Source organism: Cajanus cajan, chromosome 2 (assembly GCF_000230855.2).
Source record: "Cajanus cajan strain Asha chromosome 2, NIPB_CcT2T_4, whole genome shotgun sequence".
Classification (NCBI taxonomy): Eukaryota; Viridiplantae; Streptophyta; class Magnoliopsida; order Fabales; family Fabaceae; genus Cajanus; species Cajanus cajan.
Window position 1 is genome coordinate 60843920 of NC_138518.1, and position 72089 is coordinate 60916008.

General features: G+C 30.7%; 6 protein-coding genes and 1 long non-coding RNA gene across 9 annotated transcripts; 3 read left to right on the plus strand and 4 right to left on the minus strand.

Moving 5' to 3' along the window:
* Nucleotides 1-3884: 3884 nt before the first annotated feature.
* On the minus strand, nt 3885-9389 carry LOC109813129 (Sec14p-like phosphatidylinositol transfer family protein). The gene is made up of 12 exons (XM_020377258.3): nt 9330-9389; nt 9135-9217; nt 9002-9033; nt 8417-8500; nt 8236-8289; nt 6956-7030; nt 6680-6733; nt 6079-6138; nt 5905-6000; nt 5717-5818; nt 5510-5590; nt 3885-4557 (listed from the first exon to the last, which is right to left on the minus strand). The coding sequence occupies exons 2-12, from the start codon at nt 9187-9189 to the stop codon at nt 4237-4239; spliced, it is 1014 nt and encodes a 337-aa protein (XP_020232847.1). The 5' UTR covers nt 9190-9217; nt 9330-9389; the 3' UTR covers nt 3885-4236.
* On the plus strand, nt 5939-9562 carry LOC145954433 (uncharacterized). Its single transcript, XR_014431635.1, has 2 exons — nt 5939-6070; nt 8949-9562. It is a non-coding gene; the product is annotated as an uncharacterized LOC145954433 (long non-coding RNA).
* A 19890-nt stretch (nt 9563-29452) lies between these two features.
* On the minus strand, nt 29453-33139 carry RPAC43 (RNA polymerase I subunit 43). Its single transcript, XM_020377249.3, has 9 exons — nt 32881-33139; nt 32493-32678; nt 31756-31882; nt 31500-31586; nt 31177-31370; nt 30754-30849; nt 30561-30654; nt 30215-30334; nt 29453-29786 (listed from the first exon to the last, which is right to left on the minus strand). Exons 1-9 carry the CDS (start codon nt 33028-33030, stop codon nt 29683-29685), a joined length of 1158 nt encoding a protein of 385 aa, XP_020232838.1. The 5' UTR covers nt 33031-33139; the 3' UTR covers nt 29453-29682.
* Nucleotides 33140-36065: 2926 nt separating this feature from the next.
* Nucleotides 36066-42316, minus strand: LOC109813130 (26S rRNA (cytosine-C(5))-methyltransferase NOP2B). Its single transcript, XM_020377259.3, has 17 exons — nt 41980-42316; nt 41723-41901; nt 41207-41270; nt 40968-41101; nt 40733-40816; nt 40561-40635; nt 40361-40432; nt 40201-40274; nt 39897-39949; nt 38983-39092; nt 37935-38003; nt 37758-37832; nt 37552-37644; nt 37374-37453; nt 37199-37298; nt 36542-36822; nt 36066-36411 (listed from the first exon to the last, which is right to left on the minus strand). The coding sequence occupies exons 1-17, from the start codon at nt 42200-42202 to the stop codon at nt 36342-36344; spliced, it is 1836 nt and encodes a 611-aa protein (XP_020232848.1). The 5' UTR covers nt 42203-42316; the 3' UTR covers nt 36066-36341.
* Nucleotides 42317-43867: 1551 nt separating this feature from the next.
* On the minus strand, nt 43868-48379 carry LOC109813128 (coiled-coil protein). 3 transcript variants are annotated; one of them, XM_083068576.1, is made up of 7 exons: nt 48296-48379; nt 47103-47545; nt 46629-46819; nt 46176-46322; nt 45218-45442; nt 44352-44517; nt 43868-44282 (listed from the first exon to the last, which is right to left on the minus strand). In XM_083068576.1, the coding sequence occupies exons 2-7, from the start codon at nt 47334-47336 to the stop codon at nt 44253-44255; spliced, it is 993 nt and encodes a 330-aa protein (XP_082924702.1). In that variant the 5' UTR covers nt 47337-47545; nt 48296-48379; the 3' UTR covers nt 43868-44252. The 3 variants fall into 3 exon arrangements, with proteins under 3 accessions (XP_082924702.1, XP_020232844.1, XP_020232846.1); XM_020377255.3 differs by having other exon boundaries at nt 43868-44517; XM_020377257.3 differs by lacking the exon at nt 48296-48379 and having other exon boundaries at nt 43868-44517; nt 46629-46869; nt 47103-47243.
* Nucleotides 48380-50435: 2056 nt separating this feature from the next.
* Nucleotides 50436-56136, plus strand: LOC109813109 (ABC transporter G family member 26). Its single transcript, XM_020377232.3, has 9 exons — nt 50436-50704; nt 51183-51472; nt 51868-52023; nt 52137-52320; nt 52661-52939; nt 53263-53547; nt 53619-53903; nt 53988-54095; nt 55731-56136. The coding sequence occupies exons 1-9, from the start codon at nt 50507-50509 to the stop codon at nt 55995-55997; spliced, it is 2052 nt and encodes a 683-aa protein (XP_020232821.1). The 5' UTR covers nt 50436-50506; the 3' UTR covers nt 55998-56136.
* A 4930-nt stretch (nt 56137-61066) lies between these two features.
* LOC109813135 (transmembrane protein C9orf5 protein) lies at nt 61067-64933 on the plus strand. Its single transcript, XM_020377263.3, has 2 exons — nt 61067-63167; nt 64456-64933. Exons 1-2 carry the CDS (start codon nt 61302-61304, stop codon nt 64564-64566), a joined length of 1977 nt encoding a protein of 658 aa, XP_020232852.2. The 5' UTR covers nt 61067-61301; the 3' UTR covers nt 64567-64933.
* Nucleotides 64934-72089: the final 7156 nt, after the last annotated feature.

Genomic DNA, 72089 nt, shown 5'->3' on the forward strand with positions numbered 1-72089 from the left:
ATAATAATTGTGTGATTTTTTTAATTTTTTTTATTCATATTTATATATTATCTATAATAATTAAATTTTTTTACATTTATCAAAAAATGAAGTATCAATTGTCAAAAAGTGGAGGTACTTATAAATAATTTTCATTGGAACAAAAATTGTAAAAATATAATATGAGCTACTTATGAGTGATGTGACATAGTGAGACCCATTTAAAGTAAATGAGAGTTGCTTATAAGAAACTCCCATTGTAGATGCTCTTAAAAGCAACTCACATTACATTTTTACAATTTTTTCTCTAATAAAAGTTGTTTATAAACACTTATATTTTTTGACAACTCATACTACACTTTTTGGTCCAATAAAAGTTCTCATGAGCAATATTGATCCAATAGACTATTTTCACAAAACAATTTTACAGAAAAAGAAACATTGCTTCAACAACCAACAAAAGAAATTTTTTTTCCAACTTTCATGTCACATCATCAGTCAACTCCAATGAAAATTTCTAGTAAGCTACATTGCTTACTTACAAGCAAGAATGGAAGCAATTCTGATTAGAGTTGCTCTAAAATGCCTACCCATCCTACTGGGAGTAATCTGATAGAGGAAATTAATTAAAACGTGCCATTTTCCAAGCTTTCTTGCTAAGTTAGTGAAAAATATAATAAAATCCATCCTAATCTTATGCTCAAATAAAGTAAGTTGCTACTATAGGCTTAGATTCACTCACAAGATACACTAGTGATTTTATGAGAACAATTTTGAAAGGATTTGCTACTTTTTCCTTTGAAATGTCTACATCATGCTGGTTATTTGTTGTTGTCAAAACAGCAAAGATCATGGCCATCATATTATTCTCTTCAGCTCCAAATGTTATGATTATGTTGCACTTGCCACCAACATTGGCTATAAATTACTTCGCATGTGTTTGTTTTGGCATTTAGAATTTTTAAATGTGGGTTGAGTTTAAAATTTAAAAATTCATGAGTTGAGTTCAACGTGCATTGAAATATGTAAAAACTTTAAAATAAATACACATTTCATAATGTTTGGCTCTTTGAGAACTGATCATGTTCATGACCTAGTTGTAGCTCCACATCACTTGAAATATCAACAAATCAAATTTCATAAATTTATTGATAATCAAAGAAAGTGTGAAGAATTATTTTTGAATTATTGTAAAATAAAGTGGAGGATATATATTGTGATAGTATTTTTAATATAACAATCTTAAAAAGTGTATGTTAATCATGTGTCTTTTAGAATTTAATTTCATGATATTTATCATTATCAATACACAATTATTCATTGTTAACTTCTATTATTGTAAAGATAATATGATTATCAATAACATAATTTATTTTTATTTAATAATTTTTTTTATAACATAATTGTAGATCTCAAATAAATTGGCTTATTTGAAAAAACCATCCTCTAACTATTCTTCAACTACAATAATTTTTAATAATATAATTTTTATTCATAATGTGAAGTTTTTGACATGTAAATCTAAATAACTAACTCCACATATAGCATATATCATATATTTATATAATTTTTTCAAAATTCTATAGCTTAAAAGTTACTTTTTTCATTCTTAAAAATTCACTTTAAAACTTTAAAAGACCTATCTCTAAAAGATATACAAATATAATAATTCTTTTTAAGATTCATTCCTAAAATATTTTTATTTTTTTATCAAAAAATATTATTAATTTAAAAAGTTTCTTTTTAAGATTTGTTTTATATATAAAAATACCCTTATTATTGACATTTTGAAAATACATTCAAAAAAATTCATATTTTAAAATGTTTGAATATTTATGCAAATTATCATTAGAGAAATAACTACACATATATACAATGACGGATTTACGATCGTAGTAGTGGGGGGTAGTTGCCCCCACTAAAATTTTCTTCATTTTCTTTTTTATATAAAATGTTAATTATTTTTATAAGATATATATTATTAAATATATTTTAATTACCTTATTATATTTAATATAATAAAATATATTAATATTTTTTATTATTTAATTACTTTCATTTTATGATAAAATTATCTTAATTTTTTATGAGGAAAAAATTTACTTACTCTAAAAATAAGTATTGATAGATCTACTCTATTCAATAACTAATGTTCTAAATCAAATTTTAAAAAATTTAAGTGTTAAATTAAAAGTTTTTAATGTATAGATTAAGTTTACAAATTTTTTAAAAAATTGAAAATCATATGGTGTTTCATTAGATAGATTCAACATAACATATAAAATATTTTTTATAATTATCCATCAATTTAAATTAATGAAATGGAGTATCAAATAATTTTTAATTTTTTTAAAAATTTTATAAATTTGATCTATACATTAAAGACTTTTAATTGATCAAATGAATACTTAATGTAGAATTTGAATTATTTAGTGGAGTAAGGTTATCAATCCTTTCTTATTTTTTATTATTATAATATACTGTATTTTTTTTACTAAAAGATTTATTACTTGATACTTCTTTACTCATTAAATGTGTCATAATTTAGTTTACTAATATAGGTTTTTTTCAATTATTTTATTTTTAACCCTTTAGTCATGTATATGTATATTATGTTGGTAAGAGAGTAATTGTCACATAATTTTTTAACTTAAACATATTCAAATAAAAATATTTACTCTTATAAAAAAAAAGTAGACATTGCACTCATAAAATGTTCCTGTTTTAAATGAGTGTAGAAATTTAGAAAATATTTAAAGAAAATAAATTAATAATTTTATTATTTTTATCCTATTATTTTTACCATTTTATTCCTCTGATATTAAATAAGTCACAAAAAATTATAAAGTGATACTTAAACATAATCTCAGATTAAAAAAAACAAATTATAATTTAATTTATTAAAATAAGGTGTTTTAATTTTTTTTATCATAAAAATATATTTTTCAAAAATTATTAAATTTTTTTAATAAAAATTATACAAAATATTTTATTGTCCCACTTAATAAATTTTCTGAATCCGTCACTGCATATATACCAATACCAAGTTGGGTTGGTGTGAATATCGCTTAACCAAGTAGTCCAATTCTTACGAACTTAAAAAAATTCAAAATAGGAGCAGATACTCACCAATGTAGTGTTTGTCTGTCAAAGTCTTAAAAGAGATTATCCTCATACTTGACAGAGAATATTCCTTAATAATAATAAAAAAATTACACACATATTTTCATTAAATATTCATAATAACAAACATAATATTTATGCAAATGTGGTCTAAACACTTAGTTACTTCCTGTAACAAGAGATTGTGGTTGCTATCTATGATTAGGAAAAATGTGTCCATGTAGCTCTGATGTTTGATTATGCATGAATATTGATACAAGTCATCTTCACCTTTGTGCCTCAAATTATATAATAATTACAAATTTCTCGTATCATTATGTTTTTTTATTGAATTCACACCAATTACCTTTCCTTTCAACTTAACTTTTGACTATAAATAGAAATATAAAATGTTACAGAAGACTTAATATAAGGGGGAAAAATATTCAACATTATGCTACAAATTATTTTTATACATACCTAAAAATACAAACAGTGACTAGTTTCTAATTAGTTTCTAATTAGGTGATAATGTACCATTTTTCACCCTACATACCCATTAAACTCTTAGTTATAACATCATACAGTGATTATTCCCTTGAACTCTCCGGCTCTTCCAGTAATAATTCATAATGTTCCTAAAAAAAATATAATGGTTTTGAAGATATCCCCTTATACCTATGTGTAAAACTGTAGAGTGCAAATAATGATCAAAACCAACAAACAATTAGTTTGAGTAGTATTAAACTCAATTTTTTTAAGTCTCCAATTTGAATCCCTTAAAGAAAATAAATAAATAAATGTAATTGAAAAAAAAATAATCATTAATAAAATTAGTAGATATTTCCTAAATTACAAAAAAAAAAAAAATGTAAGTAACAATGTAACGAGACAGTCATGGAAATTGTAGCATGATGGCTGGCATCTTTTCTACATTGAACAAATATCATATGCTCATTATCCCAAGGTGGGCATAGAAATTAGATTAAGGTCTGTCTGAAGAATTTTGCATCGAGATGATGCAAACATTACAATATTAAATCTAATAACCGGGTGTAACCTCATAAAGAACAAGTATAGCCCTCCTTATCCAAAAGGGACCACAAATAAAAGTGGCTCAGGAGAGGCCAAAAAACCAGTGTACTAGCTTAGCTTTCAATGGCCATTAACTGCAACACCATTCAATGAGTTGTTAAAGCCATTATGATTCTCCAATTTGTGCAACTCGGTTTCTATGGTTTTGGCTATTTTGGCATCATCAGGGTCTGGCTCTGGTATGTCTACATAGAAGGACCCTTGTCTGATTGGTGAGATTGACTCCATAATGATAGCTTGCTGCTTGATGTGATTGTAGAGTTGTTGATGGAAGACATGATTGAAGGAGAAACAATTCTCAGTGTTTCCAGATGCATTGTGTTTGGATGACTTGGAATCTTCTTTTCTGCAGAAGTGTGGGAGGGATGCATAATCCATTACCTACACAAGTTTTAAACAACTTAAGTACGTCAAAAGTCTTGTTCACTCTCTCAAACACTCTTTTTCTAATACTCTTTTTATTATTGGTTTAAATTTATTGAAAATTGCAAATTTTATGGGTCTTACATCTCATTAAATGAGCTTTACTCCTTATTTAGTAGTAGAACCCACTAAAATTTGTGATTTTCAATCAATAATAGAGTATTAGAAAAAGTGATGCTAGCATTTCTCTAATTATAATTAGGATGAAGCAATATGAAATATTTGATACACCAAATCCTCCGTAATGCAAAGGTAGGACACCAGCCTAATCCTATCAAACTACTAAGAGCGTATTTGAGACAGCTGTAAAAGTTAGATTATTTTAATAATTAATTATATATATAATCAATTATAATCAAAATAAATTTTCTGAAAAGCACTTTTAAGATATTTAATTTTATTTGTATACAACAAGAAAACCCACCTTTATATAATACATCAGCTTTAAGAGAAGAAAAGTTTTTATAACTGAAGCTTCAAATTTTCTAATGCTTGAAAACAACTTATTTTTCAGAGGAAAAAAAAGTTTTTACAAATTTCAGATGTTGTCTTAAACATCCAGCTTATTTTGTAAAAAGTTACTTTCTAGAAGAAGAAAAAAACAGCTGAAATTTGGGAAAAAAAAGTTTTCCCAAACATGCTCTGATAACTTCATTAGAATAGTAGTTTGACAGAATTGAATTGGAAACTAGTAAATAAAATCCACAAGCATGATGATGGTTTTATCCGGGCCAATGTAATACCACCACTAAAATGATGAGTGATAGATTAATTAGACCTAGATCTGAAGCAATATATATACCTGTTGCACTTATTTTCATTAATATTACTTTAATTAGTCAACACAACCAACACTAACAGGCAAACTCATACATATCGGTAGATACTTCAAGATGATGTTAATCTTTACCTTCAATAATTCTTCCTTCCCACAACCTTGCAGCACCTGGATTTTCCTCCTTGTTCTTTCTTGTAAAAGAGGCTTTACAACCTTCCAATTTATATTTAAGTATAAAGATATCAGCTCTTAATCTTTGGATTTTGAATGATATTTAAGAAAATAAGGATGAAAATTAAGCAGTCCAAACTCTTCAAACATTAAGACATGCACACAAACCTTCCAACATGCTGAGAATATATATGGTGCATTAACAATATAGTATGTGTCTGTCTTTTCTGGGTAGTTCAAGTCATCTATTGTAGATATAGCTGTCAACAACTGCAGAAGGTGATTAATCAGAAATTGTGTCAACTATGAAGAAAATGGGAAAAGGGAAAACAAACAATTTCAAATTACTGGCATACCCTCAATTGGTTCAGTGCTGAAAATTTTAAACCAGTCATATCCAAGACTTTCAAACAGGTGCCGATGTATCGTCCATGCTTTTTTGTAGCTTTTGGCTAAAATAAAACTTTCAAATTAGCAAGCAGGGCTTCAGAGAATTTCTAAGATTGAATTCAACAGTCTAAGGTACTCACCAAGACCACTCGATCTCTATATTCATTCATTTGGATGTGTGATTGTATATAGTATTTGTCCTGAACAAAAGGAACGGGCAACTTAATATCAAATTGATAATTCAAAGGAGTTTAGATGCTAAATTAAAGAATATAGGCAGACACCAAGAAAGTATTGAACACTGAAGCATTCATGTTGAGTAGTGCAATTATTAATGTTTGATGAAGAAACCTTGATAGGTGTTAAAAGTTTCTAAGAAAATAAAAAGCTCCCAGGAAGAATAAAAGGAACTCTAGTCTAGTATGCGATTGTCATTGAATTGCTACAGTTTACATATTGTATTGTAAGTGTCTGTTCGGATAAACTTCTCTAGAAAAACTTCTGGGAGAAGAAAATAGGAAAAAAAATCGAAATAAACTTCTTCATAAGCTAAAACCAGCTTATACATGAGTTAAAAAATAATAAAAATTGAAGAAACTAATAGAAGAGAGCTTCTACAAGTTAGCTTTAAGATTATTAAATTTTTTTCTTCCTAATTTTCTCTCCTATAAACGTTTCTGAAGAAGTTTACCCAAACAAACCCTATAGGTCATACAAATATAGATGTTATATGATTCTTACAGATGCTTTATCATATGTACTGAGCCCAACACCAACAGCAACGACTGGTAGACCCTGGAAAATTTCAGCCAAAAATGAAAGAAATTAGAAATCACTAATAGATAGAACTATAGAAGTGTTTCAGATTGTTCAAAAATATACACCATAACATAAAATAACATCATCAATGTAGGGTCAAGGCAGGGAAAGGAAGAATTATGAAGTCGGATGAATACAAAACTTAAATTCATATAAGAGATTAAAAGCTCTTATAAGATATAACTAAGAATTAATTACCTCCTTTGAGTAACCAGACATTCCCATGAGTTGAGAATCCCGTATAGCTCTGTACAAATCTGCAGGGATAGGCTTCTGTCGTACAAAAAAGATAAAGTGAAACAATGCAGCACCATTATCATCTGCTTGAGAAATATAAATTTACGTAATGATAAAAGTATGATGAACACGCATGCATAAGAATAAATAAGAATGTTCAATAATTCTTCAGACCATGTGAATCTTGTCCATAGAGTGGTTTTACCTAAACTCTCATGGCGGCAATGATATGGTTTCTATAGTATTGACACCAACATGCATCGGTTTGTCCAAAGTATAAACATTTTGTATTAATAATTTTTATATCGATAGGATTAAAATCAATCCATTTAAAAAATAGCTGAGGTGGCAGTCGTCAGTTCAAGTTATTTATCCAAAATAGAAACGGTTTAAAATGGATTTAGAAGTTTACAATGTTCAGTAATCAGCACCAATAAGGCTATATTATGTACACACTTGATCAAACAAATTTGCTCTTAAAACCAACTTATGGCTCTTTCTCTATCCATAACAGACTTTTCAAACATATATAAGAGACTGAAGTTTCGAGGAAGGAAGAGTGTGATGACTTTGAAAGTTTGGTCTTTTTCTTTCTGCTAAAATAAATTGATGCGTGTAGTTTACACGTATCTTCAAAATAAATTGAAAATGCTATTGATTGCTCTTAAGGCACTTGTCAAGGACTCAAAAATAGAAAGAGTTTGTTTGGATATAGATTTAGAAGCGATTTTTAGACTTTCTTTACTTAAAAAGCTTTATTTCCAGTAGAAAAGTTCTCAAAAAATGTTTTTAACTTATATCCAAATAGAGTCAAAATATTAAATGGAAGGTTAATATTTTTAAGCTTCCAATGCATAAGATGCCATACTTTTCATTACTTATTATCCTTTATTAGCACTAGTTAGCATGACCCACAAAATAAACAAACACACTTAAAAATATTCCAAAAGCATCAGATATCTTCGACAATTTCTCATTATAAATATCTTCAAATTGAGCTCTTTATCTGTATTGGTCATCTAAATATTGTAACTCCCCCATTATTTATCTTACAATTAACTTCAAATGATCAAACCCAACGTAAATGCAAAATGAGGGTTTTGTCAGACATTTGGATTTCCATAAATCTTAAATGCAAGATCTTTGAGAAACATGAGGTGGCAGAATAACATAATTTAGCAAAGAAGGCTCATGAAAATAAACAGAAATTCAGGAAATAATTGCAGAATCAAGGGACTCACCACTAAAACTTTGTCAATCTCATTTTCCACTCTCCACTTCAAACAATCAATTAACTGTAACAGTTTAAATTGTCAGAGATCCAAAGAGCAAAGATCAAGACTGAAGGGTAATGCTAAGAGCAATAAACATGGGGAAATTTCCAATAAATTTTTTCTACCAAACATAATAGATCTAACTAACCATTTTATGGGCTTTGGCAACATTCCAATCCCTTGCTTTGAGAAACCGTATTAACGTTTCAGTTGGATAACCCTGGTGCATATTCTGAAAGATAAAGAAAAAGCTTTCAGGAAAAATTATCAACTCTCACTAGTTATAGCACAAAATCACAACCATGATAGGCAAATAGCATTAAGAAATGTAGAGATTGAACAAAATATTAAGGTGAGAAAACATTAAAAGACCCTTTATATTGGTTGCACAATCACTACAATCAATATGATTCTCTTGAAGACTGCTCCTCAAACATGAAAAGAGTCAAAAGACCAATCCTTCAAACACCCTTTACAGTAAGGCATTAGCTATCCACAGAAAAATTCTTAACAACCGCAACCTACCAGTGATCTAGATCAATTTGCCAGCAGAATTTAGTTTTTGGCCATGAAAAATATTTATCTTTTTTTTTTTTCTCAATCTAAAAAAACGATTTTTCTTTACCAAATCAGGTTGCAGATCACCAATCCCAACTTCTATTCATTATTTTTTTTTCCAGGTATCTTCCCAACACCCAAGATCAAGCACAACAAAGTAAATCAAAAGCCAAACCTGGAATGTGTTCTTCAGCTGCTCATCGTCCACTGCAACAAGAGACACAAAAAAAGGAACCTTTGTGAGTGATGAGAAGAGATCACAGAAGAACAGAAGAATGCAACCTGAGTTTGAAACAAATGATGCACACCATTTTCCATCAGGGACTGCAACTGCTTGATTGCCTCTTGATTCCCCCCACCCATCTTCTTTTTGCTCACTCAGCTCTCAGGACTGAAAAAAACAAAATTCAGAGCTGAGAGATTTGCAGATGAAATATGCAAACCCCAGATCCTTTTAAGGGTGTACAATTACTACTACCCCACAAAAATTTAAACTGATTTACCAATAATAGCTTCAAGACAGAAAAGGTGGGTTTGGTTAGGCAGAAGGCGAGGGTGGTAAACCCCCTAAAAATCGTAGCTTTGTTTTGTCCACCTCCTCTCCTGTGACTGTATGTGCAAGCACAAAAGCATGGACTTGGAGGTGATTTTGTACTATGTTGTTGTTGCAGCTTCCTATGTTATGTAGGAGAGTCAACAGAACAAAGAAAAAAGTAACATAACTGTTAAAATCAAATGATGACCGATGACCAAAACATAAGGAATATTTTCGAAATTGTTGCTAAAAAAGAAAATATTTTTCAGTTCTAATAAGTAATAACTTCTCCCCTCATATGAGACTACAGTGATCAATTGGGAAACATGGCAACAATATGTATCGACAAATGTTATTTGTAAAAAAGTAACGTTTCTATGAATAATTTTTTAACATCATTTTTATATTTATTTATTTTAATTATTAATAATAACTTTCTATAATATATAAACAAAATGATAAGTAAAGATAAAGACAAAATTGATACGGATACAAAATAAATTATAAATAGGCTTAAATATGTTTTTAGTCTCTCAAATTTAAGAAAAATTTATTTTTAGTTCCTCAAATTTAAAACTGTTATTTTTAGTCATTGTAATTTTTAAAAATCTTGTTTTAGTTCCTTAGGTCAGCAATAACATATTTGAAAGTGACTAATTAAGACAATTATACAATATTAATCAAATTTAATGTGTTATTTTCATTAATAGAAATATCAATAAGTAGATTTTATGCAATAATGTTTATAAATTTATTAACAAAATTTGAATATAAGGACTAAAATAATATTTTTTGAAATTACAGGGACTAAAAATAATAATTTTAAATTTGAGGGATCAAAAACAGATTTATCCTGAATTTGAGGGATTAAAAACATATTTAAACCTTATAAATATATACATATATTATTACTCTTAGTAAAATAAAAAAGAAAAATTTTACAATTAACGGAGAAGGATAAAGAAATATGAAATGTAAGAAATAAATAAAAAAAATTATATAAATGATTGCAAAAAATTTAATATTTATGTATTGACAATGAAAAAAGTTTTACATTATTATTTAATTATTAATTATTATGAATAATATGTGTTAGACTTTTTTTATAATTAAAAATTTATTTAAATTATAAATTATGTTCTTACCGGAAATCTACTATAAAGATGATCTGCCGAGTAAGATTGGTGAGCCTCCTTCGCTGGTACGTTGGTGTTCCAAGATGGGGGTGATACCTGCAAAAGAGACTCCGATGCTAAAGTTAGGGTTTGTGTGAATATGAGTCTCGTATAAACAATGCACGTACCTTAATGTGAGTTAGGGTTGCGTTGGGCCTTGGGCCTAAGATAAGATATGATATGATTAGATAACGGATCTCATTTGGAGCGAGATCTCCTGAGATTGGTTATGATCTATTTAAATGCCGATCTGACGTCACGCGACGCGTGCCCGAGATCGTCTTATATTGTGATGCCGAGCTGGGAACTCGGCTTTGGAGTGTGGATAATACAAATTATAATTAGTTAAAGTATAAAAAAATGAAGAAAATAAATAAATACAATTTCTAAAGTGTGATTGTGTTATTCTTAATTTAGAATCAGATATTTATCTCAATAATATGTATTTATATTTGATACAAGTTTTATTAATATAAATTTACGTATATTATTAAAATAAATTTTAAATTCTAATGAAAGAATATCTCCAACTATACTAAAAAAAATTATAGTTAAGTTTTCTCATAAGAAAATATTGTACTAATAATTCATGATTATAGTTTGTAATGGATTGTGACTACTAAACTTTTAGCAAATATGATATATTCTTGTGCATAGATTTATGTATCATTCTTTGGAATATAGTTTGGTATCAAATTGTAAATAGTTCATACAAGAATATTATAAAAAAAGTTATATTATCATCTAATAAAAAATAACGTATATAATATACACGGGAAACTATCACATTGAGTTAAAATATAAAAACTAAAAATATAATTTAGTTTATCAATTAAAAAATGAATATTTTATCATATATATATATAAGTGTTTAGTGTTTAGAGAAAGTAGGGTGTGACATGTGTGAAAGAAGATGTTTTTGATCGATGAAAGGTAGTTGTTGTTGCTATGGAACATGTCACACATTTCTACTATCACCAAAGGCCGTGGTCAAGACTCTTCCACCTCAATGCCAATTAAAAGTCACAACTTCAAATGTCAAATTTCATTAAATACTCCCAACAAATAACCATCATCCACATGTCTTCTAACCACGCTTCTCTATGTATAAAAGCTATATTTGTAATAAAAAAATATATTATAAATTATATCATCATTCAATATGAAATGTTATTATGAATTAATTATTTATATATTGTCAATATATAAAAAAATTTATACTAACAATTATCTTTTAATTATATCATGTCATTGTTAAAAGTAAATGTGTTTATAATTATATAGTATAATTAAAAGATATAATTAATTATTAGTGTAAAAAAACTTTATATTAATGATATATAGGTAATTAACTTTATAATTATATCCTAAAATTTCATAAACCTTTTCATAGTCTGAAAATCCAAAACGTACATTTTTTTAAGAGTTGCATTTATTTCAAAAAATTATTCTATGTGGGGCACATTTTTCTAAAAAAATTTATTAAAAATCAAATCACATAACACAAATATATTAATATATATATATAATATTATTTAAAAATTAATGAATAATGAATAATATATATTCTTTTCGATTTTTAAAGAATTTAATAAAGAAATATCAAACATAATTAAAAAAAAAAGTACGAGTGTAATTTATACTAAATTTTATAATAATAAAAAACATAAATTATTAGTGTCAATTTAGTGATGAAAAATTATAATAATATATAGAAAAATTATAAATTTAAACTTTTATGTCATCTTTATAATTCTGATTAAAAAGAAAAAATTCTATGAAATATATTAAATTACTGAAATTCTTGTGGTGTACCAATAACATGTAATTTTCACCACTTAAATCGTGGCAATTAATTTTGTATGGGGACACTTAATAAACACCTTCAAATTAATCTTCAATTTGAATCAATATATAGATACGAAGTACGTATTTCACTTTATTATTATCTTTTAAAGCTAAGATAATAAAGTGAGTCGTGGACCCCATCTTTAAAAAAGGCTGAAACGTTATAAATAAACCTAATGTTCTTATGTGGCACTCCAAAGATCAATTAACAGTGATGAAATGGTTTAATTAATGGAAGTGAACAAAGTTATTAGGTCTTCCCTTACTTTTACTAAACATATATAAATGCTTTCTAGTCATCATAATTGATTCAGACATAAGCAAAAACAAAAGCTTTTCCAATATGAAACTTGGCTCTTAAGTTTTTAAGCTCTCTCCAAATTGCTTTCTTGTTTCTTCTATTTTTCCCCTCAAAAGAATTCAATGGAAAAAAAGGGTCGAATGAGAAGAACCGAAGAGGAACGTGATTATAGCACTTCAAATTTTAGAAAGAAATTGTTATGACAATGTGATTGGAATGAAAATACTATACCGTGTTTGGATTCAATTAAATTGTGCCAATAAATAATTACTTTTAAGAGTTAATCATCTATATACTACTAGTGTAAAGTTTTTTTGCACTGACAATCAATTATAACTTTTAATTGTGTCATGTTACTGTTAAAAGTAAATGTGTTTATAATGACATGACACAATTAAAAGATATAATAATTGGTTGTCAGTCTAAAAAAATTTTACACTGATAATATATAGATGATTAACTCTACTTTTAATAGCTTTGCATGGAATATGGAAACAATTTTGAGGCTCACGTCACGTGGATTTTCTTAAGCCATTAGTATAAAATTAATGGATTGATGCAAATTTCTTTTTCTTTTCTTTTTTTTAATGTGAAAGTCAATGGTTACGTGTATATTTAGAAAAGACTTTTAAATACCTCTTCAAATAGGGATTTAAGTAAGTTGGGTTAGGTCGGGTTTAGATAAATCTATTATTCAACCCAATAAAAAATTAATGGGTTGGATTGGATAAAAAATTTGTATAATTTTTTCTTAAAACTCAATTCAATCCAATTTGCTCGTGATAGGATTAACATAATTAAATTTATTTATTTTTTATAAAATTTAAATATTTTAAAATATATGTAAATCATTTGATACATAATTGTAAATACAAGATTATCAATCTATAAAATAATTATACAAATTAAATTTTAAAATAAATTTATTAATTTGTTACATTATTATTAATTCAAAAAACCAACATTTATTAATCAAAATAAAATTCAAAATAAATATATTATATTATTACAATGCTATCAATCTAAAACACAAAACTTGTTACTAAGTTTTTTTGATGAACAAAGGGGCTCAAAGCCCAATTACAAACAACTCAAAGATAAGTTAGCAGATTTGTCTACTTCTAAATAACTAAGAAGGAAATCAGGAAGGGAACTAAAAAGAAAAAAGTCTTCATCTATAGGCCCTTTATATTTAGCTAAGCAATCAGCCACAATATTTACTTCTCTGAAGATGTGAGAGATTGAAATGGACATCACATGACCTGAGAGGGAGATGATCTGTTGTACCAAGTTGTAGCATGGATGTGTTGTAGGACACCCTTCAAGAATTAACTTTACCACCATAAAAGAGTCAGTTTCTAGCAAAACATTGTTGCTAATGCCTCTATACTGAATGAGATGGAGGCCATGCCAAATGGCCCAAAGTTCATATTGGATTATGCCAAATGGCCCAAAGTAGTAGGATATTTGTGTCAATTGGGTAGATTTCTATAATTGATTCAGACATAAACTCTAAACCCTAAATCCTAAGCTTATTACTAAGTAAAAGTGAAAGTGAGTATTATCATGAGAAAATGATCATTTAGACACTATTATTATTATAATAATAAGAATATATGATTGGGTTGGCTTGAATTATGGGTTGAAAACACAACACTTGTTACCCTGACCTGTATAGTGTCAGATTTTGATTGAGTTGGAGTTGAGTCCGACCCGAATATTGAAAAAATCTTATCTGAATTTATTGGATCGGTTTGGGTCAGTTCGGGTTCATAGATTACCCGTATCCACTTACACTCCTATCTTCAAGTTTTGAATATAAGAAAAATAATAATAAATTTATGATGACTAAAAAATTAGGTAACCTCATTTAATTTCACCAATTTCATTTAATAATAATTTATTTTTCTAAATTATTTTTCTCTAAAACTTGATATTAAAAATAAAAAGTTAATATTATTAAAATGCAATTTAAATTAAATAAAAATATTCTAGAAATGATAACATTAAATAGATTGAAATTAATTGATAGAGACTTATATTTAAGATTAATAAATATTTTTTCTTATATTCGAAACCAGATAGACTACGCAATAAGTTGATATGAATAATATATAGCATTGCAGAATTCAAATTAATATATAGCCGGATCTGATTAAATTTAGCATCAATGAAGAATTAAATTCTACCAATTAATGCTCAATTAATGATTTTTAATTAAAATGTCTCATAATATTTTATTTTAATTAATAATTAAATTTTTAGGACATAAATAATTAAGAAAAAATTATGAAATAAGTTATAATACATATGTAAGTCTATTTATTTTTTAATTTAATCACTTAAATATATATATATATATATATATTTTTTTTTTTTGTAAAGATAGGAAAAATTACAAAGATGGTTGCAATGAGAATTAAATCTAGGTCCTCATACTTCTAACTACCCTAACCCCTCCCCACCTAACTACTAGGCTAACCCTAGTGGTTAAAATATATTTTATTTATAATAATAAACAAATAAATAAAAAGGATTCTAAATAGCAAGTCCAAAAAATATAAATTGATTATTTAAAATATAATATCATGGAATACAAATGCAAGAAAAAACTAATGTTTTTTTTTGTTACATATAATCAAAAAGAGGAAGAAAAAAAAACAAAAAAGGGGAAAAACAAAAACCAAGCCTAGGCAAACAAATCCATGCCACACCCTCATGCAAGAAGGGATTATAAAAGGAAAAGGATAGTGAAAGACATTTACTTTATATTTGGTTGAGTGGTAAAAAATGAGGAGAAAGAAACAATTTTAAATGCAAATTAAAAAGAAAGTGAAAGGAAAACAAAAATTAGTTTCTTCTCTTTTTTTTTTTTCTTTTTTTTCTTTTTCACATTTTCATCTCTTCCAGACACATGCTTAGCAAAAAGAAGCTAATTAACTGCGAAAGCAAAAGATTGTAATTAAGAAAAATTAGTTAAATAATATTTAATAGTGTGTTTAGATGAGAAATTTAAATAAAGTAATTTTTTTTTCATGTTTTTGGTCTTATGGAAAATTAAAAGGGTTTGGATTTAAACATCTGTGACACCCTCTATCCCATTATTAATATACAACAAATGTAACAATAAAATATTTCTTTTCTTCTTATGGGGTAAATAAAATTTTTCATAGTTGACAAATATTTCAGATATCACAAGGTAGAAGATTCACATTCGTAACTCATAAATCATAACTACAGTGTAAAAAAATTATAAAAGAAAAGAAGTTAAGATTTTCAATACAATTTAGTGAAAAACAAGAAATCATATATATACAAATAATAATAAAGGAAATATAAATTAACTCCAGTAAAGGTGGCAGTGCCTCCTAGTTAGGAATCAATTTATATTTTCCAAATCATGTAATAAAATATAACAAAGATATTCATTCTAGTCTTTTATCAAGAACGTTCAAATTACAATTCTTAACATACATTTTCCTTGAATTATAAACTTTATCTACGTTATCTCTTCGTTAGAAATTACAAAGAAGAGAAACTAAAGTTATTAAAACAATAACATATTAAACTAAAAATAACTATGCCCCGATGTCACATCCTATCAGAGCATGCCCAATTGAAGCCTTTAAGCCTCATCACCAACATCTTCATGATGCTGATCACCTGCAACATAATTTAAACATATACAAAAACAACAAGGGAGTGAGAAACATCTCACTCAGTTTCAGGTGCAGAAATAAAGGCTAGATAGCACCCACACACACAACAAATATAAGTCACTTATAAACAATACACATACATCATCAATATCACATATATATTCATTTATCATGCAATGATGTCATGATCTTGACTTATAAATGCATGCATGTGGCGCCATAAGGAAGTTTCACATATCATCACTGGTGACCCTAAGGCACACCTGGTTACATCACTGGTGACCCAAAGGTACACCTGGTTACATCACTGGTGACCCTAAGGTACACCTTGTTAGCAAGTTACATCACTGGTATGCGGCCTCAGCGGCACACCTGGAATAAGATATGCATATGATGCATGTCATACATTCATTATTTCATTGACTCAACATTTAACTTGTTACATAATTTCATTTAGTACATCATGTCCTCATTTGTTATAGTCTCATAATCATATTTGTCTCAATAGTCCATGCTTAGGTCTCATGTCATTTGTCCATATTTCACATGGTCATGTCATCAATACTCCTCATAAGGTCCGAATAGGTATTCACAGAGAGCATTCTTATTCATATTAAAACTTATTTATTATTAACATTAATTTCATACTCATTTATTACTTTCAACAAAGAACAAAGTAGAATAAATAGAAAATCGAACAGAACAACGACACCTTCAACAAAAATAAAGTAGAGTAAATAGAAAATCAAACAGAACAACGACACCTTCAACACAGAACAAAGTAAAATAAATAAAAAATCGGACAGAACAATGACACCTTCAACAAAGAATAAAGTAGAATAAATAGAAAATCGGACAAAACAACAGCACCTTCAACAAAAACAAAGTAGAGTAAATAGAAAATTAAACAGAACAACGGCAAAGGATTGGGGGCCAATCCGACAAACAACTATCCAACAATTATCCCCACACCCCTGAGCGAGGTTCTCACTCCCCCCCTTACCTGGATAAGCAGGAGCTGGAACTTGGGCAGGGTCTCCTCCTCTGGATTATCTCTTTCTTCCCTCTCTTTCTTTCTTTCTTTCTCTCTCTCTCTTTCTCTCTCTCTCTCTCTCTCTCTCTCTCTCTTCTTTCTCTCTCTAAGATTTCACCTTCTCACTCAGTATATAATTTTTCACCCCTCAGCCTCCTATTTATAGGCAAACTGATGTACCCGGAACGGCTCGTATTGAATTCGGAACGGCCCGTTCCGGATCCTTCAAACATGGGCAAATTTTTCAGCTAGAACGGCCCGTTCCAAAATCGAAACGGCCCGTTTTCGAAAAAGCAGAACGGCCCGTTCTGAAACCAGAACGGCCCGTTCTCAAATCTCAGCAGAACGGCCCGTTCTCCATACCAGAACGGCCCGTTCCAGGCCCGTTCTGGGACTACAAAAATTTCACATTTTCAACATTTGGAACGACCCGTTCCACTTTTGGAACGACCCGTTCCGGAACCCAAAATACCCCTTTAACTTTATTAAAATTACGAAAATGCCATTAAAATAATAATAAAAAAAATTTGGATGTTACAATTCTCCCCTCCTTTTAGAAATTTCGTCCCCGAAATTTACCTGAAAACAGAAATGGATAAGCTTCTCGCATCTTGCTTTCTAATTCCCATGTAGCACTTTCTTCAATATTTCCTCCCCAAACGACCTTAACCAAAGGGATTTCCTTTCCTCTTAGTTGTTTCACTCTCGTGTCATCAATCCTTAAAGGAACCATTTCATAAGTAAGATTATCCTTCAACTGAATGTTGTCAGACTCAATGATATGGGAAGGATCATGGACATACTTTCTGAGTTGAGAAACATGAAAGACACTATGGAGATTTGAAAGAGATGGAGGCAAAGCAATTTGATAGGCCATTTCACCGATTCTTTTAAGAATTTGATAAGGACCAATGAAACGTGGAGTAAGCTTACGGGATTTCAGTGCTCTGCCTACTCCTGTCCAAGGAGTGACTTTAAGGAATACATGATCACCTTCTTTAAACTTAAGGTCTTTTCTCCTCTTGTCATTATAACTCTTTTGCCTACTCTGGGTTGCTCTCATCTTCTCTTGGATCATCTTAACCTGTTCAGTAGTTTGTTGAACTATCTCAGGTCCTAACATGACATTCTCTCCAGGTTCTGTCCAACATAAAGGTGTTCTACATCTCCTACCATACAGAGCCTCATATGGTGCCATCCCAATACTAGAATGATAGCTATTATTGTAGGTAAATTCTATCAAAGGTAGGAAACTATCCTAACTACCCCCATGTTCCAAGATACAAGTCCTCAACAAGTCTTCCAAAGATTGTATGGTTCTCTCAGTTTGGCCATCTGTTTGAGGATGGTAGGCTGAACTCAATCTAAGCTTAGTGCCTAAAGCCTTATGCAAACTCTCCCAAAATCTAGAGGTGAACCTAGGATCTCTATCAGACACAATACTAGTAGGAACTCCATGCAACCTCACGATCTCACTGATGTACAACTTGGTTAACCTCTCCAAAGAGTACCTAATATTAATGGGAATAAAATGGGCAGACGTAGTCAATCTATCCACAATGACCCATATAGCATCCAAGTTCTTCACGGTCTTAGGTAACCCAACTACAAAATCCATAGAGATGCTATCCCACTTCCACACAGGCACATCTAAAGGTTACATCAAACCTGAAGGTTTTTGGTGTTCTACCTTAGCTTTCTGACATACTAAGCAAGCATACACAAATTCCTCCACTTCCCTCTTCATCTTAGGCCACCAAAACATCTTCTTAAGGTCTTGGTACATCTTAGTGGCTCCTGGATGGATACTAAGGATACTCTTATGACCTTCTTCTAGGATTGCTCTCTTAAGTTCTGACACATTAGGAATACACAACCTATCCTTAAGTTTCAAAACTCCATCCACTCCAACTTTAAACTCACTAATCACACCTTGATTCAATTTCTCTACCTGTCTCAATAAGAAAGGATCTACCTTCTGACCTTCTCTAATCTCATCTATCAAGCTATTAGTCACTCTCAAAGCTCCCAACTTAATACTCTTAGAGGTCAACTCACACCCTAAGCTCATATCCCTACACTCCTCAATCATTTGCATTTCCCTAATCATCAAGGAAGACATTCTCAAATATTTTCTACTCAAAGCGTCAGCTACAACATTAGCCTTGCCAGGGTGATAATTCAATTGAAAGTCATAATCCTTAAGAAACTCTAACCATCTCCTCTGCCTCATATTCAATTCCTTTTGGTCAAACAAGTACTTAAGGCTTTTATGGTCACTAAAAACCTCAAATCTAGACCCAAACAAGTAATGTCTCCACAACTTGAGCACAAAAACTATTGCAGCTAACTCAAGGTCATGGATAGGATAGTTTTGCTCATGAATTTTAAGTTGTCTTGAAGCATAGGCTACTACCTTACCCTCTTGCATAAGCACTCCTCCTAAACCTAATTTAGAAGCATCACAATATACCTCAAAAGTCTTACTAGGATCAGGTAACACTAACACAGGAGCACTAGTTAATCTCCTCTTAAGCTCTTGAAAACTCTCCTGACACCTAGAATCCCACACAAAAGGTTGGTCTTTCTTCGTCAGCTTAGTCAAAGGAAGAGCTAGCCTAGAGAAATTCTCTATGAACCTTCTGTAATAACCAGCTAGTCCTAGGAAACTCCTAATCTCAAATACTGATTTAGGTGTTCTCCACTCTAACACAGCTTCTACCTTAGCAGGATCTACAGCTATTCCACCCTTGGATATCACATGTCCTAGAAAGTTCACACTATCCAACCAAAATTCACATTTTGACAATTTAGCATACAACTGTTTCTCCTTAAGGGTTTGAAGAACGATCCTAAGGTGCTCAACATGCTCTTCCCTAGTCTTGGAATACACTAGGATATCATCTATGAAGACCACTACAAATCTATCCAAGTAAGGGTGAAAGATCCTATTCATGTAGTCCATAAAAACACCAGGTGCATTAGTCACACCAAAAGGCATAACTAAATACTCATAGTGCCCATAGCGGGTTCTAAAGGCAGTCTTAGGAACATCCTCAGTTCTCACTCTAATCTGATGGTATCCTGACCTTAAATCTATCTTACTGAACACACAAGCTCCAACTAGTTGATCCATAAGGTCATCTATCCTAGGCAAAGGATACTTATTCTTAATGGTCACTTTATTCAATTGCCTATAGTCTACGCACAACCTCATGCTCCCATCTTTCTTCTTAACCAATAAAACAGGCGCTCCCCAAGGTGAAACACTAGGCCTAATTAATTGTTTTCCTTGTAGTTCCTCTATTTGTTTCTTAAGCTCAACTAACTCTTTAGGGGACATCCTATAGGGTGCTATAGATATAGGTGGGGTACCTGGTACTAAGTCTATGCTAAACTCAATCTCTCTCTTAGGTGGTAAACTAGACACATCCTTAGGAAATACTTCTGGAAATTCTCTCACTAAGGGAATCTCATCTAGCTTACTATCAGTCTCAAGTGTTAAAGAAGCTAAGATCATGTACACTCTTTCATTGTCTTTTAAACAAGTTTTAATGTCAGCAGCACTAAGAAATTCTGTACTCTTACATTCACCAAAGGAAATAGATTTCTCAAAGCAGTTTAAAAGGACATGGTGAGAAGATAACCAATCCATACCAAGAATTACATCTAATTGACTAAGAGGCAAACAAATTAAGTCAACTAGAAACTGCTTATCAGAAACTGTCAAAGGACATTTCAAACACACTAGGGATGTAGTCACAGGACCATTAGTAGGGGTTTCAACAACTAAATCAAAATCTAACAAAGACACGGGCAAATTCAATTTTTGGACACAAGAGACAGAAATAAAGGAATGAGTTGCACCAGAATCAAATAGTACAAAAAAAGGAGTCTCAGCTATGAAACAAGTACCTTGTATCAAATTTTCTGACCGAGAAGCTTCAACACCACTAAGAGCAAATACTCTCCCTACAGTCTTTGGACGCTCAATTTGCGAACCCGATCCAATAACACGTGTTCTTTGTGATTCAGGACATTGGGTACTGATGTGACCTTTACCATTGCAGTTGAAGCAGGTAACTTCCCTGTCACGACACTCAGACTGATTATGACCAACAAGTCCACACTTCCAGCATCTTACTGAAGGAGTGGACACAGACCCTCCAACACTTCCAGTAGCACTAACAGTGGATCCTCTAGTAAGCAACTTGCTTTTATTAGCAGCAGCTTTACTCCCTTGAAATCTATTAGAAGCGGAGTAAGGCTTGCTCCTACCCGAAGTACTAGAACTCACAGCACGGATAGGACCTCCAACTCCTTTATAAAAAGCAGCACGAGCACGGTTGTCATGATCATAAATGCTGCACTTATTGACCAGAGTGGGAAAGTGATATATCTCCTGATAGTTAATTGCAGTTTTTACTTCCGGACGCAGACCATTTACAAATTTTATGCATTTAGCTCTTTCACCACCCTCACCATGGTAGTGTGTGCAATAACGAACCAAAGCATCAAATTTGGCAGCATACACAGCCACTGTGTCGTTCCCTTGATTCAGCTTAAGGAATTCCATTTCTTTCCGACTTCTCACATCATCCGGGAAATACTTCTCAAGAAAGACCTTCTTGAAGTTGTCCCAATTCAAGTGCACCCCTCCATCAATCATCCTCCGAAGTGCTCCTTCCCACCAAAAGTGAGCATCAGCAGTCAACATGAATGTGGCCAACTTCACCTTCTGAGCGATAGGACAATCCATAACATTGAAAATTTTCTCTATTTCTGTTAGCCAATTTATAGCAGCATCTGGGTCATATCCTCCTTTAAAGGTAGGTGGGTGATTTCGTTGAAATTGCTCCAACCAGTTAGGAGTAACTTCAGTCCTATTGTTATTATTCATAGCTTGTGCTAATGCTTGAAGAGCATCGGCAATCGCACGATCATTTCTACCAGTCATAGTCTAAGAAAATAATACAATCAATAAACATAATCAATCATCATACTAGCATACCAACAAGTTTTACAATCAGTTCAGTCCATCATTCATGTACCAAATAAACATAGTAAACCAAATAAGCATAGTAAACTCATAACTCATGGTCGATTAGATCGTCCTGCTCTGATACCACTAAATGTGACACCCTCTACCCCATTATTAATATGCAACAAATGTAACAATAAAATATTTCTTTTCTTCTTATTGGGTAAATAAAATTTTTTATAGTTGACAAATATTTCAGATATCACAAGGTAGAAGATTCACATTCGTAACTCATAAATCATAACTATAGTGTAAAAAAATTATAAAAGAAAAGAAGTTAAGATTTTCAATACAATTTAGTGAAAAACAAGAAATCATATATATACAAATAATAATAAAGGAAATATAAATTAACTCCAGTAAAGGTGGCAGTGCCTCCTAGTTAGGAATCAATTTATATTTTCCAAATCATGTAATAAAATATAACAAAGATATTCATTCTAGTCTTTTATCAAGAACGTTCAAATTACAATTCTTAACATACATTTTCCTTGAATTATAAACTTTATCTACGTTATCTCTTCGTTAGAAATTACAAAGAAGAAAAACTAAAGTTATTAAAACAATAACATATTAAACTAAAAATAACTATGCCCCGATGTCACATCCTATCAGAGCATGCCCAATTGAAGCCTTTAAGCCTCATCACCAACATCCTCATGATGCTGATCACCTGCAACATAATTTAAACATATACAAAAACAACAAGGGAGTGAGAAACATCTCACTCAGTTTCAGGTGCAGAAATAAAGGCTAGATAGCACCCACACACACAACAAATATAAGTCACTTATAAACAATACACATACATCATCAATATCACATATATATTCATTTATCATGCAATGATGTCATGATCTTGACTTATAAATGCATGCATGTGGCGCCATAAGGAAGTTTCACATATCATCACTGGTGACCCTAAGGCACACCTGGTTACATCACTGGTGACCCAAAGGTACACCTGGTTATATCACTGGTGACCCTAAGGTACACCTTGTTAGCAAGTTACATCACTGGTATGCGGCCTCAGCGGCACACCTGGAATAAGATATGCATATGATGCATGTCATACATTCATTATTTCATTGACTCAACATTTAACTTGTTACATAATTTCATTTAGTACATCATGTCCTTATTTGTTATAGTCTCATAATCATATTTGTCTCAATAGTCCATGCTTAGGTCTCATGTCATTTGTCCATATTTCACATGGTCATGTCATCAATACTCCTCATAAGGTCCGCATAGGTATTCACAGAGAGCATTCTTATTCATATTAAAACTTATTTATTATTAACATTAATTTCATACTCATTTATTACTTTCAACAAAGAACAAAGTAGAATAAATAGAAAATCGAACAGAACAACGACACCTTCAACAAAAACAAAGTAGAGTAAATAGAAAATCAAACAGAACAACGGCACCTTCAACACAGAACAAAGTAAAATAAATAAAAAATCGGACAGAACAATGACACCTTCAACAAAGAATAAAGTAGAATAAATAGAAAATCGGACAGAACAACAGCACCTTCAACAAAAACAAAGTAGAGTAAATAGAAAATTAAACAGAACAACGGCAAAGGATTGGGGGCCAATCCGACAAACAACTATCCAACAATTATCCCCACACCCCTGAGCGAGGTTCTCACTCCCCCCTTACCTGGATAAGCAGGAGCTGGAACTTGGGCAGGGCCTCCTCCTCTGGATTATCTCTTTCTTCCCTCTCTTTCTTTCTTTCTCTCTCTCTCTCTCTCTCTCTCTCTCTCTTCTTTATCTCTCTAAGATTTCACCTTCTCACTCAGTATATAATTTTTCACCCCTCAGCCTCCTATTTATAGGCAAACTGATGTACCCGGAACGGCCCGTATTGAATTCGGAACAGCCCGTTCCGGATCTTTCAAACATGGGCAAATTTTTCAGCTGGAACGGCCCGTTCCAAAATCGAAACGGCCCGTTTCCGAAAAAGCAGAACGACCCGTTCTGAAACCAGAACGGCCCGTTCTCAAATCTCAGCAGAACGGCCCGTTCTCCCTCCGGAACGGCCCGTTCTCCATACCAGAACGGCCCGTTCCAGGCCCGTTCTGGGACTACAAAAATTTCACATTTTCAACATTTGGAACGGCCCGTTCCGGAACCCAAAATACTCCTTTAACTTTATTAAAATTACGAAAATGCCATTAAAATAATAATAATAAAATTTTGGGTGTTACAACATCCATCTTTCAACCTAAGAAAAATAAACTTTCTAATCTTAAGTTTATGAAATTTTATTTTTTTGATAAATTTTAAAAGCCTCAATAATAGAAGCATAAAGAAAACAACAAGGAAAGGAAGAAAGACAAAATAAGGGGAAAAAAATTAGGAAGTGTGTCAAGAGAAAAATTCAAATTAAATAAATTTAAAGAATTGATTTTTTTTAACGAATCTTGTTCATACACAAAAATAAAAAATAAATCTCTTCACTACACATTTAAGAGACAAAACTATATATCAATAATGATACATCACCTAAATTTAAATTTTATCAAATTCATATCATAACAAAAATTAACTAAAACAAGTTTTAAAGTTTGTTTTCATAAGAATCACATATATCTTTCACTAAAGATAACTTGATTTGATCTTAATAAAATTATCATAGATAATAATTTTTTTTTCACAAATATTTACCACAAATCTACACTTAAAAAATTCAAACTCAAAACTATATATGTTAATTTGAAACAATGTACTCTACAAAAGTTGATTCAAGTTATTTACTTTAAAAATAAGTAATTCCTTGAGACATGAAGTATTTTATTTGAGTAGGTAGCAAGTAATAGTATATATGAAAGAAATAAGTGGCGATGGCAAGATATAAAAGTTTAAAATGTGAGAGTAACAAATATTAAAAAGCTTTCAAAGTTTAAACACTTCATTAAGATATTATTGGCAGCTAGCAAGCAATGGCTATGGCTATAACCCATAAGCTCCACTTTTATGACCTACACTTTGATTTCCACAACTCAATTTTACTAGTGTATAGGATTATTATAAATAATACAAATCTATTTTTAAATATTTAATTAATGTAATGGCATAGTCAAACCTTTGATTTAATGTCCGTGAAAATGATACACCTAGTTCAGTCATTTTGTTTTTGTTAGTTACAACTTATGATTAAATATAGTTTCTTCTAATCTTGTACGTATGGGGCCTTACTCTAATATAATATTTTCTTTATAAAAGAAATTGATTTAATAAGTTCGTCTTAGTAGTAAAAAGGTTGGGATACTATACCCAGAATATTAAGTTTGAGTTTAATTGTCAACTTTTCATTATTGTAATTTTCATAGATAATTTTTTTTTAATTTACAATCATTAGTTAAACCAAAATAGTTATATATTAGTTTACTTATATCTGTGACGACAACATAATTAGTTAAATCTTTTTGTTTCTATTAATTAAGACTTAAGACTGAATCTGAATTCTCATATTTTATATTATTCCATGTGAACTTACACTAAAAATGGAGTAGGAGAGCCATAATCTTGCACTTAAAATTCTTAGAATTTGATTGTTTTTGACCTAAATAAAATTGTATATTATCTTAATCTAAACTTCTTTTTTTTTTTTTTAACAAAAGAAATATTAACTTATCTACACACTCAATAGTATATAACAACTTTTTTAACATTAAAAAAGTTGCTCACAATCTTTAACATCCTTCTTGAGTTACTTATTTAATATCGAAAAAGTCACTCATAATCTTTAACATCCTTTCACAACATATTTCTTTTGTTCTTTATTAATATTTAATATAAATCACAAAATCATATGAAGTCATCTTCTTTTTTAATGTATGATAATTTTCTTTTTTACTTTCACAGGCTTTAAAAAAGTTCTATATATATATATGTATATTATAATTTATGATTAGTTAATAATATATTTTTTTATATATTGATAGTATATAAAAATTAAATACTTTAAATTTAATCGACAATAAAAAAATATATATAAAAGAAAGTGTAGTAAAAAAATGGCCCTCTTCTTCCAACATAGTGGGTACTAAGTTGCATCTTCATAATTTGAGCACGCCACCCTCTCACCCTCCCATGTCTTTCATTTCATTTTTTCTGACTTTTGCTTCTGCTTAATGCTTATTACTTTTAACTCTTATGCCCATCACATGCTTTCAGATCTGCTTTCACATTTTCTCATTCCATAACAATATTCCAATCTTCTCAATTTTCTCCCCATCCTCTCATCATTCATTGTAAGTTTATTTTCAAAATATTTTAATCTTTGCAAAAAGATAAAGGACTAGTTTCTTTATTGCCACATTGATGAAGTTGATTTTAAGGAAGTGACTATTCACCTTTACAAATTAAAGTATTTGACAACAGTCGTTTTTTATACCAATAGAAATGCAAATTATTGTCATTTTATCTAAGTGATTATTATTTTTTAGCTTTTATAATTATGTTTCAACGTTATAACAACACCTCTAATATTATTTTTGTTTTTCTGGCGAAAAAAATGGTAGATAGAAAATGATATCTATTTTTTTTATTATTATTACAAATATTAAAGTCTTTTAATGAATGTACTATATATGCAAGACCTGTTTCTAGGTCACATTTTTTTTCTTCTTTCTTTCTTTCTAGATTTTATACAAAAAGAAGAGCATGCGTTTGAAAGTTGATATCCATAAGCCACAAAGAGATCTTATCTCTTATGTAATTTTATGATTTGGGTTTCCTTTATGTGTTTCTTTTGAGTACCTTTCCCTTTGTTAATTCTATAAAAACCAAAAGTTTAGGAGTCGATTTTAGAATCTTTGAAAAAACATATAAGAAGGATTAGATGGCCAAATTAAAGTTAAAGACACTATAATACCTCTTTCCAATTGTAACAAAGCATAGTATTCAATTTGGATTAGAAATATAAGGCAATCTTTGTCCTTTGCCTAAAGTTTCTCAATGGCCAATTACATAGATATGTTAATTAATTAAACAAGAAGGAATTGGGAAAGAAGAGAGAAACATGGGAAAAGGGAATGAAGGGGATAGGTAATGCCAAAGTGACACACTAGTCATTATATTTGTAAGCTTTTGCACGTGTAAGATGCTTCAATAACACAAAATTAAATAACTCACTTATTTGTCAAAAGTGGAGAATCACCTCATTTATATATTGAAAGGTGGCATTGTGAAATGGTTGAAAAATGACACAAGCTATGGGGATATATTATTATTTCTGCATGATATTATTGCTTCATGACACATTGGATTGAGATAAACAAATGAAATTAGTTTAGTCATAAAAATATTGAGAGCCACTTCGATTTTATTTTTTTTTAACAAATTTTGACATTCATGCATTTTTAATAATGAAAATGTCATTAATTCAGTTATTTAATCATAGAAAAGAGTGAAAAATAGTTTGCCTTTCTATCTTCTGGTTTATGCATAACAGATGATTTAATTTAATTTAATTGTTATTTTTTGTAATCGAGAAGGTAAATTAATGTTAACATTTGTATCTGGACTGAAATAATATTAACTTAACCAATATTGGCAAAATAAATATTTATTCTGTAATGTTTTAAGGTATTCATATAAGGGCAGTACTATATTATATTACAGTATCAATGTCCAATAGTGACATTTCTTTTTTATGGAATCACGAGATTCTTTAATTGATCATGGTTTGCACTATTTGTGGATGAGCAGTATTTGGGCCTATTTTGTGCATGTGGAATTGTGGAATTCATAATAAATATTTGGTCGTGCTATACAATAATCAATTTAATTTAATATCTACAATTTATTCTGATGTTTGTTTATTAACAAGTTGTTAATTTGAGTACAATTAAATTTATTTTTACTAAGAAAAATTTTGAGTTCAAGTCTTGTTAATAAAAAAACGTAATTATAAGACTAAATATTATTAAAAGTAGTTAATTTCTAAACACATGCCCAACATTATTAAATTATAAACATGCAAATGTTGCAAATATTTTTGTTTATTAACTCAAGCATGTGATTTAGAGAGACAATGAGATGAGGAAAAGCTTAAAAAGTAAACAAACACAATTAACTTTATTGAGAATTTAAGTAGTCTAACACAATTAGTTAGAAATACGTGAATCATTGAATCATTAGAAACTCCTTATACAAATAAGTGAAATATTTTAAAAAATAAAAACACCAAGTTCGGGTTAAAAAAATACTGACAGCTTTTATCGGTAAAAACAAATGAACTATGAATTTTACAACATGGTTGGAATATATTATTTCAAAATTCAAAAAATTAGAAAAGTAAATAATTTTCTTTTCAAAATACATAAACCCATACTTAGGCAAGTGGAACAACTACTCAAATGTGAAACTTTTCTTATGAAAGTCCAAAAGTTATTGTTGTGGAACAAAAAGCTATGTTCCATTGCACCTACATGGAAAGCACATGCCGACATGGTTAGCCATATTTTCTGCACAAAGGCACAGCTTTGCTTGCTAAAATCCAAATGTTTGGATCAATTTGATTGGTTTATAGTTCATTGAATGTCACCTACAAATGACTTACAGGGGTGAGAGACTTCATTGTAAAATAGAAGTTGCAGCTCCAGTAAAAGGGAATGAAATTATAATTTTATACAACAAATTTATACTGTTTATCATGCAAAGAGAAAAAATGAAATAACAAAGAAAAGAAAAGAAAAAACTTAAAATAAGATAATTAGAATGATAAAATTAGAGAGCAATAATCTCATAAAAAGTATTAAAAAAATATTATAAAGGAAAATGCTAATTGACATATAGACAGTATTAGACACCCCGTGGTTCTGTAAGCAGAAGGATAAAATATATTGATTCTTATACATGTGATTAGATTTGGTTTGTTTTAGGAATTAGTTTTTATTGTATGTGATGGTTCAAGTGTCATGAATTATATTAACTTTGAAATTTGATGAATAAAAAAATAATTTTCAAACTAAAACTAAATTTAATTATTTTCACAAGAACTGAACACATTAATTCTAAGAAGTGCTTTTAGGTGCAATTAAATCTATTAAATTAAGCTACTAAATTTGGATAATACAGATGAGATCGTGGCTATGCAGACATGCACAGCTTAACTATGAGTAAAGAAAGAGCCTTCACATTATAGAAAAACCTGTCCTAAAAATAAAATGGAATAATAACAAAACTGATCATGGACAATTTCTTTCCATTTCATTGATCTTAAGACATGCCATGAAGAAGAATCAAGAAAGCTCGGTAATCACACGTTCACATTTATCTTCCAGAATCTTCACAGCTTCAGTAAATAGCACTTCAGGGGGTAATGCTCCAGTTGATTCAATGGTAACTACACAAACAAGTCAAAAATATATGTTAAGATATTTTTGGGACTGTTAAACATTAATCCTTGTCAGAACTCAAGTCAAACCCACAGATTTGCATAAAATTTAATCGGATGATAATCAAGTAATTTTCTAGATAAAATTTAAAATTAAGGAGACTCTTCGCGTGCATCACTTCATCTTATACCTGCCAAACTATCTCTGGTGTGTTAAACTATCAGAACACTCTATTCTTTGTATTTGCCACCACCATTGGCTATCATCTTAATATATACCAACATTCTTAAACTATTTCATAATCAATATCTGTAAGGCCACTACAAGAACTAGTTACTTTGAAACTAGACTCCTTAAGATGGTGTATTTTTTTGTATGTTCAGATAACTTTGAAGATCTAATCCTATGAATTCAATAGGTCACATATAATACTTACAAATGAAATGATTCTTCACACGACGTAATGATACACGATCTTCCCATTCTTTGCCCCCTCTGATGCATTCCCTACACAAAGTGCACTCCCGCGGTCTGGCTACTTTTGCCCTTCTTCTACCTACTCAACAACCAAATCAGCAAATTAAGAAAGTACCAAAGAATTAGGATCTTCAGATCACATGTTATCAATCATTAACACGATAACATGTTATTCTGCAACACAAGGCAGACATTGATGTTAAACCAATTCCATTTGTTGATGTGATCATCCTTCATCCTCAATGCTCCACAATATTAAGCTATAAAAAATGGTGTTAAGGGCAATGACACAAAAATGGAACTACCTTTTCCAATGTCTTCAATATCAAACACATTAACTGGACACTTCTTTTTTAATTCGTCAGCAATCTCACCCTCAACATCTTCCAAGAGTACAACCTAGAGAAGGTAAAACAAGCTTACAGATGCCAAGATTTGAATAATTTTTTAGCAACATGTGAATGTGACTAGTAGATGACATATTTCATATTCCCTTACCTCTGGAAGCATCCGATACCAAGCAGTGGCAACTGGGGACCATTTTGCATGTGTCCTACCAATGCCTTTAACTGCATGTACTTCAAGTTCAATTTCCTACAATAGTATGTATTTACGTTATTCAATATTAAGTATGACAAACGTGTATACAGTAACAAGTTTGCAAAATCAGATAACTCATAGAGCTTGCATAACATTATAAATGAAAGGCCTGATACAGAAACATAAATCTTAAAGTAGATTCAGGGTGGAAAGAGAACATCACAAAGATTGTAATAAAAAGATCTAATTTAAGTGCTACAAGGAAACCCTGAAATAGGTTAACTAGGAAAAGGTACCCATGAAAATATTAATTGATGTCTCTCTAAACCTTAAACCATAAAATCTACGAGTGATTACCCAACTCCCTTGATAGAAGGTTACCTGACCAGGTCCAAGTTTAGCTAATATAATATCCGAATATGTAAGACTGATTGGGTTGCTGGAAAATTCAGGAAGTGAATCTTGGCTGCAAGTAAATGATGTAAATGTTTTTGGTTTTGAACCTGCACTTGGTTTGGCATCTTCACAAGGAAGCTCACTCCCATTAGGTAACCACTTTAGTTTATCTGATTTCACTGCATTAGTATCATACTATCATCAGACAAAAAAAGATTGCTGCAAAGGTTGAGGATAAACTCATATAGCTAAATAAGAAATTTTAAAGCAACATGAATATCATCAAGCAAGAGCTTCAAGTCCTTTACCAGTAATACGAGGTTGACCCACATGACAACGAGCATGTAGCTTAAAGACAATGGTGTTTTTTTCATTCTTCTCATCTCCCGCATTGTCTATCCAAAAGAAAAGAAGGAAAAATTAACAAACATTAAACCCAGTGACCCTGCCATATAAGGTATTTAAATTCAAAATTGTACATAGTAATTCCAATTTTCAAGTTATCAAACAAGAAAATCATAAACATAATGAGAAATACATGTATGGGTTAGCATAGATATAAACCTGGATATTCAAATAGCCTAGGATCAGCACGAATTGGAACGAGGCCCAATCTATGGGAAAGAACTTCATCCTGTACAACTGATGTATTGTTTGCTATATATACTCTTTCAATAGCCATTGTTGGAACCTAAAACACATAAAAATTTAATTATCTCCACCAGTACTACACAACAACACTATTACTAATAAACTAATCAAAGTTATCATAGGGCAATAAAAACTCAAAATAAAACTACTATAAGACGTTATACATTACTGGAGTAATCTTAGGTGGCAGGCTTTCTGAAACATCTAATATAAGAAATTTCCATTCAATCTATTTCTCATTGTCTTAGATTTCGTAAATTCTTTGCTTTTGATACAATCAAAATTTAAATCTTTCAGAGAGGCTAAAATGGAGAAGGCTAAGGGCATTAACATGACAAAGAAGAGTAAGAATCACTGTTCATCATCTTTAATTTGATTCTCTCAATACAAAAACAACATAAGCTCATAAAGTGCATGCTTTTGAAGAGTAGAGAACAACCATTCATTATAGAGTTCACCTAGTGGACATAGTAAGGATGCTAAGTTTAGGGAAGTGAATGGTACAATAAGGGAAGGCAAAACTACTTTAAAAGTAATTCCTTCTCTGTGTAATGTGCATCGTTATATAAAAAGAAGTAATGCATCAAAATATAAAAAACCAAAAAGCATACCATCACCACTGCACACAATAGCATGAATAAATACATCACCTCTGCAATAAGGATTCTTCGAAAAGCATTAGCAATCGCTGGATCAATACCAATCATATCAAACTCAATGTCACTATCCGTAAGGCGCTTCACTTCAACCTTGAAGTTTTCACAGAAACTATCCAAGCGCTGACTATTATCAACTCCCAAAGCTGCAAAGGCACCAGAATATTGAATAGTATCCGTCTACAAACACCGACACATGAAAACTGTTAATAACAAGAGGAACACCATCTAATAACAAGTGTGATACTTGGGACCCCAATTGAAAAGCTACAAACTTTGTGAAACTGGGTATTAAAAAAGAGAAAAATAGATATAAAAAAAAATTATATGTAGCGAAAATTAGGTAAAATTAAAAATAATGAAAAGAGAAGAGAGGGTTTACATGGAGAGGAGCATCGTTGGAGCAAAGAACACGTGATTTGATGAGTTCGAGGTGTGGAGGGAGCTTTGATGGAACACTATCCAAGCTCAGAATGAAATCAAGTCCTAATTCATTACTCTGCTCCGACATTGATTCGTCTTCTTCCGACATCCTTCTTCTTCTTCTTCTTCTTCTTCTTCTCTCTCTCTTTCTCTCTCTCAGAGCTTCTGAATGGAGAAGGAGGAAGCCAGACGGAGGGGTTTAGGGTTTATGGCGAGTTATTGGTGAACAAAATCAAAACGGTGTCGTTTATATGAGCTTCGTTTTTTTTTTTTTTGGGTCAAGAGAACAAAGGCCCAAAGAAAGTTTCCGGCCTTCCAGGCCCAGGAAGGTGAAAACCTTGCAAGAATCAACCTTATACATTACTATCTGTGATCATGTGAAAGTATATGAAAATTTTAAACCATTAATATAATACACACATTATTTATTCATAAAATAAAGCTATAGGGTTTTCTTTTTTATATTTTATTAGCATTAAACAATTTTTTATTTTGTATCTTTTAATGAAAATGTGTTTGTTATCGTATCTAGCTCTTTATTTTTTTGTTAATATTAAAAAAAGCTGTTTAATTACTTAAAGAGTTAGTATTTTTTTTATATCAGTAAAGATTAAACAAATAGCATTACTTTTTTTTGTTCTTTCAATATTTTGGTACGGTATATTTGCTATATATGTTAGACAATAAATTCTTGAGAAATTAACTTTCTTCTCCTAACGATTAACAAAGAACAAACTTGTTAATCATTTCAAGTAATGTTAATAAAATAACATGATTTTACAGATGCTAATGTATGTTTCACTCTAACCCTAAATATGGGTTTGTCTGTCATTATCATTAATTTATGCATAAACTTTAAATAATCATTCTATTTACTTTCAAAATCAATTGCTATAACTTAAACAAAATACAATTTATCCTCTTCCTAACAAGTCTCAATAACAACTATCTTAATTTGCTTCATCAAATTATATATCGGGTATTGAGTGTAATATTACAACAAAAACATGTAAAATAATAATAAATTAATAATACAAAAATAAAATAAAGTGCAGTGAATTAAGAAAAATTAAAGGATGTCCATAGTATACCATAAGAAAAGTTGGTGATGGGTGGGAAGTAAATGTTTAAAAAGAACCGTGACCAAAAGTAAATGACACATCTTTTGTTTAATATGAGACAACGATTGAATTGGAACAAATGAAGGTTGATATTTTATTTGATCATGATTTTGGAATGTGACATCAAAATTTAATTCATGAATAATTTAATGTTCATGATGAGAAAATTATATTGTAATGTCAATCATGATGCTAAGTGATGAAGATAAATTGCTTTGAAAATTTAGTAAAAACGAGAATTATTCGGTTAATTCGTTTACTACCATGTTATGAAGAATATGATTGATAATGAACATTATTGTGAGTGTGGTGATTGAAACTCAATATAGAAGTTATATGTTCCACACCAAATGAAGATCCTAGTTTAGAGAATAGCTCGTGGTAGTATCTCATCAAGATGTCTAATTTTAAAGGGAGTTCATTGTTTACTTTTGTGTTCATTTTGCGAAGAAGAATCAAAAACAAACTCACATATATTTTCCATTGAGATCATGCTATGGCATTGTGGAACCAAGCTAAAATTTTGTCCAAGTTACATGATGTAACAAATAGCATGTAGAGCTTCAAGAATATTATTTTAGAGGCTCTTTCAAATTTGCGTAGAGTGGAAACTAGAAAAAGAGAAATTGATTTATGAATTTTGGTGTATGTGGAAGGGAAGAAATGATAAAGTGCCAAATAATGTGGAGTTTACAACTTTTCCCTTTAACTCGACTGTGCAAACAATTTGTAGCTTGAAGTTTGCATAGGACAGGAAAAAAAATGAGTCTCATACGACAACCTTAACTTATGCTATTTCATTTTAAGAGAAGTCTTTTGGAGTATTAAATGCAACATTGATGTTGTTGTTTTTATTGATTCTAGACACTATAATTATGAGACATGCATTCGTGATCATGATGACAATTTTTTTTCAACTTTAACTAGTTGGTATCAAGACAATGTTACACCTTTGAAGGTAGAAACAATAACTTTTTTTTTCAATGTATTGACATATAATTGACATATATTACATTTATAAATCTCACACTTAAGTTGTTGAATTTGATTGTTAAAAAAAAAAAACTGTAACATGCAAAAATTTTATGAACAATGAATTGATTCTATCTTAAAAAAGTGTGATGAGATTTTGATCATATATTTGAATTATATTATAAAATTTGTTCTTAGATACGTCAATTAAGTTACTCATTTTTTAGTTAAAAAGTAAATTTTATGTTAGTCTACATGTTCATGAAAATATACCCCTTTTATATTGAATAAATTATTATAAATGAATGTATATGATTTACATTGGTCTTTAAAAAAAATTATCAAATTCTCTCCTACAAACAAGGTAAAGAGTACCTCTAACTGTAACATCATTTGAATATAATTCATAATTGATATGATTCAAAAGAAAGATTGACGGTAAATTTAAGATCTCCAACCAGCTTTCTTAATTAAACATCCTGAAATCTTAAATACCATAGCACACCATATCTATGTCCAGGACGTTGAAACGATGAAGTATAAGTATAGACTTGCTAATGCTGACTAGGATACTGTTATTTTATGGTGATACTAATAGTTTTACGCAGTTTCTAGCTTTTGCTAAGGATAGAAAGAGATTCTCTCAAAGAAAAAAAGAACTTAAGAGTTAAGATTCTTAATTGTTAAAATCTCACCCTAAAGTTTTTAAACTCTATTATGATTAAAAAAAAAATATTTAATATTTTTTAAATGGCTGAGATCTCATCCATCGAAAATAGATCCATTCCAACAAGTAATATTCAAAATCAGATAATTCAACGAACCAAGTTGAAAGCTCTCTACCATCTTATATATCCCAAGGTTAACGCTTTCTCCAGACTCAACTCCAAAAGGCGCAATGAATACAAAAAGATACCAAATAAAATTTGCTTCATATGGAAAATTGATTGCAATAACATAAAACAATTGAAACATGATCAATCATAGGTATTATAAAACCATTTGATGCAAGTGTAATTCGTATGGAGGACAACTAACATCGAGGACAATATTGATTAGAAAATAAATTCAAATTAAATAATACCACATAAGAAAAAGGAATATTTCTTTTCTGATTTACAGCTTTGCATATCGAAAGTTAAAATAAACCTCAGCTAAATGAATAACCTTACAAACAAAACAAAAATGGGCCCCCTAAGATTAGGGCATGACACTGATTCCAGGGTACAAAATTGTGACAGGCAGCACTTCCATCTTGTTGGAGTTGAGTCGGTTCTGCGCTAAAACTGCACACTTGACTATCACTGCTTCATGTATTGCCAACGGGTCATTTTTGCTTCTGTTGTTTTTTGCTACCTTTTCTCTTTTTTTCTCTTAAAGCATTTCTCTTCTCCTCCCTGCAGGAATCACATTGTCATAGGAAGGTTTATATCCATAAGCTGTTATAAATTTATTGAATGAAAAGATACACTCTAAAGTGTCAAGAGGGGCATAAGGTTTATGCCAAACACGTAGAAAACATCTAACCTTGCTTTCGAAATCTCTTCCTTAGATGGAAATTGCCTTTTCATCCTCTTTTTAGGTTCAGATTCAGAAGATTCTTTGCCTTTTTCTTTTAAACCATTACTTGGTTTTGATGGGAATTTCCTTTTCTTCATCTTTTTGGATTCGGGTTCAGAAGATACATTTCCATTTTCTTTTATGCCATCAGTTGATTTCTCCTTTTCCTTCACTGACGTAGTAGTTTCTTCTTCCTCGGCTGTTTCTGATGGTTTTGCACCAGGCTTTGAGCTGCTCATTTTTTTCAACTGCATTATTAGAGAGTATAAAAAGTAAAAACCACGAGTTTGTTTTGAACCCCATATGAGTAACAGTACTTTCAGAATAACAGTACTTTCAGCTTCCTGCAATCATTGTCTATAATTAACTTCAGAAGTAAAAAAGGTTGAAGTTTTCCGGCTAAGAGGTTGGATACTAAAAAGTAATGGAAACAACATCAATATTATTTTTATATTGCATCACTGTAAGTAAAATTAAACTTAAATCACACGTCAACAACGAAGATAATTGAACAAGGTTCTAACCAATAAGATAGTTATGTAAATTGGTTTTCCCGAACCTTCATAGTCCAACAATCATGCTTTATTTAATCAAAATTTCATTTATCAAACTAAGAATACATACCTTTGCAACAAAAAACCCATCCATATTGTGCACGTGAGGATAGAAACGCCTTGTCTTTTCTAAAGAAGGGTGAAAACGTTGTTCCCTAAACCTTATAAACCTGATGGCAAATAAAAAATGTCACACTAAAGTGATATACACGAGGGAGGGAAAAAAACAGGAATAAAATTAATACCCTGGACGCCCAAAATCAAGTCCACAAGGAACCAGTTTAACATCCCTCTTTTTGAGTGCATAGTCAATAACTGCTTCATTCTGAAGAATATTTAATGAAAGAACTATTAGAAACATACTACATAAAAAAGGAAAGAAAAAATGCACACTAACTCAATCGATCCAACTAAGATACAAACCTCAGCAACCATGATTGAGCATGTAGAATAAACTACGTATCCCCCAGATTTTGAATTAGCATCCACCATGTCAATTGCGGCAAGAATGAGCTCCTTTACAAAAAAAGGAAAATATTAAACAAGAGTAGAAAAGGACAAACTGAACCATTGCTGGGACAGTCCCAGCTCAACTTCCCAAACAGAACCTTTAATAAAGTTTAATTTACCTTCTGTACATGTGCACATTTCTGTATATCTTCCAGACTTTTAGAAGTTTTAACAGACTCGTCTTTGGATATAACCTGCAGAGAGGAAGTCCTTCAGTACCTTTCTTGGTTATTAAAGAAAAAACAGAGACAAGAAATCTCCCTAAAATTTAACTCCCTAATATTCACTATTCTTACCCCAGTTCCACTGCAAGGGGCATCCAACAAGACTCTATCAACGGCATTGACACCTAAAACCTTTGGAAGCTGAAATAAAACAATATAGACATTAAAAAGATGTCAGCATTTACAACACAACATCATTATACAACCGACAAATTACAAATAGCAGTGACGTGAAAACAGAAGTTTAACTAAAATGCTCAGATGTATACATTTACCAAGGATAACTTACAATAATAATAATAATAAATGAAATGGACAAAATCAGTAACAACTCTTGTAGCAAAAAGGGCAGAAGATAATTTTCTAGGGTTTGGTCTATATTTTACAGGTTCCAATGTCATATTATAAACTTTGGAAGACTTAGATCTTCCAGAGCAGTTTCATTCAAGAGATAAAATTGAGAGGATTTATTGACTGGCTATTGCGCATGAATGATTGGGAGCAGATGGTTGCTGAGGGAGGAGACTCATTCTGATGCTAGATATATTGATACAGAATGAGTTGAGGAGTTGCAGAGCAAATGTTTTGGGTTGGCTGAGCGAAATGAAAGGCTGGAGCAATCATTGATGTAAGGAAACAGCTTAGTTCAGATATGGGAAGAGCTTGTGAATAGGGTTGAAATGCCTCCACGTTTGCAGTCTATGGAGACGGAGGACAAGTAATCCAGTGAAGAAGTGGGAATGGGTTGGCAGTCAATGCTCTGATCTACAAATCACTAACACTTAGCATAATATCAACATAATCGACAACTCGACATTAATGTAATGGCCTGTACTCTAGATATAATTCCAGTTTCATTCAATTATATTCTTTCTTGGCACAATTATTTGGGATGTTTCTCTCGGCATTTCACAACAAAGAAGCATCCTTCCTTTATCTCCAACAAACATAGGGCAACCAATTCATCAATCCAAATAAATTATGCAGAACAAAGAAGCCAAATCGATAATCAAATCAAAAACAAAACCAAATGATAATACAATCTAATAGAAGTAGAGACATTAAAGTTTTTCTGTAGTAAACCAGTGAACGAGAATTAATGAGAGCAAAAGATGCTAACCTCCTTTCCATCATAGTTACAAACTACAGTGTTAGATACACCCAGTCTATGCAGATTTGCAGTCAGTGACTTAAGCCTAGGTACCTTCATTTCATTTGCAAAAATTATTCCTGCCATAAAAAAAATGGGATGACTGGATTATGGGAAACATGAATTTTTTTACAAAAACAAAAATCTTGAAGCAAAACATAGATGTAACCGATTTAGGAGCAATTAGCTCAATGACTCCTATTCCAACATCCAACAGTAAGTAGGAATACAAGATAAAAAATAAGCAGGAAAATACAGACATCAATTCAAGGAAGAAACACCTGATAATGCTTTTTTCTAGTGTCACAATTAGATCGAGAAGTTCCATGTAGATGCTGAATATTTACTTTTGCACTACATGTGAGTTTATAGCACATCTTTTTATGCAGAAAAAAGAAAACTAGCATGAAGTTTAATCTAAGGCCGAAAAACAAATTTTACAATCCAAAATGAAGTAAAATGTTTGGTTCCTGTTTCCGCTAATAATTACTTATTAAATTCTTAAATCATCCCAACTAAATATTATATGGAAAAAAGCTGCATAAACATACATTAAAATAAAGACATGGCATATAATCCATGTTAAAAAACGATTTACCAAAAAGAGCCACTATTGTATATTTTAAGTTAAACACATTTCAGCTCAGTTGTAATGCATATAGAACACAGCATTCTCATGGAATATACTTGATAATATCCCAAAATAAAGCATAAATTACAATGTCTTTCAAGATAAATGACAGTAACAAAAAACTAAGTCCCGACCACAATACTGGTTACAAATTTATGAAGCAGTGCAATGAACATAACTTTACAAACTGTTTGGTGCCAAATAATGGATATACATGGTTTGAAATGCATGGGAAACAAAATATAAAACATACCAGTATTTTTCATTAGTGCAGCAATGTAAGTTGTTTTACCACCAGGTGCAGCACTGCAAAAAGCATAAACTTCCTTCAGTAAAACAGAAGCATTGCAAAAATGAAACATGTTGTGCATTGATACTCAAACCAAAAGTGCTCAAATTAAAAATCTAGAAGATGGTAACTTCTAAGCTAAGAATCACAGACACTTCTAAATAGCAGTCAAGTCCTGTCATAATTGTGTTGGAACTTGTCCATGTATAGTACTGCATGAACAATTCAAATACTTTTTAGCTGCAATTTTACAATGATGTATACTTACGCCATATCAACAACTCGTTCCTTCTCTTGAGGAGCTAAGGCCATCACAGGCAGAAAAGAGCTTGCACTTTGTAGCTACAAACAGTTAAAGTACTAGTAATGATCGTGCAATATATAAATAAAATGCAATGGAGAAGCCACAATACTAAAAAGCTAACTACCATGTAGAAACCAGCCATATACTCAGGAGTAGCACCAATTGGCACTTGAGAATCATACACAACAAGTCCAACCTGTGGATAAAAATGTCATTCCATTTTCTTATTAGATTGTTGCTGGTATTCATGATAACAACAGAAAAAGGTCAAAAATCAACAAAGAAGTTAAAGGACAACAGAAATCTATGTCACGAATCATTTACCTTTGACCATTTGCTTAAAGGATCCAAATTTACTCCCCTATTTATCAGAACATCAGCCAAATCCCGTCTGCGTGTCTGATAGAATGCAGAAGAAATTTTTTTTACTCTCACTGGGGACATGAATAAATCCACATTAACATATTAACCCAAAATGACAGAGAGGACAAGCAACCTTCAATGTGTTAGTCCTCAGACATACAGGGCGTGGCTTTTCAAAGGCTTCAATCAGTTCCATAAGTTCAACAACTGGAAACATCTGAGACAAAACAAAATACAAAATTTTTGCAAACCTTCATTACACATTAATGAAGCACAACTCTCTTTCTAGAAAAGCACACAACAAGCAATAGCAACTGGGAAGAAATTAAAGTTCTAAATATAGGTAGTAATAATATTATGACACCAACCTCCACTAGAGCACCAATTAGAAACTCATTGTAGCCATAGTATGTACTTATATCTTTCTTAAGCTGCTCAACATAATCTTTCCTTGTTGACCCCTCTTGCCTCAAAGCCTTAAAATTTGAAAGAACACGAACAACTAGAAAAACAAACACATTTAAAACAATTACAACAACCTCTACAGAACAACCTAAAGACTGTTCATAACGACAGCAAATATAATCCAACTGCAAAGTAAACCTACTCTCTTTAATCCTCCTCTGGAGATTGGTAAGATCAGGTGGGCGCAGAGTTTCTTCCTCAAGTTCCTAACAGCAAAAGAAAAAAAAAACATTCCATCAACCAATAATGTGAAAACCAAGAGCAACAGATTTAGGCACTGTTTGGGTAAAACAGCTTAACCAAGTCTTATTTAACTTGAGCTCATTACATATGCTTGCTTATTTTAATAAGCTCCACCAAGAAGCTTATTTAAAATGCCAAAAAAAAAATACAAAAAAACTGTATATCATTTTCATTAGCTAGACCACACACCTACCTACTAAATGCTTACATGATAAGCCCAAAACCCCAAATAAACTCTATAGAAGCTCTTCCAAACCCAAACACTCCCTCAGCTACAGTTAGCTTATTTTGCATTCAAAATAGATTGTAAAAAACCAAAACGATAACAAAAACCCTGTTTTAAAAGCATTCTTCTATAATTAAAGCAACAATGGTCACAATAAATTGCAAACAAAAAAAATAATAAAAATGAAACCTCTTTGGTAGGTAATCTAAACTCATCAGACTCTTGGTTGATGTTGAGCTGCATTTCGGCTTCCGCGTCCTCTTCCTCTCTCGCCTTTTCTTCATCAATAGCTCTCGACTTCTTTTCAATATCATCATCATCCGAATCAGAACCGGAACCCGAACCTGAATCCGAACCCGAGGCTTTCTCTGCAATACAACAGCACAAACATAAGACACACGTCGAATGCTACAAGAGCATAACACACACACACACACTCTACACACCTTCGTCATCGCTTCCTTGGAGGAAATCGTCGGCCAAAGGATCATCGCCGTCGGAAGAGAGCTCCGACGCGGAATCGGAGTCGGCGCCGTCATCGCCGAGCTCGAGTTGCTGCGGCGGCATCTCTTCCTCGGACTCGTCGCTGGAATCGTGCTTGGGTTCGGTCCTCTTCGGGTTCTTCGGGGATTTGCGTGGCTTCGAGGGTTTCTTCCTTGGCGGAGCCATTGAAGGAAAGTGAATGAAGCAGTGGTGTAGTGTAGTGTGTGGTTTGCGCGCGCTGTGTTTCTTCTTCTTTCTTCTGAAAAAGAAAAATCGGCTAGGGTTTAGGGTTTACGAGAAAGAAGCGCCGCGACGTCGTTTTATTTATGCTTTGCAATGAAAACGAGTTTTTTTTTCTTCTCTCTCTTTCTTTTTGGGTTGGCCCGTTGGGCCTCGTACTGCATGTAATCTGATCCGCAACTGCTAATGTCGTGGTTTAGGATCATAATATATATACCTCTTTTTTTTTTCTTTTTTTTTTATAAGTACACCCCTTTTTTAAAAAAATAATTAAATTCTTAAAATATCTTTAATTTTTAATTTTACACTTATAACATTTAATTTAATAATTTTTTCTACGTACCTCTTTCCCTTATTTTCACATATACCCCTTAATTTTTTTCATCCTCACCTATTTTGGTAGGTAATTTTAATTCTTTTAATTTTACATTATTTTTTTTCTTTCCTCTTTTAATTTTCTCGCTGATTTCACTATCTGTATAGTACTTTAAAATAGTGAAAATGTCTTTTTCATAACACTAAACTTAATGTTAAAATTTTTGAAGGGATGAAAGAAAGGAAGTGTTGGAAGAAAAAATGTGTGTCTAGTTTAATGGAAACTATCGAGGAAGTTACATGTAACTACAATATTGTTGCCTACCAGTTCTATGATTTTGGTGCATGTGAAAAAGTGAAAGAGGTGAGAAAATAAGAAAATAATATAAAAATCGAGAGAACTAAAACTACTCATTGAAATAGGTAAAGAATTAGAGAAAAACATGATAATATATGTGAAAAATGAAAAAAAAAAAAAAAAGGAAGGAGGTGTGTGAAAAAGAAAAAAATAATAAATTAAAAGTTAAAGATGTAAAATTAAAAATTAAAAAAAATATATGAATATTTAAAAAAAATAAAAAATAAAGGAGGTATACTTATAAAAAAAGGAGGTATATATATCAGTAGCCCGTGATTTTTTAAGGGAGAAGACTTTATTAGAAGAAAAAAAAATATCTTTCAAGTAATATATTTATTATAATAAAAAAAAACATAATAAGTTATTCAAAAACCAAATCACTTACTGTTAAGGGTAGTTGCCATGAAGTATGGAAATCTCTCGTTTAAAGTCTCCAACAAATTTCTAATACTTTCCTCATACTTGTCTAACACATGTTTGACACTTTTCATTTAAGCTGACACTTTTACACAATTAAAAAACTTGAGCGAAAACTTAGATATAGATGCACACTCATAAATATTATAAAAAAAATTATTTTTAAACTTTAGAAAAGTCAACTGAAAATATAAAATAAATATTAAAAATTTATACGGGTCACTATTATGTGAGACTTGTTATCATAAATAAAAGGTTGGTTTAAAGAGGTGAATATACCATTAATTTATATCTTTTGTTATTACTCATTTTATTTCCTTCCATCATAGAATCTATTTATCTATCTCTCTTATTTGTCATCAATTTTATTTTATCTTTACATATACCATCAAGTTAGTCCCCAAAAAGAAGAAAAAATTATTTACTTAAGCATCCAATAAGCCACTTAGTCTGTTTAAAACAATAGAAACTAAACGGAAAGAATAAATACCAAAAGTACCTTCTTATAAGACACTTGTTAGTGAAGGAGGTTTGATATCAGAGAGGTCATATTCATAAATGCCAAACTTGCCTTGTCAAGGAATTTTCGTCACAGCCTCATGCATGATAAGAATAAAAATTGAGTACAAGGACTATCACCTAATGGACAAAACAAGTATGAATATCCCTCAATCATTCAAACCAATAAGGAAAAAAAGTAATGTGTTCCTATATCAAACTTTGCTACACAAAACATGAAAGAATTGTAATTGACTGATAGAAATGGTAGTTCCCAATGACTTGTTGAAATAATGTCACTTATCCTGTAACTGTTCTTCAAGGTATTCATTTTCCCTAATATTGGTCTCTAGATCAGCTTGAAGATTGCTAACATCTAAAGGCTTCTGGAAATTGTGGCTGCCAGTTTCAAATGGGTTGCTGAAACACTTCACTTGACTGCAAATGTTTTTCAGGTTATTCATTTTCCCTAATAATGGTATCAAGGTTAGCTTTTAGTTCACTCACATCTAAGCTTCCGGAAGACTTGGCTGCCAGTTTCATTTCATATTCAGCTACTTCTCTTCTAACTCTATCAGTTGCCAGAATTTTCTCAGATATTTGTTCAAAACCTTTGTGGATGTTAACCAGGAGCCTATAAACTTGCAGCCCAGTTGGATCTTTCTTTGCTTCCCTGTAAAGATAAGAAATGAAAACAAATTGCACATTACTTACCTTGGTGTAAAACAAAATCAACCATGGCATAAAATAAAGGCTTAATTACACTTTATGCCAACGAATTTTGCCCCCTAGTAAATTTTTTTTTTGCAAATTATGCCCCAAGACTTTGAGACTTCAGCAATTTGTGCCCTCTCATCAATTTACTAACGGAGTGTTGACATGATATGCCTAATGTGGCTTTTTACAATAACTTTTTTGTGAGTGATGTGACTTTTTTTCAACGAAAACAAAAAAAAATAATCATAAGTGGTAATTGCACTTTGTGCTCACAAACTTTTGGTTTTTGACAAATTTTTCCCTCAAGTAATTTTTCTTGCGAATTATGTCTCCAAAACTTTTAAGATTTTGACAATTTGTACCCTACCATCAGACATGTCATGTCAACACTTTGTTAGTATTTTGACGGAAAACTGACATAATTCACAAGAAAAATTACTTGGGAGCAAAATTTGCCAAAAAGAAAAAGTTTGGAGCACAAAGTACAATTAAGCTAAAATAATTCATAGCTAGATCCCAATTCCCTATTGATATTCAGTTCGGGGTGCTTCATTGTCTCTTCATCTCTCTGTTTTGTTCTCCAAGTATATTTCAATTTTATTTCTTCTTTCTTGTGTGGGCATGAGGATGTGCTGGCAATAATAAAACTTTCACACCTAAAGACAATTTCATCTGCGACAGCATATGTTCGATGCAAGCGTTCCTGGATAGAGTTACTCTCCAGTTGAACCTCCCTAGTGTCTTTTAAGATCCGCTCAATATCTGCATCTTGTTTCCGACTATTTTTTGTAATTTCCTTTATTCGGTCAGTGTAGGATTTCCTGGATGCTACTTTCTGCTGCTTCTCAAGATCTGCAGAAAGTTTCAAATGTTCCTCCTCCCTAGAGAGTGATGGAGAAGAGAGAACATCCAAGTCAAAAAGGCATATGCATTGTAGTATATCTGATTATGCAAAGACATTAATATACTAAAAGATACACAGTTAATACTTGAGATGAAATCAGTTGAAAAATTGAACCACTAAGCATATTATGTTAGGTAAATCCAGTGTAGCTGTGCTTCAATTACAAATGAAAGATGCAATACACACATGATGAACAAATTCTTTTAACAAAAGAAATTAAGCTTGCTGCACTGGTGCTATTGATCTTTTTTGAAGTATTTCTTGACTCTTTCTAGAAAGCAGAGTTGCATATATACAGTTCATGAGGGGTCAGGTAATTTATTGCAAAATTTAGCAAATTGGCCTTAATGCATAAAGAACTGGAAGAAAGATAACTTCAAAGGAGTTTCCAACTTTCACAAGTCTCTGACATGAAAAAAAAAAAAAAAAAAGATATAGCAGTCAGCTATCTTCATTAAGCAATGCTAGAAGGGAATCAACAAGGATGGTATAAGGAAAAGCAGTATAACACGAACCACCAATTCCTAAACAAAACTTGAAAACATGTGACTTACTATAGTCTCCACCAGGGGTTTCACAATGATGTAGTAAGCAGACTCATCTTAATCCATTGTTTAACATTGCATTTTCAACCTACTTTTGCTTACTTTTCAAGAGAATTTTGTTTTTCAAATAGCAAAACCAATGTAAAATAAACTTTGGATATTTACCTCTTCATAATTTCAGATAAAATGATCTGCTCTTCCTGCTGTACTTCTCTCAACTTGTGAAGCATTTCTAGTGCATCTGGATTGTTTGAATAAAGAGACTCCTCAAGACTTATTTTTTTCTCCTCCAAGGGTTTTCTTACAGCATCCCTGTGACGCGTTGAAATAGGTGAAGTTAACAATCATTCTACTGTCAGCACTCTCTTACAATAAAGGAAAGTAAATTACTCTGCTCAAGAAATATCAGTTTTATCTTACAAAAGTGAAAGTGATACACACACAAACATGCCTCTATTTATTGGAAAGGTCAAATTTGAGCATTAAACTATTTGGTAAACATGCCTCTCTTTATTGGAAAGGTCAAATTTGAGCATTAAACTATTTGGTCAAATTTGTGCCTATGCTGATGCAGAATTAATAATATTTGGTAAATATCATATGAACAATTCAACCTACCACTCTGACTCCAAAGTCAAAAGATAATTTCTTTTAGCTTGTACTTGTTCATTCAACTGTTCAAGATAGAAGTCAACAGAATGTTGATTATTAAATGCCATCTCAGCTGCTTCCTTCATCAGTTCCAATTCTTGTTCAAGAAGCTCTACCTCCGAAGTCTTTACAGTTACTTCATCAATGAGTTCCTTCTCCTGAATTTGAAATTTATCAGTTTCAAATGTTATCAAGTCCAGCATGAAGCCTAAAGAAAAGAAACATATCAGCCAGATATTTCAACTTTGCACATGTAATAATAGTCATAGGACAAAATAAGACCTTCTGTACACATTCAATTCAATAATACTTCTTTGTTGTACACATTTTACAATTGGACTTATCTGATCAAGAAACAAGAGAGGTCTTAATATAATTATATTTCCCAACTAGACATCAGCAAAAGATAAGGATATCATGAGATATTTTTAGGAAAGATACCTTTTGTTTCCAGAGTGTCAAATGTCCATCCCCAATATGAGTAGGATTCTCTTCATTTCCAAATGAACCTCTTCCAGCATCAACCCGTCCTTCAGGAAATTCCTCCTCATTTAGTACACAATTCAGTTCATCCTTGAGAAAACCTTCAATCCTGGAGCTGGATTCATCATTGTTGGCCTGATTGATAGAGATGTCACCCTTTGAACCCTCTGTTCCACATGTCTGGGACTCCATTTTGAGATCATTAAATGTGCTTTCAACTATACAATAATTACCAATTACCCCTCCACCATCTTCCTGTACAGTTGAGTCCTAGAACTATGTATGGTCAGCAGCCCTTTCACTTTTACAAGACTTTGAAATCCTCCCCTTGAAGAATTTTATTAACTTATAAAGGTCTTCTTCAGATGAATACAGGAACAGCAACAAGCAGAACATATATTCTGTTTTTAAGTATCAATTCAGAACAAAAGAACACAAGAACCACAATGAGAAGAAAAGCAAGCAAAGACACCAGATTAACAACAACCATCACATATACAATACAAAAGCATTTTGCCAAACAAAAGATCATAAAGCTCCTGTACCAAAAAGAGAGAAGGCAAAGACAGAAGAAGCACATCTACAAATATACAAGTAATATAATAAACCATAACAAAAGACAAAATAAAACTCCAAAGTCCATACAATCAAAAGAAAAGCAACTTGGGGGAGGGGGTCGTTCTACAAAACATCACTCTTTAGTCTTTAATTAAACGTCTATCACAAAATCACATCAAGAAGCCTCAGTTTTGCAAACTGTACATAAGCCAGTTTCGTTGAATGGCATCACAAAATCATGCATGTGCAGCAATTCACGCTCAGAACTTTCATAACAAGCTAATCTATAATTGTAATTTACACTTTGCAGCTCTACGTTCCTAGTTTTATCAGAAATGCAAATGCACCAAAAGGTACACACATGTCAATTGTCAAGAATAACAATTAACTGACTAACTTCAACTTGTAATACTAATATGTTGATTCTTATAGAGAAATAAATAATGTCATCAAAAGATAACAGCGTAAAAGAACAACATCATCATGCCCAAAGTTTCATTTCAATCTATAGCTAAGATACTATACTAAGGTGTTCAGAAAACTAACAAAATAAGGGATAAAAAAAAATTAAAAAAAGAAGGAAAAACTGATACCAAGATTTGGCCACTGTTCAATGATCTCAGATTCACACTCACTGTTCCATTAAGTAGCAATGATTACACACCGACCACCAAACACTACACATCAGAATACTACTCACAAATAGAAAACCAAATAAATAGAAAAAAAAAAATACATTTTTTTCACGTTTCACGTGTTTTATTAGCATCCAAACACCAACCCAGAAGGGGAAAATGGAAAATTTGAGCATTGTGACAGTACCTGGGTGAAGCTGACATCTTGGGCGTGACCCAGGTTCGCAACCACGAAGGTGATTTCGGAAGTGAGGAATCTCGGAAACGACACCGTATTGTGGATGACAAAGTTTGAAGCTTGGGCTTTGAGAGTTCAGAGTCTATCCTTGACTCTTGCATAAAACGATGCCGTATCTCAAATGCATTATTTTGCTGGGTGAAACAGTTTTTTTTTTTTTTCCTGAAGTAAAAGTTTTAGTCGACAGTTCAAACTTCAAAGGGTAGGATAGCTGGCTCCAAGATTTAACGCGGCTGCATACACAAGGCAGGATTCGAACTCCTGACTTTGTTTAAGCGTAGATCAACCCTTATCGCTGAACCACACGCTTGGATTTTATCACATGCTATTTTAAAAGCTCAAAATCAGTTATGTTAATTGAGTATTGCTATTAAATTGGATTAATAATGTTTATGATGAATATAAATTTCAACGATTTAAAAATGAAAAACTAAAAATCAACTTTTTCAAATTTATAAAAACAAAAAAAATGTTTAACCTTATCTTTTCAAGTCTAATAAAAACAACATTATTTTAACTTTAGATTTGAGAAAATCCTAATTAAACTAATTAAAAAAGATAAACTCTCCCATTTGATTACTTAACACATGCATATTCTCAAGCTTGAACTCAAGATGACCAAAAACAATTTGGAAATAATATCATACCAATTGATCCACATGTACGTCTATTATCTCGTATGATATTTGATATATGAAATATTCCAAAAAAAAAAATTTAAAACCAAATATGGAAATATTTTGTACTTAATTAAAATATATTGATAATATAAAAAAAATTATAGTCTCTTTAAATTATAAAAACTTAATTACAAATTATTATATGTAATATCATTATTGATTTCGATAATAATTATTTAAAAAATATATATTTAGATTATTTTTTAATTAGTTAATAGATCGTCATTGTATAAAAATTAAGATATTTTGAAAATAGTAGTATGTTTTTTTTATTAAATATCCTTTTTTATTTGTTTTTATCTTTTAATTTTTAATAATAAAAATATTTTATTTTCATTTTATTCGATTTTGGGAACAAGAAATAAAGAAACATTGCCATATTTAAAAATAAAACTATAAAATGAACGGTACCTTGACTTATAGAGTAAAATTCATTTTATTTAATTATAACTTAAATATATTTTTAGTTTTTCAAGGTTAGGATAAATTTGTTTTTATTCCTCAAATTTAAAATTATTTTTAGTTCTATAATTTTTAAAAAAATTGTTTTAATCCTTAAGTTACCAATAACATATTTAAAAATGAAAGATTGTGATAGTTATGTAATATTAACTAAATTTATTAAAATATTTTCACTTAACAAGATATTAAGTATTATTATTTGATATATTTCCTAAAATAAATTGAGTATAAAAATTAAAATAATATATTATAAAATTATAAGTTAAAAAATTAATTTTAAATTAAAAATAAATTTATCTTAAATTTGAGCCACTAAAATTATATTTAAAATTTTAATTATTTATCATTGTCATGGAGAAAAATTCTTAAGATAGAGTTTCCGTTAATGGCTCAACTGTTTAATTTCAATCACATTCTTTTCTCCCCATTTTTTTTTGTAAAAGAACTCATATTAAACGCAAACCAATGAGGGGCATCTATCAAACGAAATGCGGGAATATTGATCAAAATGATTTTTTAAGTGTTCAGTTTCTTGTCGAACCAAATTTAATTCATTTTCTTTACATGTATTTATGCATATCATAATGATAGAAAACATACCGAAAACTTTTGATAATGTTTAAAGGGCATGTGAGTACTATATAGCACACCAAAAACTTTCCATGAAAAGTGTGTGTCAACCAACCAAAATTTTGCCTCTATATATGCAAGCTATTGGTTTGATGCAGTTGACTCAAAATTTCGTTACAGGACTGTGCCTCAGACTTACTCTTGTTGACTTTGTTGATCATGGAAATTGGGAGAGAGGATGAGATTGTGGACATGTCATCAATGTCACCCCCATTTGTTGGTTCCAATAACCATGACTTTTGTCACAGAAAAGAGTTCATGTCTCAGGCATATCTTCAGAATAAGTACTCAGAGATTGACATACAAATTGAAGGTTCCAATTTGGAACAAAATCGCCCTCTCCCCATATTTCTCAAGGTACTTGGGAGTAATATCTTTAAGTTCTAGGAGATTAGTGTTACAATAAACTCATAAGTACATTCTTTGATGAATAAATAGGGTATATATCGAAAGTGTAAATATACTCATCTACTCACAATGTAAGTTTATTGACTTAAATGATTACTGTCTTAAAAATCATACCATTATTTCTGATTAGTTGATAATATGATTGTCTATAGAAGTTTGATTTTGGTTATTTCTAAAGAATCAATTTATTTGTCTCGTAAACAAGTCACTTTTAAAAAAGTGTTGACTTTTTGGAGAATAAATCAATAATAAAGAATATGAAAATGTGTTTTGTGGGTGGATTTCTTTCTATGTTGCAAATGGACCACCAAAATCTGAATCAAGTAACAAGTATCATAACTTATTTTGGTAAGCCAACAAGAATCATAACTATATTATTATTTTGCCTCTTTGAAGTCATTTAACTTACTTTCTCATTGATGTACAGTTTGAAGATGTGGAGTATAAGGTGAGAAATAGTCAAGCAAACTCTAGCAACCTTGTGAAGACAATGGTGTCAAAGGTATCCACACAGCACACTGTGGAAGAAGATAGATATAAGAGAATTTTGAAGGGCATCACAGGAAGCATTGGTCCTGGTGAAATTCTTGCTCTGATGGGTCCTTCTGGCAGTGGGAAGACAACTTTGTTGAGAGTTATAGGAGGAAGACTAGTTGACAATGTAAAGGGAAAAGTAACTTACAATGATGTTCGTTTTACTCCAGCTGTCAAGAGGAGGTTAAGTGGTTATCATAATCATCTTTGTTACTTAGGGAATGGATTACTTGCATTCACACATTCATGCATTTATAAATCGGAACCGTCAGATGAAGATCATATGATTTGTATTTTAGTCATTTGATCTTCATCTAACGGTTCCAATTAGTTAAATGCATGGATATAAAGACTCCCTCTATGTAGATAATCCTGTTTTGTGCTACTTCATGTATTTGATCCTTTATAGAACATGAATGTGTGCTAATGTTAACGGTTCTGATTAGATAAATGCATGAATACAAGGAATCCTTAACTGTAGGCAATCCTGTTCGATGTTACTTCAAGTACTTGATCCTTTATAGAACATGAATGTGTGCTAATGTTATTTTATTTTCTTTTTTTACCCTACCTGCTAGGATTGGATTTGTGACACAAGAGGATGTGCTTTTCCCACAATTAACTGTTGAAGAAACATTAGTCTTCTCTGCACTCTTGAGGCTACCAAATAGTATGAGCAAGGAGCAAAAATATGCAAGAGTGGACACCACTATCAAGCAGCTTGGCCTTGAAAGGTGTGTTTTGCACCACATTTTAATTTGTGCATGTGAAAACTGATTAAAAGTTGCATCAAATGAAAAAACATGAAATTGTTTCCCTAAATAATCTCTTTCATAACCATAATTAGATGTCGCAAAACAAAAATAGCTGGAGGATATCTCAAAGGCATATCAGGAGGAGAAAGGAAGAGAACCAGCATAGGCTATGAAATTCTTGTTGATCCTTCATTATTGCTGCTTGATGAACCAACTTCTGGCCTTGACTCCACCTCAGCAAACAAACTTCTTCTTACTCTTCAAGGACTTGCTAAGGTATCTATAACTAATTTGAGGAATGCTAGCGACACTCCCTCTAACACATTCTTTCTAACACTCCTTATTGTTAGTTAAAATTTATTGAAAATCACAAATTTTGTAGGTCTTGCATCTCATTTAATTGGTCTCTCTCACGATTTACTAGTAGGATCCACCAAAATTTGTGATTTCCAACCAATAGTAGAGAGAGTATTCACAAGAAAATTTTGGAGAGTATGTCGCTAACATTTCTCATCTAATTTTTTCATGTTCCATTGTGATAAAATGCTCAAATGTTGAACCTAAATACATAGATATGTTATATGTATGCTGAGAGTTATACTTGATTTACTCGTAGGCTGGAAGGACCATAATCACAACAATACACCAGCCATCCAGCAGAATCTTTCACATGTTTGACAAACTTCTTTTAATATCTGAAGGCTATCCTGTGTACTATGGGAAGGCTAAAGACACAATGGAGTACTTTTCATCCTTGAGATTCTCCCCACAAATATCAATGAATCCTGCAGAGTTCTTGCTTGACTTAGCAACTGGACAAGTGAATGATATAAGTGTTCCATCAGATATCTTGCAAAATCAAGAATCTGGTGACCCTGCAGAAGCTGTTATTAAAGTAGGAAATCCTTTGACATCTATAGGGTCTGGTTAGATAAACTTCTTCATAAGCACTTCTAGGAGAAGAAAAATGATATAATTTCATAAATTAAAACTAACTTATTATAAGTTATAAATAAGTTTTTGGAGAAGCTAATATGAGAAAAAAAAATTTCAAATTAACTTACATATGAGCTAATTTTAGCTTGTAAAGAAACTTGTTTCCTTTTTTCTTATTTTTTTCTCTTAAAAGTATTTATGAAAAAATTTATCCAAACATACTCATATTTAAGTACATGTTCCATCTCTTGCATTTTTATTAACGTTTCTTTATTATGTTAGTATCTACAACTCAAATACAAAACTCTATTGGAGCCAAAAGAAAAAGAAGCGAATCATAGAGAAGTAAACACACCAGAACATCTTCAACTAGCCATACAGGTTAAGAAGGAGTGGACATTGAGTTGGTTGGACCAATTTGTGATTCTTTCCAGGAGAACATTTAGAGCAAGATGCAAGGACTATTTTGATAAGCTAAGGCTAGTTCAAGCACTTGGAATTGCACTTTTGTTGGGGCTACTTTGGTGGAAATCTTCAACCAATACTGAAGCTCAACTCAGAGATCAGGTGATTTCCATGGTATTTCTTTTCCCTCATGTTACAAGACTAAGCTTTTCTAATCACTATCTTTGGTGCAGGTTGGTTTAGCATTCTACATATGCATATTCTGGACCTCTTCATGTATTTTTGGGGCAGTCTATGTCTTTCCATTTGAAAAGTACTACTTAATAAAAGAAAGGAAAGCTGACATGTATAGATTGAGTGTGTACTATGCATGTAGCACTCTATGTGACATGGTGGCACATGTTTTGTATCCTACATTTTTCATGGTCATCTTGTACTTCATGGCTGGCTTTAAGAGGACTGTTGTTTGCTTCTTCATGACACTATTCACAATTCTGTTAATAGCTATAACAAGTCAAGTAAGTTATATTAATAATAAAAATGGATGAGTTAGTGGTTTATCAATTATTCATTTGATAACATTTATAATGTTGTATTGCCAGGGGGCAGGAGAATTGTTTGGAGCTTCAATTATGAGTATTCAAAGAGCAGGGACTGCTGCTTCTTTGATACTAATGTTATTCCTTCTTACAGGTGGCTACTACGTCCAGGTATATATACAATTTTTTTAGTGCAATAGTCATTACTGATTAATGTAGCTATTTATTTAGCATAATTTTTATTTCTTTTATAGCCACCTCTTACAATTTAAGTTTAGACCTAGTTCAAAACCAAGTAAAAATTATTCTTCACTTTTATTTATTTATTTATTTATATATATATATATATATATATACACACTATTTTGACTTAAAAATGCACCTTGACTTTCTGCCACCCTTTAGGGTAAAAATTGAAAACCATGGTTGGACTTTATCCTAGGGTTATCAGATTTGCCTGAAGCTAAAGTTATATTAGTCTTTAAAATGGCCAGACTAACAAAAGAAAAAATGTTTTACACAATTCCCTTCAATGGCAAGGGTGTAGTCTTACCCTTAAAATTTAGACCTAAAGGGAATGATACGAAAGTTAATATGAAAGTTAGTATGAATAGGCTATTTATGAATCTCAGCGATACCGAAACTAATCGCATCAAGTACTATTAAATTTGATGTGCAGATAATATAGTACACGACCCATTAGGTTTTGATAGATATTATTTTATAGTTTGAGTTTGAATTTAATTTAATTTTATAAAATTAACTTATAAAATAAATAATTTTTTTCTATTTATATATATTATTTTGATTGTCTTTAGTCGATATAAAATTTGGAATTCTGTTAATGATTAATTTCTACCAAGAATCTAACAAATTACTTTTAGTAAGATTTTTTTTCAATTATGTCTTTTCCATCTACAAAGTTCAAATATGAAACTTTATGTAAAAGATCAAAGTCCAATTTCACTTAAATCAATGAATTATTAGATTTTTTGTTTGTATTCATGTTCTCCAATTTTTCATAGTATTTTATTAATTACTTGTTGTATTTTATTAATTATTTGTTCTGTTTAATGTACAATCTTTAGACCACAAGTATAGTTGATTGTATTTTAAGAAATGTTAGTAATACATTTTTAACACAATATTTTATTTGACCCACATGTATCAATTATAAGAAATTATTCTTATATTTAAATATGTTTTTAATTTATCAAATTCAAGATAAATTTATTTTTAGTTCCTCAAATTTAAAACTAGTCATTTTAGTCCCTGTAATTTTAAAAAATATTATCTTAGTCTTTATATTCAAATTTTATTAGCAAATTTTTCAAATACTCACAAATAAAATATATCTACCAGTATCTTTGTTAATGAAAATATCACATTAAATTCAGTTCTGTTATTGCATAATTATCTCAATCTATCACTCTCAGATATATTATTAGTGATCTGAAGGACTAAAACAAGATTTTTAAAAATTATAATGACTAAAAATAATAATTTTAAATTTAAATGAAAAAATAAATTTATCATAAATTTAAAGGATTAAAATTATATTTAAACTTAATTCTTATTATTCACTGAATTTCATGCAATACTCACTATATGATTTAGTTGTTATATTTATTTAATGGATTCCATACATTATTTAATTGTATTTTAAATGCAGTACAAATAATATTTATATATAATCATTCTCTATCTAAATCTTTATAAGTCACCAATTTGTGAAACGAGTTGAATATGAATATTGCAGTCTGATTTGAGTATGACACTAACACACATTGATTTTCCATTATGCAGCACATACCAAAGTTCATGAGGTGGTTGAAGTATTTGTCCTTCATGTACTATGGCTTCAGGCTGCTCCTAAAAGTGCAGTATTCAGGAGACCAACTATATGATTGTGAAAGTATGGGAGGGTGCAGGACCCTGCAGAGTTCACCTACATTTGACATTGTAAACTTAAAAGGTGGGTTAAAAGAAGTGTGGATTCTGCTAGCCATGGCCTTCATCTTTAGGTTGTTAGCATATTTGTGCCTCCGCAGAAGAATTGATAGTTGCAACTAGTCATCTATGATGGACTTCATTGCTTCAGATCTTTGTTAGTAATTTACCACTATAGGATTTCATAGATATGTGTGAAGCTATTTGCAACTACTGAATTCACTCTTTGTTACAGAAATAAATTTTTGTATTTCACTTTTCATCACGTGTGATTTAGTATCTCCATTTAACCTCAGTGACTTGACTTGAATAAATCATAACTCAATGTCTAACAGGATGGGTTATAGTGGCTTTCTTTTCGTATAGACACAATATGTACTACACATCATACTTTGGTGTGAATTAAATGGTTATTTTCTCGTTTCAATTTTTTTTCCTTTCTGTTTTTTATGTATTTTGTAAAAGCTTAAAATGATTTCCAACTACCTGACTCTGAAAGCAAGGGAGTTAAAACTAAGTGAGTCAATTCAATTCACTATAGGATGATTTGACTCAACTAAAAAAAAATTTGTGTTTAGGATATAAGCAGTATGAATAACCTACCAATTTAAACCGACTTAAATTGACCTGTAAGTTCAAATTAGATTTTTTAGTGTTTCGATAAAAGTTAACCTAAATTGACTCAATACTATATAAGTTGGAGTAATGAGTTTTGTATTTTTAATTATGACCTAATTTGCTTAAAGTGATAATGTATATTAAAATATTTCAATTGAGATTTTTTACTAAAAAAAATTGAGTGGATTGAAGGTGGATTAACTTGTCAATCCACGTACCATTTTTAACTCACAAAATTACTAAAGTAAGTCAATTGGACAATCTTGCTAAGTGGGGTGAGTTGCATTTTTCAACCCATTTCCTTTAGTTGGCTAACCCACCCCGCCTCACTTCATTGTTTAATTAGCCTGTCTATCCCACTTTAAGTAAATTAACCCACTTTATCACCTTTATCTTTAGGTGCAATTATTGTCATTCTTTAATTAGAGTTAAATTTTTACTTCAATAATATGTACAAATATATATTAATGAGATCTATATTAAATGCAAATATATAATGTTGAGGAAAAACTCTAATTCTAGTTAGAGAATAACATCAACCGCATCTAAGAAATTATACGTAAATTTTATTCTAATAATAATAATAAATTGGTGTTTGGATGGCCACTTCTTAAGACAATATTCACTATCATTCTTGCTTAGTCATGGATTTTGTATTTTGAGTTGATAACATTGTAACAATATAACATATTTATTTTAAATTTTATTTTGTATTATTAATTATTTGAGTTGATAATAGTATAGCAAATCAATAAATTTATTTTAAAATTTAGTTTGTATCATTATTAGTAACATACTCATGTGTTCATGTGTGTTAATTGATTGTATTTGTATAATTTTAATTAGAATAAATATTAGTGTAAAGGTAAAGATTTTTCTTTATGTTAAAAACAAAACTTTTATTTGTGATGAGTAAGTATTCAGGTCCAAAAGGCCTATTTAACATACAATGAATTCCAAAAATTTAAAATTTTTGTAGGATATGTCATATGAATGAACATAATTTTTGACATTTGTAGGTTGAACACAAAATCCATTTAACATCTTCAATATATAAAAACTAACTAACGCAATTAGTTCATCAGCAAACCATAAACATTATATTTCTACAAATATTTCATCTCCCTACAAAAGATTCATCAACCTCTTAATACAAATCAAAGAGAAAAAAACATAAAACAACTATGGAAAAGGTAAATGGCTAAGAACCTATAAAAAGAAAATTTATTACGAAAGGTTGGATTATAAGTTGTTTAAACTTATCTACAATTGAGTCATCATTACAATTTTTCTTAACCTTGTACGATTGCTCAAACATTGAGTTGTTGGGCTTTTTAAAGTCAATTTTAAACATAAAAGTTTTATGAATCATGTTCAAAATCTCAATTAGAATACTTCTCGCACTACATCTCTACATGATTAAAACAACCATTGAATTAAACCCTAAAAAATTGGCTACATGAGACTTAAATGCAATGTAACATGACAAGCTTCAAACATTTTAATGCATGATTTATGAAACAACATTGTGACATTGCGATCAAACATCACAAATGTGGTAGAATCAGTTTCATCCATGACTCACATTTTAATGCGATACCGTTTAAAAATAAGAATATGAATTTGCATCAAATCATTAATATTTTTATTTTAATGAAGAAAGAAATCAAGAACTATAATAAATAAATATCTCAAAACAACCTTCATGACATGTTTGTTACATTTCTCACAAAAAAAAAAACCATCATAAAGTCAACATAAAGTGACTTACTAAAAATGCAAGCAGTGTATCACCGGTCCCCATCATCAATAATGTTACTAATGGTACAAAGTACTACATATGAAAATAATATATAAGTAAAACCATCAATCATAAAGTTTTAGAAGGTTAAAATTCATACATCAACCAAAAATAAATATTATTATAACCTCCTTGTAATCCTTTATAGTTGCAATGCTTTTCTTTTGAGTGACATCTAAGAACCCTTCTAATATATTATGGTTGTTGGAATCAGCTAGTTGGCTCACCCCTTAATTTGGGAATTTCATATTTGCAAGCATCCTTCAAGTTCCACATAACATAAATTTAGCATGTACTCTTTAAAATAATGTGTTTGGTTTAAAATTTTCTAAATAAAATACTATAAATAGTACCTTTTAGAAAGAGTCACAACTTCTTCACGCGATAGGTTGAAAATCAATTTTTTACAATTGATACAATTTTTAAGATGTATCTTGTCTAAAATGAACAAAAATGTTGTCATATTTTTTTTCGATTATATGTTTATTGATTATTTTGTGTTATAAACAAAATTTCATAAATAGATAAATGAAAAATAAATGGGAACCAAAAAATTTTCACTTTCGTCAAATACATTATTACAACCGTGTTTTTCACTTCACAAGTCGTAAGGAATGCATTCAATTCATCTACATATGATCCAAATAAAATACACTTTATCTTACAACTATTACAAATAATAAGTTAAAAAAATAAGGAATTTGTCTTTATTGAAAATAGACAATGGATAAACAACAAATAAATAAATAAGTAGAATTTTACCCATCAACCTCTAATCGAATAACATTCATTTTTTTCGTCCTTATCATGCTCTCTCTTAGTTCCAACACTAGTAAGTAATTCCACGTCATCTACTTAATACAAGTTCAAGCTATTAAATTTGATTTTCAATATCAATGCCAATATGACAAAGATAACACTCACCAACTAAATAATTGGTATTCTGATTACCAACAACAACATCAAAAATAGGGACAAAATCTTATAATGTAGTAGGGACATAACCATTATCAACTAATATTATCTTAGTTGGTAACTGAAAAGTAATTTTATAGTTATGTTCACATGTCTCGTAATTTTTACGATTTTTAACAAAACCAAAATATTGGATAAAGTATATTGATCCCTCCTTTAAATAGTTATGAAATTTGTATATGAATGTCCTCCTCACATAAAGCATGAATTTATTTTGTACTATTAAATGATTTGATAAGAAAAATGTGACTTTTTAAATAAAAATTATTATTCTTTCTCAAATTTTTAACATTTTTTATTTGAAAAATTAATGAGTGATCAATTCACTTAATCTATCATCTTATGATGAATCAAGTTGAGTTGAGATTTTTATAACTCATAAAAAAATCATGTCAAATTAAACTAAGTCATTTAAAATTTATGTAAGTCGAAGCTGGAAAGTGATGAGATAACCGAAATGAACTGGTTAACTCACTTTGACTTTCACATCTGTGCATAAGTCACATGTTACAAATAAAGTAAAGTTTCTGTTAGCCATGTATGCTTTCACATGTAACACATGTCATACCTAATTGGAGTACTATTTATGCCTCCGTAGAAGAATTAATGTCTGCAACTAATTTGTAAATTGTGACGAAGTTTCTTGCTTGTGACAGATATATCATATGTCTGTGAAACCTTTTGCACCTCATGTGTAAGAATTATAATACATTTCATATTCCATTTTTATTATATTTAGCCTTCGTCAAACATATGTAAGAAAAACTTTTAATTCTAACTTAAATATGTATGCCCACTAATTATGACACACAATAATAAATAATGTTTTTTCTTGGCCACACAAATTAATAGTACTTTTAATAACCTTTTGGTTGGAAAGAAAAGACAGCTCAGAGTTTTTAGTAAACAGATAAATAAGCATAAAAAAAATTGAGACAGGCAAAACTAAAATATTGTTGTGAAAGCAGACACAATTTTATAAAGTAAGATTACGTGTTTAATTTTTAAAAAAAATGTAATCAAGAGAATAAATTTATCAAATAATGTTTTATTTAAATAAATTTGTTAATGATTACAAAAATGAAATTAAAAACACAAAACTATAAACCCCTTTTATAAATACAAATTAAATAAGCTTTACATAATATTTTCAAAACACTCTCATAACCAAATTAGAATTAAAAGATATTAGGAAAGTAAAGAGAAACTTTCTATCATCAAATGATTCTAATAATAAAGTGATTGTTAAAAACTTAATATACCTTTTAGAGGTTAAAAGGAACCGCATACTTTGAACTTTGTAATATTATTATAAACAATTATAAAGTGATCCCTTTTTTATATCTTACTACCATCTTGTGGGGTATTTCAGTTTAATAAGTAGATTCAAAATTCAGTGTCATCTACCAAATTTAAATAAAATTATCTTTTACAGCAGTTATATTCAGGTTTTTAGTTCTCTGAATTAACCTTAAACACATCCAGAAACACAAACACACACGCAGTTATATTCAGTTTTTTTCTTTTCTCTTTTTCATATTAAAAAAAACACAGTGAATATGAGTAATTCTTCTGTAACATAATTTATTGTTTTAGTATTAACCATAAACACACTAAATATGAATATTTTTCTTATAACATAAATCATTTCACACTTATCCCAGTCATTTAAACTCTTTATACAAAGGAATATGTTTTTCTGAATAGAAAGAAACAAAATTTCCAATCTGGTTTTAGTTAAAATCATGGCATGTATGTTCCTCAGGTTCCACAAGCACAGAACCCAAAAAAATATAATAAAAAAAAATCCAAAAAAAAAATGAAAGCAATGAAGCCACCCCCCATTCATCATACTTGTTAGTCAAAACTCAAAACCCATTGAGATGCTTTGCTGTCTCCTCTCTCTCTCTCTCTCTTCTGTCACTTCATAATTGGAAGAACAACACACACACAGTGCAAAGAAGACCAATCCTCACACTCTCTCTCTCCATGTTCTTCTGAATCATCAATTTCATCGTCATCATCATCACTCCATGGAACTTGTTCCATACTCCGACCCATCAACCTCCACCACCCCAGCATGGCAGGACATGTTCCGATCCGCCTCCACCCGCCACCCCTCCTCCCACGCGCCTCCCTCCCAACCCCACGCGCTTCCCTCCCAACCCCACGCGCCGCCGAATCCGCCCTCCGGCAATGACCCAGATGGAAAAAACACATTTTCCGGCGACCCACAAGTGCGCCTAGCCCTTTACATAGCCATGGCCCACGCGGGTCTGGCCTTCGCCATTTTCATCCTTTACACCTTCTCGAAGCTTCTGGAACAGTACCTGAGACCCCTCCAATGGGCCATACTGTGTTCCATCCCTCTCAGAGGCATTCAGCAGACCCTAGTTTCGTTTTGGTCCGAACCCCTCCATCTGGGTCTCACCGAAACCCTCCTCGCTGTTCCCGTTGCTGTGTTTAGGGTTTTCGTTGGCACACTCGTTGAGCTTCGTGAGGCTTCCTTCAGAGTCCTTTTGAGAAGACCAAAGCCTCAGCAGACTCACCCTTCAAGGAAAAGAAGTGGGTTTTCCAAGTTGCTTCGTTTGCTTGTGTCGTTTGGGGTTTTCATTATTGCTTATGAGAGGCTTGGTGGGTTTGGAGCACTGTCACTTTTGGGGTTAGGGTTTATGTTTAGTTCGAGCAATGTTGATTCCACTATGCACACTTTGTCTTCCTTCAGGAGCATTAGCTTCAGGCGTAGTAAAATTAGTGCCTTTTTCACTAGGGGGATATTGAGGAGGTTGAAGATTATTGTGGCGGTTGGGCTTATTGTTGGCATGATTGTGGGGTTTTTGAGTGGGGTGATTTTCTTCTCTTATAAGATTGGGGTTGAGGGAAAGGATGCTGTGATATCATTGAAGCTGCATGTGGAGGAGAGCAATTATGCTGAGAGGATTGGTGTGAAGAAATGGATGGATGAGAATGATGTTGCTGGGATGGTGGATAGTTACACTACTAAGATATATGAGACTGTGTCTGATCAGATAGATGGCTTGGCTGTGCAGTATAACATGACTGAATTTGTCACTGGCATTAAGCATTTCGTGATATCTGGCTCCGGCAACTCTTCAGCGCCTTCCAAGGCCATGATGACTCCCTCTCCTTATGCGGATAAGTTCTTGAGCTTGAAGAACCGGGTTAAGAACCGCGAATGGAACCAGATTTACACAGAGGTTGATTCGCTTTTGCGGGAGCATGTGATCACTCGTGAGGATTTGGTTGAGAAGGCCAAAGGTTTTGCCTTCAAAGGAGTCGATGTGTTTCAGCAGATTTTTGCTAGTAGTAGAACTGTTCTTGGAGGCAGTACTAAGTTTGTGTTCTCCATTGCGAATTCCATAATCTCAGGAGCTGCAGAGGTTTTCAATTTTGTGTCTCAGACGATGGTGTTCATTTGGGTTTTGTATTACCTCATCACATCGGAGTCTGGTGGAGTGACAGAGCAAGTGATGTACATGCTCCCAATTTCAAACTCCACCAGGATCAGATGTGTTGAGGTTTTGGACAAAGCTATTTCAGGAGTACTTTTGGCCACTGCTGAGGTTGCATTTTTCCAAGGGTGTCTTACTTGGCTTTTGTTTAGGTTGAACAAAATACACTTCTTGTACATGTCAACTGTGCTTGCCTTTATTAGTCCTTTGTTGCCAATATTTCCATCTTGGCTTGCAACAATTCCAGCAGCAGTGCAACTAGTGCTGGAAGGAAGATACATAATTGCCATTTTCTTGTCTATTATTCACCTTTTTCTCATGGACTATGGTGCATCGGAGATTCTAGAAGATGTGCCTGGGAATAGTGCCTATCTCACTGGGCTCAGCATCATTGGGGGAATGACATTGTTCCCATCTGCTCTGGAGGTAAATTTTTACCCTCCTTGATTTAGTCTTCTCATGATTATAGAAGCACCAGTCTCTCACTATTGATGTTTATGTTTAGCTGAATCTCAAGGTTTCCACCCTTGTTTGTTCATACTCTTTTAGTCCCTATAATTTCATGAACTTTATTTTTAGTTTCTATAGTTAGAAACATTTCAATTTAGTCCCCATACATATCATTTTTATTTCTTTTTAGTTCCTTTAGTTTCATAAACTTTCCCTTTCAGTCCCTGTAACAATAGATGATGAAGACTAAAATAAAACAAAAATAGTATGTATAAGAATTAAAATGAAATGTTTTTAATTATAGGAAACAAAAGGGTATTTAATTTTAACTTTTTATGTCAACTTGCTTCTTTTGGAGATTCTTGTTTTAAAAAGGAAAACTGGTTTACCGCATATAACTTGATTAAAATTCTAGTTATAAGCTTTGAACTGTGATTACTAGGTTGATGTGGTCCTCTCTAAACTGAACTTATGTTAGCTATTTCTGTAAACAATGTGCCAAACGCAATTGGGATCCATTGAACCGTTCAAGTAAACTTCAATTGATAAAAAGTAGGTCTGATTCTTTTGGGCTTTGTTTTCTCTTTCAAGTTTGGTCTCTTTTGGGGGGATCAGGATCCGGATTCCATGCATTCACATTTTCACAGGCATTAATTAATACGGTTCGTTGAAGATTATATGATTCAAATCTCAATTTTCAAATGTGCATTAATTGACCGATATAAAATAAAAGTCATCTGACCTTCATCTAACGGTTTCGATTGATTAAATGCTTCAAATCCCCCAACAGTTAGGAATCCAGATCCAAGGGATCAGGACTGAAATTTCCTGTTGAGGCTTTAATTTCAATGTTGTAGAGGCTTAATTTTATTTTATTTTGTTTAAATACCGAATTGGTTTCTATAAGTTCATAAATTAAACTTTTTAGTTCTTATAGTTAAAAATATTTTATTTTAGTCTCTATACATATCATTTTTATTTTGTTTAGTTCCTATAGTTTTATAAGTTTTACCTTTTAGTTTTTATATCAAATAATCGACAGGGATTAAAACAGACAAATAGTATGTATAGAGACTAAAACTGAATATTTTTAGCTATAAAGACTAAAAGGTAAAATTTATGAAACCATAGATACTAAGGGGTATTGAAACATTTCTTTTTTTTATATCATGTTTGGTTCAGTCTATCCGATACCTAGTTTCTATGCTTTCCTCTTGTATCCCATAAAATTATTACATTGACTGAAGGGTGTGTGGTTCTGCAGGGAGCTATCATGGGACCATTAATAACTACTGTCATGATTGCACTGAAAGATTTGTATGCTGAATTTCTTTTGCAAGAACCTAAGGACAACGACAAGCAGAAAGCCAGCTAGCTTAGTTTCTACATCTGTCTATAAAAAGTATTTGTTTGCAGTTGAACTGCATGCTCGTTGCCATTGTTGATGAAGCTTTGCCTTTAGATTTTTGAGTCGCTCATAGTCACAAATTTTCAATTATATCTGTATCATTAGATGTCAAAAGTAGGACCCTTTTTTTTTTTTTTTTTTTGAGTCATTTTATTAATTTTAGGGGTCATCAAATATTTTCACTTGGTGGCAGTGTTTGTCAATTGTACACAATTTGTATTTGTATTTTATTCTGTATCAAATTTCCTTATTCTTTGTACCAAAGGAAAAAGTCTCATGAAAGCTTTTCCAGAAATATAGTAGCACCTTCAATATTCGTGGATTTGGTCATGAAGATGAGTTTCACTAGCATCATTATTTGTATCTATTATGTGCATTACTTAGCAACTATGGAGTGTACTGGAGATAAATGGAACAGAAAATTCACTCGAGTATTCTGTCTCAATATCGTGCATTTATATACTACGCCTTTTGTTGGCAAAAGTTTTGTATCAAAGATAAAAATAGAACCGAATAAAATACTGTAAGTCGTGCATTATTCCACTGCAAAGGGGAAGAACGAAACACGCTGATCTGTCTTATTTATATGCTCAACATTATTGTTGCCTTTATATTTCAACTCCTTTTGATATAACAAGAATTGTAAATATTGACAATGTTTGGATATAAAGTTTAGAAGTGTTTTGTGGATTTTTTTTCCTGGAAAAGTTATTTATTTTGAGTAGAGAAGTCTTTAAAAATATTTATAGTGTTGTAACCAAACAGGCCATAACTTTTGGAAGCAAGAGTTTTGTGTCAAAAATAATAAACGGAGATCAAAATTCAAAATGGACGAAGAATTGACATAGGGAAGAACCAAAAAAATTAATAGGGGTGTATTGGTTTAGGATTTCGTAGGATTTTAAAAGACTTTTTTTGAGTAAAAAAGTTTATTGGTATTCAATCAGGATTTTATGTCACTTAAAAACAATCTAGTGGTATTCAATCTGGATTTTCAAGATTTTTTAAAGAGTCCATTAAAATCCATTGGTATTCATTTGAGATTTTTTACAACTTAAAAACAATCCATTAGTATTAAAAAATATAAGGATTTTAAAGGATTGTTGTGTGAGAGAGATTTTGAAGGACTTTCTAGTGTTATCTATAAATACCAAATTCATAAAACAATCTCATCCAAACCCATCGGATTTTGAAGGATTGTTTGAAGTGACTTTTCAATAATTTTCAAGTGAGTTTTTCATCTTTTTTTTTTTCTATGCTTTTGTCTTCTCCATTTTTTCTCTACTAATAATACTGCACTATTGTTCATTGCTCATATATAATATTGTAATATTGTTCTCATTTCATTCCCCTATTTTGTGAAACTCATATGTAAATGATAGTGTCATTGACTTGCTCTATTTTTCTGTTCGTTCTCTTTAATTGACTTGCTTTATTTTATTCTATGTAGTTGAATTTGTTCCTTCATATAACACAAAAAATGCTTGAAATTTCAACTTTTAAGTGGTAATTTTTTTTTATAACAAACGTCAAGAAAAGAAAAAGGTGAAAGATGAAATTGATATCATAATCTCTACAATATATATATATATATATATATATATATATATATATAAAAGATGAATTTGTTAGGGTTTATGTGAGTAGAATGAGATGAAAATAGATCTTAGTTGGGGGAAGAACCCTCTCAGCATAAAAATTGCGATCTCTCTCCTTCCCTTAAGTTTGTTACTTTTATCCCTCCTCCTTTTATAACTCAACAATTATTTTATTTTTTTTACTCTGAATTTTTCTTTTTATTTTTATATTGTGAAATTAGGACTTTTTTATATTTTGAAAAAAAAATTATAAGACATTGCAGTATCTAATTTTTTAGGGTTTAGGATTTATGCCTTCATTAGCTTATTTTTTAAAAAAGGAAATATTGTTAAAATATTTGTTAGAATAATTTACATTTATAAATATTGTTAAAAATATATAACTAAAATAATATATATATTCTCTATATCTAAATTCTTATTATTTAAATAATAATAATAATTAATATTATAATTATTATTATACTAATATTATATATATTGCATATGTAATTAGGTAAATATTTTTTGGTGGATCATGGATTTCCTAATCGACGCCAATTTTTAGCTCTATTTCGAGGTGTAAGATATCATCTACAAGATTTTGTAGGTCAGGATAATGACCCTGAAAATGAGAAAGAATTGTTCAATCTTCGTCATGCGTCTTTAAGGAATATGATCGAGAGAATATTTGGTATTTTTAAATCAAGGTTCACAATTTTTAAGTCAACGCCTCCATTTCTATTTAAGACACAAGTAGAACTTGTGTTAGTATGTGCAGCACTACATAACTTTCTATGTAAATAATGTTGTTCCGATGAATTTTCAATTGAAGCGGTGGATGAACCTTCATCTTCAATGTTACCAGTTAATGAAGATCATATTTTTGAACCTATTATTCAAATCCAGGAGCAAGAACCAAAAAACGCTAATGCTTGAAGGACTAGTATAACTATGGATATGTGGGTGAATGTTATTTAAGAGGATAGAATATTATGGAGAATTATTATTATTATTATTTATTTAGACATTATTATTTTATTATTATTTTTGTCTTTGACTCTTTTTAAATTTGAATGTATGAAATTTTTTATGAAATCATATCAAATGTAAAAAATCCACGAAAATTCTACAAAATCCCACATAATCCATTAAAATCATGATTTAAAAGTCTTGTAGAATCCATTAAAATCCTAATTTTAACTCTTGTAGAATCCTACAAAATCTTAAAAGTCATGAAAATCCTGCAAAGTCTTTTAAAATCCGCAGGATTTTTTTAACTAAAAAAGTCCTTTAAAATCTTAATCCAATACACCCCCTAAGAGTGTTTTGTTCTATTTCATCCACTCAGCAAACAATAATGTTCAAAGATGTCTCCTTTATAAGCCTAGCAATAGGAAAGTCCAGTCCGTTTAAGGTTGGGCCTACAAAGTCACAGGCCTAATGAGAATGTTAAAAAAATATTTTAATAAATAAATATATATATATATATATATATATATATATATATATTCCATTTCATAAGATAAGTGGAAATCTAATATTTTTTAGCTAAAAATTTTTTTTATTACAGTAAAAATATTATGTTATCTTAATTTGTCTAATTAATATAATAATTTTTTTATTCTCAAATAATATTTATAAACATTCTTAAAAATACTTAGATCAACTAAATAGATTTGATCATTTATAAAGAATTTATGATTTTCATAAATCATAATTCATGACCATGAAAAAAATTTTCTTTCTTTTAAAGGCTCCCTAAATTTATTGAGAACAAAACATGAAAAATTCTCTAGTTCAAATTATTACTATATTTTAATTCTTTAGTAATATTTTCTTTCTTACATTTTTTAAAATGTTTCTATATATTGAATAAATAGGTTATTTTTTTTTGAAAAATTTTATTATAGAGAAAGTAATATTTTTTATTTCAATATTATTTTTTTTTAATTTTTTTAAAATCAAAATCTCATATTGAGTAAAAGAATGTCACATAAATTATTTTGCAACATTTTTTTTTTTGAAAAATGTTACTACAAATAAGTAACATTTTTTTATATTAAAATATTTTTTTTTAATTGCTTCAAAAATTAAAGTCTCACATCGAGTAAAAAAATATTTCTCTCATCTCTAATTGTTATCCATAATTAAAGTCCTATATTGAATAAATGAATAACTCATAAAGAGAATATATATATATATATATATATATATATATATATATATATAATCATACAATTATCCTTAAATAAATGAACTTTGATATTTAATATGTAATTAGTGATAACTAATTAAGAATGTCTTCAAATTTCTTTTAAAGAATTTCTAAGAGTTTTGGATGCATAAATATGTAATAGTTGATTGTAATATCTAAATTAAAACTAATTATCATTTTATAAAATTAACAAAAACTTAGCAACATCATTAAAATGTTATAAAAATACCACTTTGATAATATTTGAAAAATATTGCCTAATTGTATAAAAATATTATTAAAAGTCTTTAGCAATACGAATTATATACAATATTTGATAATATATTATTACAAAAACAAATTAACAATATTTATATATAATTAGACTACATTAATTTTTTTAAATTTTAATAAAAGCTGTGTGTTGTAATGAATAATACATGGAACAAATTAATATCCTCAATTCTTAATGTCTTTAGTTAATAGGCTAGGCTACAAGACTTACAAATTTCTTCGTAGTTATGTGAATAAAAAAATAGGTCTGTTAAATGTATGGTTTACAAACTGTCTCGCGAATCTCTGTTCATATATCCGTTCCTACTCTTTTATCGAGTTTAACGTTGTTTCTACTTTGTGCAACGTACTTGTTTCTTTTGTATACTTTATGAGGGGGAGAACTATTAAGATGAATCACCATAATATTCAAAGGAAAAAGTTCGATGGGCACCCTTAAATTTGTGGTGTATGAGTGGAAAGATGAGAGAAATTAAAAGAACAATAAATAAATAAATAAATAAATAAATAAAGAATGAAGAATAAAATAACTCATAAGAATACCTTTTAAAGCTAGAAATGAAAAGAACTATTATTTATCCTTAGATCAAATTAAAAATAATAGATGATTGAGATTAAGTTTCTATTTTAGAGTATCATATGCCCTATTATCCGTTTTATTTCTTTTCACTATTCACGTCAAACCTCTCCTCTTCATTCCCTTGTTGGACGTAAAGAAGTTTGCTTTGCATGCAATTCCGGAAATGAAGATATTCATTTCTCACTTTGCATACTATTCGGGGCTTGGATACATGAATTACGTTTGAGTTTTGACAGGATTGATAAACCCAATCATTTATTTATTTTACCTTCTTGTTATTTCTTAAAATCATTCGGGTTTGAAGATCATATTTTTATTATTATTATTTAACAAATTCAACTATTTTTTTTTTGTTAATTATTGTTTTTGATAGCAAGGCCTTGGATCGTCATCCTTGTGTTTCTTACTGAACTTGATGAAAAAGTACAAGCTAAGAGAGAAGGGAGGTGCAGAACAACGAATATATGCTACGGGAATTAAGAGGTATCATTAATTAGTTCATGCATTTTCCTTTAAGAAAATTACAAATCTTTTATATTTCTTCATGAAAAATTGTTATGTCAGCAGGATTGTGCTTATTGTTCAATATATTCATGAAGTTTATTTCATTTATGATTGTTCTAGTAACCAAAAAATTATGGTGTTTATATTAAACTTTTTTTTTTTTTGCTACCCTCCCTTATATGTAACATTATACTCTTAATTAGGTTCGGGAAATTGACGAGGAAAAACATCAACTTGGTGTCGTAGTCCACACATGAAATACCCTAGAATTTTATTCCAAATCATTAGTTAACAATTTTATATTGGCAAACTTTGACTAAACTATATACAAATCTAAAACAAACAAAATATTTCTTCCCCCGTCGTGGGCAATTAGGTGGGTTGTTGATCTTATGCCATATAAGTACTTGATGACAAGCCAAATTCAACAACTACGTTTAGGTTCTTTATGTGAAACTTTTGTTGGTTGGTTGGGTTAATATATACAACTATGTGTTTAATACAATATAAAGTTAGATGAAATATAGATTATAGATATGTCACCATATATATTAGTGAATTTTATATTTGTGTGTCATTATCTTTTGAAAAATTTCTTCTGCATATTTATGTCTCTTTTTTACTATATCATTTTACACAACACAATTAACTTTTTTATTCTTCCAATTTTGATTTGAATTTTCAATTTAAATTATCTTGTCAATATTGATTAATTTTAATAGTTTTCAATACTTTCTTTTTCCCACAATAACAACAATCTCATGCAAACTACTAAAAATCTTAACCATTGAGTAGGTTTTAATGAGTTAATAATAATTTTTACTGTTAACCACATTTGATCAAGACTATAAACATGCTACTTTTATATCTCTTCTATATTTTTATCATGTGTAAATTGTTGAAGTATAAATGTGAATGGGGAGTCTCATATTGTATACAGATAGATATGTTGAACAACATGTAAGTGACAAAAATCTATAAACCTAATACTTAAGGTTTTTAATTAAGATGCAGTGTCACATTTACTTGTGGGATTTGCATATGACATATTAATGTAGTTCTCTCCGGTGTTTAACTTCCTCACGTTCTCTACAATTATTCTAGATACTTGCATCATGTTTGCACCACCCATTATGCTTCTAAAGCTTAGTCATTATCATCAATATGATCTTAGATATTGGCATTTTCGTTATCAATAAAAACATGTCTGACCTCCATATTCAACACAAGAAATTATCATACATTGATCAACCACTAATTCCACTACCTAATACTTGTCTAAATTGGTCATCTAGTCAAAATTATTGGTTTTGATATCAACTTTTAGAAATAAATAAGAATAAGATAATGATTCTATTATGTTCTTTGCCAAATTATTGCAAACACTTGGTGACTACAATCATATGCCAGAAATTAAAGAACCAAATTGGCAGAAAAATCAAGTACTAAGGATTTTAAAATGGCATAGAGTACACAAATTCACAATTTCAAAAATCAAGTGAGGAACAAGGCATTCATATACATTTTTTAGTGTGTAAAACACCATAACAAAATGGTGTTACAAAGAGGATGAAAAATTCCTTCACTGAAAGAGTCAAATGTTTGAGGTTGAATGTTAGGCTCTTAAAAGGATTTTCGACACAGGCAGTTAACATGACCTACTATTTACTCAACTAGTCACCACAAGTTTTATTGGATGACAAAGTTTCAAATAAGGTATGAACATGTAAATCGATTCATTTTGATAATTTGAGAATTTTTGTTGTTCAACTTTTGTGCATATATCTAGTAATGAAAAATTTAAACTTAATGCAAAGTCCAAAAAGATGCGCTTTGGTAGGTTATGCTAAAGGCGTGAAAAAGATTCAAATTTTGGGATCCAACTTTAAAGAAGACTATGATTAGCAAAGATACAATCTTTGATAAGCATTCTATATTAAAGCTAAGAAGTTGAGATTGATGTGTTGGTTCCCACAAATCAAGTCACCCCTAGTTTCAACTTTCAAGGTGGAGCATAGAAAATTACATTCCATGAACTTGCACTAGAACCTAAGCTTGACAATTCAGGTGAACAACAACAATAAACTCTTATTTAAGGTAGGGAATGTTACATAATTATGCCACCCACTTGGTGTTTAGATTTAAAGACCTGGTTTATTTTTCGCTTCTCCTCAATTCAAAAGATTCATCTGATTTCAAGAGGTTATAAAAGGTCAAAAGAAGGATATATTGATAGGTGTCATGATGGAAGTCTTTGTACAAGATGAAGCATCTATTTGAAAAAGAAAGGGAAAAGTTCAAGATTTGTCTTGTAATAAAGGGGTATTAACAACAAAAG

Coding starts and splice junctions, on each gene's coding strand:
- LOC109813129 (XM_020377258.3), bottom strand. CDS start 9,189: ATGGGTGGGGGGAATCAAGAGGCAATCAAGCAGTTGCAGTCCCTGATG. Junction 5,819..5,904: donor CAGCACTGAACCAATTGAGG/GTATGCCAGTAA, acceptor CACCTTCTGCAG/TTGTTGACAGCTATATCTAC. Junction 4,558..5,509: donor GGAAGGAAGAATTATTGAAG/GTAAAGATTAAC, acceptor AAACTTGTGTAG/GTAATGGATTATGCATCCCT.
- RPAC43 (XM_020377249.3), bottom strand. CDS start 33,030: ATGTCGGAAGAAGACGAATCAATGTCGGAGCAGAGTAATGAATTAGGA. Junction 31,587..31,755: donor TAGGCTATTTGAATATCCAG/GTTTATATCTAT, acceptor TCTTTTGGATAG/ACAATGCGGGAGATGAGAAG. Junction 30,850..31,176: donor CTAAACTTGGACCTGGTCAG/GTAACCTTCTAT, acceptor ATACTATTGTAG/GAAATTGAACTTGAAGTACA.
- LOC109813130 (XM_020377259.3), bottom strand. CDS start 42,202: ATGGCTCCGCCAAGGAAGAAACCCTCGAAGCCACGCAAATCCCCGAAG. Junction 40,636..40,732: donor TGAGGACTAACACATTGAAG/GTTGCTTGTCCT, acceptor GCATTCTATCAG/ACACGCAGACGGGATTTGGC. Junction 40,433..40,560: donor CTTTAAGCAAATGGTCAAAG/GTAAATGATTCG, acceptor TTTTATCCACAG/GTTGGACTTGTTGTGTATGA.
- LOC109813128 (XM_020377255.3), bottom strand. CDS start 47,336: ATGGAGTCCCAGACATGTGGAACAGAGGGTTCAAAGGGTGACATCTCT. Junction 45,443..46,175: donor TTATCTGAAATTATGAAGAG/GTAAATATCCAA, acceptor ATCACTCTCTAG/GGAGGAGGAACATTTGAAAC. Junction 44,518..45,217: donor GCAGATGAAATTGTCTTTAG/GTGTGAAAGTTT, acceptor TTATCTTTACAG/GGAAGCAAAGAAAGATCCAA.
- LOC109813109 (XM_020377232.3), top strand. CDS start 50,507: ATGGAAATTGGGAGAGAGGATGAGATTGTGGACATGTCATCAATGTCA. Junction 50,705..51,182: donor CTCTCCCCATATTTCTCAAG/GTACTTGGGAGT, acceptor ATTGATGTACAG/TTTGAAGATGTGGAGTATAA. Junction 52,024..52,136: donor AAGCAGCTTGGCCTTGAAAG/GTGTGTTTTGCA, acceptor AACCATAATTAG/ATGTCGCAAAACAAAAATAG.
- LOC109813135 (XM_020377263.3), top strand. CDS start 61,302: ATGGAACTTGTTCCATACTCCGACCCATCAACCTCCACCACCCCAGCA. Junction 63,168..64,455: donor TGTTCCCATCTGCTCTGGAG/GTAAATTTTTAC, acceptor GTGGTTCTGCAG/GGAGCTATCATGGGACCATT.